Source organism: Saccopteryx bilineata, chromosome 6 (assembly GCF_036850765.1).
Source record: "Saccopteryx bilineata isolate mSacBil1 chromosome 6, mSacBil1_pri_phased_curated, whole genome shotgun sequence".
NCBI classification, from domain to species: domain Eukaryota; kingdom Metazoa; phylum Chordata; class Mammalia; order Chiroptera; family Emballonuridae; genus Saccopteryx; species Saccopteryx bilineata.
In genome coordinates this window covers 61,936,141-62,008,229 of record NC_089495.1, presented here as the reverse complement: position 1 = coordinate 62,008,229, position 72,089 = coordinate 61,936,141, and the positions used below count along the sequence as shown (strand labels likewise).

Sequence of the window (72,089 nt, the reverse complement as noted above, 5' to 3'; positions counted from 1 at the left end):
GGGGCGTCGCTCTGCCGCGACCAGAGCCACTCTAGCGCCTGGGGCAGAGGCCAAGGAGCCATCCCCAGCGCCCGGGCCATCATTGCTCCAATGGAGCCTTGGCTGTGGGAGGGGAAGAGAGAGACAGAGAGGAAGGAGGGGGGGGGGGGGGGTGGAGAAGCAAATGGGCGCTTCTCCTATGTGCCCTGGCCGGGAATCAAACCCGGGTCCCCCGCACGCCAGGCCGACACTCTACCGCTGAGCCAACTGGCCAGGGCCCTGAAACAGGTCTTAAGAGAAGCAAGAAAGTAAGAATATTAGAAACTATCACTTTAATGACACACAACAAGAAATACAGGTTATTAAATCACCCAATTTCCAGAGGTATACAGAAATAATAACTATTTCAGAAACTAAAGAATGAGTTGCTAAAAAAAGAATAGTCAGATAAGAATTTAAATTTCAAATGTCTGAAAAAAATATTCACATAGAGTATCTACTTTATCAAATTTGAAAGCTACAAAACTTTAAAGAATAAACACATCTCAGGATTTTATTCTCCCTCAACTAGTAGTAGATGTTCTAAACTCTCTGGAAAGAAAATGGGGAAATGACAAGAAGAAGATCATCAACAGAGTATGCAATAAAGTTCTTCAGTTACAAATAATTTTTCATTTATAAATTCAATGTATAAATAAAATTTATCATTTCAAAAATGCTTTGTGCACCCAATACATTAGGGTAGGAGTTTTAATAAGAAAATAAAGTACAAAAGCAAAAAGTAACTTACCTTAGACACAGAAAACCTAATCCATGTATAAATATATTATTCGGTTTACATAAAGTTTCATGATTTATGTATTTGTATACCAATGACTAAGAAACTATTTTCAATGTGCTCCAAGGATTTCAGTGTTCCAAGCAGGATTCAAAGCCTTGTTATTCCCAAATTAATCTTACTTTTTATATATACTCTTTAATGTGTAGTTCATAGTAACTTGAGAAATGACTTTACATCATGGTGAAATAATAATCTAATGAGAAATTTTGTGTGGCAACATCATAATATATATAGTCAACTTACGATTATACCTGAGTGGATACTATACTTTGATGGTTTCAGTAGACTTTAATTGATCTCATTTATTTTTTTGTTTGTATTGATAATATTGTTTGTCACTAGTGAGCCATAGAAAACTAGGATGTCATAAAAAGTTTATATCATTTTTCTAAACTCCCAAATAAGTCCCATAATAGCTAATATATATAGTTATATATATTATATATATATAGTTTTATATATATAGTTTTATATATATATAGTTACACATATAAAAATTTTGGATTATAAAATTTTATCTATAAAACTACAGTGTGTCTGTAAAGTCATAGTGCACTTTTGACCGGTCACAGGAAAGCAACAAAAGATGATAGAAATGTGGAATCTGCACCAAATAAAAGAAAAACCCTCCCAGTTTCTGTAGGATGATGTGCCAGCATGTGTGCATGCACAGATGATGACGTAACACCATGTATACAGCAGAGCAGCCCACGGTCATGCCAGTTGAGATGTGGACGGTACAGAGGAAAATTCAGTATGTTCTGTGGCTCGCTAAATTTCAATTCATGACCAAAGTGCAACGTGAATATTGGCACGTTTATAATGAAGTGCCACCACATAGGAATAACATTACTCGGTGAGATAAGCAGTTGAAGGAAACTGGCAGTTTGGTGGAGAAACCCCGTTCTGGTAGACCATCAGTCAGTGACGAGTCTGTAGAGGCTATATGGGGTAGCTACCTAAGGAGCCTTAAAATATCTGTGCGTGAGCCCACATTGAACTGCACTAAATAGGTATGAAACTGGGAGAGTTTTCCTTTTATTTGGTGCAGATTTCACATTTCTATCGTCTTTTGTTGTTTTCCTGTGACCTATCAAAAGTACACCATGATTTTACGGACACATTGTATTTTAAACCCTTATTTTAAACACTGTAAATTAATAATAAATAAAGCAGTCAACCCTATAATAATTGGAAAAAATGTCAGATGGCATATTATAAGAGAATAAATTAAATACATTATAGAAGTGGACAGAAGCGATAAATAGGAATGGGAAAAATAAAATGACTAAATGCTATACATGAAGTTTGTGTTATTACTAATAAGTAAATATGAGTTAAAACATAGGTGCCTCAAAGCTATCAATTTATAAAATTTCTATGTTAGATAGTACACATTTGGTGATTATAGTGGGAGAATGGTACTATTATTTACTGATGCTAAGCATTAGAACTGATACATATATTGTGGGAAATAATATGGTATATTCAATTGAATTGTTACCAACAAAAATGATGAAACCTTGATTGTTGTCCTCTCAAGAGAAATAATTCAATCAAGGGACAAAGTGCAGCCAGTAAAGGAAGAATTTATTGGACAGGCAGGGAGAAAGAAAGTCAGAGAAAAGGGGACCTTGGAGACAGGTCGAAGTGGTTAGCCTGGGACTAGCTGCGACTGAGCACTGCTCCCTGGCTTCCTCTTTGCAATCATGAGCACTCCCTTAGAGCTTAGGAGAAACAGAGGCAAGGAAAATGAGTTTGGGGAGAAGTAGGGAAGAAGGAAGGGGGAAAAGACATGGGCCTACTCCCAGAAGGGAGAGTGTGTTGGGTCCTCTATCCTAGGGTCTTTTAAGGGAGGAGATCTTAGAGGTAGTTCTAGGAGAGAATCTCAAGAAAATATCTATCAGTTCTCTAGGTGTGTCCATTTACAGTCATGTTCTCCACCGACTGGGCAATGGCTTTCCTTTGTCTGCTTTTGCTGCTTTTCTGGGCCTGGAACTGAAACACAACTGAGGCCTAGGTATTATTTCTAAGGCTTAATGCTTAAGAGAGTGGTTGTGCAAGAGCTTGTAAGTTGGTCCTAAAAGACTATTCTTTTGCCCCTTGTTCCTCCTCTAATAGGGTTTAAAACCACATGACTAGCGATATGCCAGACAAGGAAAGGTCAGGGGAGGGTCTGAATCTTACAACCAGAAATATGAAAGGTGATCTAAAATACATGGCCATCAATATGCTAGTGGACGAAAAGTTACCCTGGGGACAAAATCATTGTATTCTTCATTTTGCCCATTGCTAGGCATCTGAGGCTTTTCACTCTGGTGACCTTCAGTGCCTGGTCTATAGTCCTTGCTCTGCTTGTGGCTGCCAGCCACAGAAGCAATATGCTCATATTTTAAGGTTTCTATTCCATGACATGATTTACACTCAAAACGGTTTTCGTAAGTTATATGATGGTCAAAGAACAACATTTTTTGGAGGGGTGGGGTGCTGAGACAGAGAAAGACAGAAGAAAGACAGAGAGACAGATAGGGACAGACAGGAAGGGAGAGAGATGAGAAGCATTTATTCTTCACTGCAGCACCTTAGTTGCTCATTGATTGCCTTCTCATATGTGCCTTGACCATGGGACTAGAGCAGACCTAGTGACCTTGCTCAAGGCAGTGACCTTGGGCTCAAGCTGATGAGCCTTGTTCAAACCAGATGAGCCCACACTAAAGCTGGTGACCTCAGGGTTTTGAACCTGGGTCCTCTGCATCTCAGTCTAATGATCTATCCACTGCACCACTGCCTGGTGAGGCTAAGAACAACATATTTATAATAATGTTGCTTGTGTGGAAGATACTTTGATGTAATCTAAATGTCATTTACAGCAGTGGTCCCCAACGTTTTTGGGGCCATTATTTATTCTTTCTCTGTGGACTGGTACCAAATGGCCCACGGACTGGTACTGGTCCGCGGCCCGGGAGCTGGGGACCACTGGTTTACAGTACTAATAAAATAGATGGATAGCTAATTATTTTCAAGAAAAAAAAAGTGTGTGATGTGTAAAAATAGAAAATAGATGGTAATTTATAATGTAACATCATTTATGAAAATTAAAAAGAAATATATCAAATAATACTATATATTGGGGTGAGAAAAATTGGTTTACAGTGTCAATGTATGAAATATCCAAACCTGTAAGAATTTTATGAGTTTATTTCAACCAAACTGGCAATTGCCTGGAAATTTTAAGGGATTGAGAAAATGCTCCAGAGAATGGCTGTTTTCCCCTTATTTCATACATTACAATCAAAGGAGGGGGCATGAAGGTGTTACATGAAATCTACTGGTGATAGGTTAGGGAGAATGGAGAAAGGAAAGTGGGTGAGGGTTGAGGGTGAAGGTGAGGGTGAGGGAGGGACTTCTAGGATTGGATAAAAAGTAAAATGAATAAACACATACCTTTTTTAACTTGTGGGTATAGGATAGTTAGCAGTTAACAATTTACATGATAACAATGACAATGAGGGGCTCTGTGGTCTCTGTTTTGATAAGAGATTGTGGCTTGAGGCATTTGGAAAAAGGAAATTACCCTGATATGCCCATTGCTAGGCACCTGAGGCTTTTTTCTCTGATACAAAGTCACTTATCTGAGGCATAATGGGATTCCTCATGAGAGTGCACCACCCCACATCATACAATCAGTCAAGGGTGTGGAGAAAAGCTTAGTCTTAAAACTAAGCCTTAGGCTATAACCACCCTGCCTGCTTACAGCTTGTCCTCCAGACCCAATGGAAAGACCCCTTTCCAGGAAAGATACCTAACACATGAGTACCCACCATAACTTGCTTTTGGTTAAGAAGCTTTCATTTGGGACTATCCTATGTGGTTATTTTACGTCTCTGAGTTTATAAGGCCTATCACACATACGCCTCCCCTAAGCTTGTCAGGTATAGATGTGGCTCCTTCTTTGTCCACAACAGTTGTAATACAAATAATTAATACAGTAATTAATAAAAATTAATACAAGAATAAACTGTTTTATATACTCACAACTGTAAAACTAATTTGCCCACCCCATATTTAAGGCCACTTATGCTTTAGTTTGTACACTAAATATAGGGTGTTCTAAGGTGTAAGGCCAGGAGCCGCCATCATGGCCATTCATATGCAGGTTCCCATTAGATTCAGGCAGATGGTAAAAAAATGGCGAAGTCGGAGGATGGTGGCCATTCTGTTTATTAGTGTCTCATCAAGACAGGCAAACCACAAGAAAAGAGAAGGGGAAAGCAGAAAACCAGCTTTACTTATGAAGGGCAAGGGATCAGGGAGACTCCTGCAATGGTGATAGCGGGAACCAAGAGAGCAAGCTCTTGGTCTGCCCCACCTTTTAGTATAGAAATCAAAACCTTTAATCCAATATACAAACAAGGAAGTCTCTGATACAAAGTCACTTATCTGAGACTTAATGGGATTCCTCATGAAAGTGCACCACCCCACATCATACAATCAGTCAAGGGTGTGGAGAAAAGCTTAGTCTTAAAACTAAGCCTTAGGCTATAACCACCCTGCTTGCTTACAGCCTGTCCTCCACACCCAATGCAAACTATAAGCGAGCAAACATATATATTATATTTACAAACTTATTTGACCAACATAAGGAGATTTGAAGAAAAAAGTTATATTTAAATAAAAATTGTTATAAGAAGATCAGGTAACAAAGACTCATGATGTGAGGAATCTTTTTTTTTCTTTGTGAATAAAAATAAATATGGAATGAAAAACAGAATTACTATAAGTGCTATAGTTGAAAATATTGAAATGCTTATTACATATAACAATGTATAGACTTTACTCAAAGGAAAATTAAAAATGAGTTGATGTTGAGTAATCTACACAGTATGCAGAGGACCAATAAAAATTATAAAAATGTAATGAAATAATAAGGTTACAAAGAAGGACAGTCAATAAAATCAAACATATGGTAACTGACATCCTCAAATTAGAGAAAAAAATTATGTAAAGAAAAAACATTAAAATTGTAAAGAAAGAAGGTTCTAAGCTGTAGATTCATATGTATCACTATTTTTCAGGAAAATGTAATAAAGTCAAATCAAAATATATTCTGGTAAATACTAAACCTCTGAGAAGAAGAAAAAATATTATGGATATTGGGGCAGGAAAAGAAAGATACATAAAGGGAATAAAATTCACAGTATATTCATATAATCTCAGTTCTTCAAAGCTATTTTTAATATCACACAATAAAAAAAATTTCTCTGAAATATTTCCAAAGAAATAATGCAAATCACCAAAGGCTACTCAAAGTAATGTAACTAAAATTTTACATTTTTTATTAAAAGGTCATAAGAAACACAGAAATGTAAACCATTTAAATAAAGATGTTATCACTAGGGTTCACAAATTACAGAACTAAATATAATCATTATTTGGGCAGATAAAATATATTATGCTCACTTTGTTAAAGATGGCGCTGCTCACGTGGAGGCCATTGCCTAGGTGATATTAATGTGTGTCTCTGTGGGCTGTGGGCAGGCAGAATCCTTGTAGCCTGGGGCTTGGTTTTGGGATTAAGCCTTTCCCACCCTTTTTGATGTGGGGTGGTACAATCCCATCGTGCCCCAGATAAGTGACTTTGTATTAGAGCAGGGGTCCCCAAACTTTTTACACAGAGGGCCAGTTTACTGTCCCTCAGACCGTTGGAGGGCCGGACTATAAAAAAAACAAAACAACTATGAACAAATCCCTATGCACACTGCACATATCTTATTTTAAAGTAAAAAAACAAAACAAAACAGGAACAAATACAATATTTAAAATAAAGAACAAGTAAATTTAAATCAACAAACTGACCAGTATTTCAATGGGAACTATGCTCCTCTCACTGACCACCAATGAAAGAGGTGCCCCTTCTGGAAGTGCGGCGAGGGCTGGATAAATGGCCTCAGGGGGCCACATTTGGCCCACAGGCCATAGTTTGGGGACCCCTGTATTAGAGACTTCCCTATTTTGTATATTGGATTAAAGGTTTGGATTTCTACACTATAAAATAGGGGCAGAGCAGGAGCTTGCTCTCTTGGTTCCTGAGATTAGCATTAGAGAGCAGAGCAGAGAGAGGCCATGTGAAGTAGGCCAGGAGAAGCAGCCAAGATGGCAGAGTGTTGAGTGAGAAGCCAGTTTGTGCAGAGTTTGTGCAGGGAGAAGGAAGGAGATGAGGAACAGAGGTGAATAAATCTGGTGAGCTAGAAACCTTTGATTCTAGGAAACTCGGATAAGTCAGTAGCTTTGTGAGCACTGAATGTGAGTGGGTTTTGGAGCCCAGTGTGTATTTTTTACTTGCCCGCCGGGTGCAATCTAGGATTAAAATAATGGCCCATCAGTTTTTGGCTCTGTTGTATCTTTACTGACTGTCCGAATCCAATGCAAACCTGCATGGGCCAGGCGGCTGCTATGATGGTAGCCCTGCCTACTGGCTTTACACATTATAATTCAATAAAGGAACTTACCTTTTTTCCCCATGTATAAGATGCTCTCATGTATAAGGCATACCTTAATTTTGGGGCCGGAAAATTGAAAAAAATGTGTTATATAAAGTTATTCAACTCAAGTTTTACTCATCATAAAAAAATTTATACAACTCCTATCCACACAAAAAAGCGGGAAATGCAAGTAAAGAAAATCCTCAATCAATGTAAAAGATGCACCCAAGTTTTAGACCTCATATTTTTCAAAACAGGGTGCATCTTATGTATGGGGAAATACAGTATGTGTTGCAGATTATTGCAGTACATGTATCAGCAATAAATTTTCAATTTAAACTTACAAAATAATTAATATTATTTAAAATTAGTTTTAGATAATTTAAAATGTTTCATTTCTTAAGGGTCTTAAATATTTTGCTGTTAAACTCTACCATGAGTTAATTTGAACTGACAGCAAGTCAAGTTATGCCCCTTGGATCTGCTGTGGGTTTTGACTATTTGGTTATAAGAAGCACATTTCTGTTAAATTGATTTGATATCACAACATGATGGGGATGTCACAAGATTCTGGAGGAGTAACACTATTCTTTGATCAAATATCAAAAGTGATGTAAATTTTTGTTCATCAATGTAGGACTCCATAAATTAAGGTCAAGTTTGCTTTTCAACTTTCCTTTTATTCATTCATCATTTATTCTTGTTTGTTTGTTTTTTCAATTATAGTTGACTTTCAACATTATTTTATAATAGTTTCAGATGCACAGCATATGGTTAGACAATTACATAATTTATGAACTGGCCTCCTCAGTAATTCTTATACACACATAGCATTGATATCAGTTTTTATGCGGGTTCTGATGTGGTTTTGGTAAGGTATTGCATAAAAAGCATTATACTGGACTTGGACTTGAAAAAGCTAGCCTTTTTAAAATTAGTTAATTTATTTTTAACAGAGACAGAGAGAGAGTCAGAGAGAGGGATAGACAGAGACAGACAGACAGGAACAGAGATATGAGAAGCATCAATCATTAGTTTTTCGTTGTGCATTGCGACACCTTAGTTGTTCATTGATTGCTTTCTCATATGTGCCTTGACCATGGGCCTTCAGCAGACCAAGTAACTCCTTGCTCGAGTCAGCGACCTTGGGTCCAAGATGGTGAGCTTTTGCTCAAACCAGATGAGCCTATGTTCAAGCTGGCAACCTCGGGGTCTCGAATCTGGGTCCTCGGCATCCCAGTCTGACACTCTATCCACTGCGCCACCGCCTGGTCAGGTGAAGGTAGGCTTTTAAAGTAAGATTTATTTGGCATTTGTTGGTTAAACAAATTTATAAATATGGTGCATATGTTTGCTCAATTATAGTTTGCATTGGGTGTGGAAGACAAGTTTTAAGCAGACAAGGTCCTTGCAGCTTTAGGCTTAATTTTAAGACTAAAGCTTTTCTCACCCTTTTAATACTAAGGTCTTTTCAAAACTAAGGTTTTCCCCACACCCTTGACTGTTGCATGATGTGAGGTGGTGCACTCTTATGAGGAATCCCATTTATGCCTCAGATAAATGGCTTTGTATCAGAGACTTCCTTATTTGTATATTGGCTTAAAGCAGGTGTCCCCAAACTATGACCCGCAGGTCACATGTGGCTCCCTGAGGCCATTTATCCACCCCCCCACTGCACTTCCAGAAGGGGCACCTCTTTCATTGGTGGTCAGTGAGAGGAGCACTGTATGTGGCAGCCCTCCAATGGTCTGAGGAACAGTGAACTGGCTCCCTGTGTAAAAAGTTTGGGGACCCCTGGCTTAAAGGCTTTAATTTCTACATTATAAAATAAGGCAGACTGGGGGTTCTCTCTCTCTTTCAGATCCTGCCATCAGCATCGTGGAGGAGAGGCAGCCAAGATGGCGGAGTGCTGAAAGAAAAACCAATTTGTGCAGAGTTTGTGCAGAGAGAAGGAGATAGGGAACAGAGATGAATGAGACTGGTGGGGCTTTGATTCTAGGAAAACTCAGATAAGTCAGTGGCTTTGAGAGCACTGAATGGAAAGGGAAGTGTTTTCCAACTGTATGTATATATTTCTTGCCCACCGGGTGCGAGCTAGGATTTAAGCTAATGGCCCACCAGTTCTTGGCTCCATTGTTTCAATACCATCTGTCCGAATCAAATGTGAACCTGCATAGGCCAGGCGGCTGTGATGGTGGCCATGGCTACTGGCTTTACATGTATGTAACTATGACCAATGATCTGGAAACCCCTTTCCTCCTTGCTGACCCCACCGAAACTTTCCCTCCCCCTCCTTGAGTCCTAGGAAACCTTAAACAAAGAAATCACGTGCCTATTGCTTAGATACTGTAAAGGTATATAACCTGTAAGAAAGTCAACTTTGGGGAGCCCATGTATTGGAGCTACAAGTCCCACGTGCTCCACCAGCTTTAATAAATTATTTTTCCTTTATTGAGTAAGTAATCTGAGTGTCTATACTCTGCCGGGTTGCTTCTTGCTACAGTGGTATGTTGTGACTGTCATAACCAGATGATCCCCTGTATTTCAATCAAAGTCCAGATATTCTGTGCAATGCTTTAGTTCATTTCAAAACTCAGTTCAGCCTGGCCAGGTGGAGGTGCAGTGGATAGAGCATGGACTGTGACACGGGGGACCCAGGTTCAAGACCCGGAGGTTGCCAGCTTGAACGTGGGCTTATCTGGTTTGAGCACAGCTCACCAGCTTGAGCCCAAGGTTGCTGGCTTGAGCAATATGTCACTTGGTCTGCTGTAGCCCCTTGGTCAGGCACAAATTAGAAAGCAATCAATGAACAACTAAAGTGCTACAACAAAGAATTGGTGCTTGTCACCTCTCTCTCTTCCTGTCTGTCTCTCTCTTTCTGTCATTGTCACAAAAACAAAACAAAATTCAGATTAGTCCAGGTGCTGCTCAAAGACTCTACTTGAGAGACCATCTGGCTGCCAGCACACACAGCATGGTTGCAAATGGGGCTAGTGTGTTCCCAAGGAGGAAAGCAAAAAGGGCAAAAAGGGCTGAATCTCTGTTAAGTCTATGTTTATATTTTTGAGCTGGGAATGACTAGCTTTTCTTAAGTCAACCATTCAGTTTTTTAAAAATTTTACAGCCCTGGCTGGTTTGCTCAGTTGATGGATGCTAGCCCAGCATGATGGAGATGTCCCAGTTTGACCCCTGGTCATGGCACACATGAGAAGTGACCTCTGCTTCTTTTCCTCACTTTCTCCCCTTTGTCTCTCTCTTCCCCTTTCACAGTCAGTGGCTCGATTGGTTGAGCATAGGCTCTAGCTCCGAGGGTAGCTTGGTTGATTGGAGTATAGGGCCCCTAGCAGGGGTTGCTAAGTGGATCTCAGTTGGGGCACATTCATGAGTCTATCTCTCTATCACCATTCCTTTCACTTAAAAAAAAAATTCACAGAGTTGTATTTGTTCCTCCCACTAAACAATAAAGTTATTTTTCTGGGCTAGACTGATAAACCTCTATGGTCACTGTGGGTCAAATAAGTTTGCAAATATGATGTATATGTTTGCTTGCTTATAGTTTGCATTAGGTATGGGGCACAGGCTATAAGCAGGCAGGATCCTTATTGCCTAAGGCTTAGTTTTAAGAGTAGGCCTTTCCCATCCTTTTAATACTAAGATCTTTTCAAAACTAAGCTTTTCCCCACACCCTTGACTGTTGCATGATGTGGGGTGGTACACTCTCATGAGGAATCCCATTTATGCCTCAGATAAGTGACTTTGTATCAGAGACTTTCTTGTTTGTACATTGGATTAAAGGTTTTGATTTCTATACTATAAAATTGGGCAAAGGAACCCATGCTGGAGGAGAGCAGAGAAAGGCCAGGTGGAGGAGAGGAGAAGCAGCCAAGATGGCGGAGTGCTGAAGGAGAAGCCAGTTTGTGCAGAGTTTGTGCAGAGAGATGGAGATGGGAACAGAGATGAATAAGGCTGGTGAAGTAGAAACCTTTGATTCTAGGAAAGTTGGATAAGCCAGTGGCTTTGGGAGCCCTGAATGGAAAGGGAAGTGTTTTCCCGCTGTGTGTGTTTCTTGACTGTGATGCAAGCTAGGATTAAAGGTAATGGCCCACCAGTTCTTGGCTCTGTTGTTTCATTACCTTCTGTCCAAATAAAATGTGAACCTGCATAGGCCAGGCGGCTGGGATAGTGGTCATGGCTACTGGCCTGACAGTCACCATTCTGGATTTCACGACACATGTCTTAAAGTGGAATCACAGAAACACCTTCCCCCCATAGTCCTTCCCTCATAGTCTCCATATAAATTGGTTTTACCCTGGGGGACTAGAAAAACCGTTCTCCTTCCCGCAGGGGACCGAGGAAGTGTTAACCTGTTTAGCTAGGCTATCCCCTTGGATGTCCAAATTGGAAATGAATGTTAAAGCTTTTTACTGAAGCAGGCTTTTCAAGTTTTATAACCTGTAACATCCAACTTCTTTTGCTCATTTTTTTCATTAATACTTAGCTATCTGCCTATGTTAGCAGCACCATACAAAGTTATTGTATTATTGACTATATTACCTATGCTGGACCTATATTACGTATCCCAGTGATTGTTTTGTAACTACCAATTTGTACTTCTTAATCTCTTTAATTTTTATAAACAGTTCTCCCACCCCCCTTGTATCTTGCAAACCTCAGTTCTCTTTATCTATAAGTCTGTGTTTTGCTTATTTCTTTATTTTGTACTTTAGAGTTTAGATGTAAGTAAGATCATATGGTATTTGTCTTTATCTGGCTTGTGATAAGTTACCAAAGAATTACAAAAATTAACAGTAGTATTTTAAAAGGAAGAGTCAGGCCCCTATACCCCTCTTTTCTAAAAAGAAAAATAAACCCAGAGGAAAAAAATTAAAGGGGCAAAAGTTAGTAACTAATCATAGTTTAACTATAGTTCTCTGGAAAGACTAAGGCCACTTGCTAGACAGCAAAGGTTATCTGAAAACTTCCTCTTCTCCTTCAGCAAGATCCTTTAGAAGACAATGTTTACATATCCTATATTGCATCCACCGGGTACGAGAACAAACATCGGAGACTTTCAGGAGCTTAGATCGTACTTTATTGGCCAAGTTTAACCTGCGCAGGGGCGAACTCCTCAGATGTCCAGAGACACCGTACTCACAGGGAGATGCAAATGAGAGTCGCCCCTGGCGCTTACAGCCAGGTCCTTATATATCCTAAGTATGCAAGCATTTACAGAAGCAGATGTAGCAGTTACCTATTCGCTAAGGGGGTCGCACGCAGCATAGCAACAGGGGCTGGGTTTAGCTTAGTGGCAAATTTCAAACATAAACTTTGATAAGGGTCTCTGACCAATGGAATGCAAATGTTTGTTCTCCTTTGTGCTGATCTTCTTTGTTCTCAGCCTCACAGAGGCTCTGTCAGCACCTCCCTGTTCTGGCTCCTTCAATAGTTACACTCTGGCAGTCTCAGCACACTTTCCTGAATCTAACATTCCCCCATCTCTTTTGGGCATAAATCAAACCGTTGATTCTTCTTCCTTTTTTTTTTTTTTCATTTTTCTGAAGCTGGAAACAGGGAGAGACAGTCAGACAGACTCTCGCATGCGCCCGACCGAGATCCACCCGGCACGCCAACCAGGGGCAACGCTCTGCCCACCAGGGGGCGATGCTCTGCCCATCCTGGGCGTCGCCATGTTGCGACCAGAGCCACTCTAGCGCCTGAGGCAGAGGCCACAGAGCCATCCCCAGCACCCGGGCCATCTTTGCTCCAATGGAGCCTTGGCTGCGGGAGGGGAAGAGAGAGACAGAGAGGAAAGCACGGTGGAGGGGTGGAGAAGCAAATGGGCACTTCTCCTGTGTGCCCTGGCCGGGAATCGAACCCGGGTCCTCTGCACGCTAGGCCGACGCTCTACTGCTGAGCCAACCAGCCAGGGCCAAACCCTTGATTCTTCATCAATGGGAAGAATGGTATAAGGTTGGGACAGAACCATTAACTTTACTACATCTATTCTTTCTTTAAAATAACTGAGTAGCTTGTTGAACAAAATTGGCCCTAAGGACAATAGGCATAAGAAATCAGTACACGGACCTAGCAAAGGGAGAAGGTAAGGCAAAGCATCATTGAGGCTACTCCACAGGGAGCTTTCAAAGAGCTCTCTTCTTCTCTTTACTAGATCTTCTTGTAGCCTTTTGATTTGTCTCGTACTATACCAGATTTTTTGACATAGAAGCAGCAATGTTCCTGTAAAGCCAAACAGATGCCTCCCTGTTCTGCTGTAAGTAAGTCTAAGCCCCTTCTATTTTGCAGGACCATTTCTGCTAGAGAATCTAACTGATCTTGAATATCCTGGATAGTACTGGATATAGCTTGAATATCATCTATTAGCTTGTTAGAAAGCTTAGTATAGGGATGATCGGCCACCCCTAGTCCAGCAGTACCAGTAGCTACAGCCCCGGTAATACCTAGGCCTACTAACAATGGAATGAGTGTAACAGCTCTCTTAGAGTGACCTGCGATATAGTCTAAAGTAGGGACAGGGACAGGCTCATCCCCAGGTATAATGTCTATATCTGGCAATAGAGTGGCTAGCACACAGACCCTGGTCCAGTTGGTGGCAAATAAGAGAAAGCTAGATTACCTCCATATAACAACACTTGTCCCCTGCCAGGGCAGAGGGGGGAGCTGGAGTTAATGAATTCGCTACAATTAGCAAAATCCGCAAACCCAATGTCTATATCAGAACTGTTATTTTGTGGATGACTTACGATGCAAGAAACATTGAGGAAATCTATGGGCTGAACTCTAAAAGGAGTGTTAGCACTGCAATTAGGATATTGGGTAAGCATAGACTCATTGAACGCTGCTGGTAGAGCGATTGGCATCGGTGTGCCTAGGATCATACAAAACCAGCAATCAGCAGCTAGAGTAGGATTTGAGGCATTAAATGCCCGATGGGTAGCTAGGAGTATATCAGAGGATTGAGTGTCTAAGTCGACATCTCGTGCTTTTGGCAAAGCCAAAGGATGATAATTAATTTTGGGGTACATAGGTTAATAATTTGTTCAATTCTTTCTTGCACTATAAATTCTCTGATAGTATCTTGGGGTCCTCCTCCATCCGAAATATGTAGAGGGGATTTCTTAGACCAACATACGGGCTTGCTGCGCGTCCCTTTGCACGAAGCCTGCATGCGGCCATGTGATCCTATTTCCGGGCTAACGCCCGCTCGAGTTCTCTGAAGGATGGCAGTGAAGTAGGTAGTATCATAACTAGTGCATTCCTGAAATTCCTCGTAACAGGAGGAGTGCATTTGATCATAGAAACTAGTGCACTCAGCAGGACAGGGTCCTGGTTTGTCTTGAATAGGGGGAATTATGAGGGTTTGTTATTGCAGATCCACTCTTGGGTGATACCTCCCCCTATACCCGGTGTCATGGCAAGGTACGCTATTTTGCTATTACAATCAACCTGCCTTGTGTATTTTGCCGGTCTAGTGGTAGTGGCTCCTCCTCTGCAGTCACAAGGAGAGCCATACAGTGTCTTGAGTAGATGTTCAGCGTTTGGTGCTGGCCCCAATCCTCCCTCTGTAAAATTTAATACACTCAGTAGTCCTCCTAGGATGTGGACGAGAACCACAACCTTAAAGGGTCCTTGAGATTTGCGTGGACTCTCCATTTTCTCAGGTCCGAGTCCTGAGCCCCTGTTACCTCGTCAAGCTGGTTTTATGTGGGAGAGATGGATCCAGTAAGGTTTTTCAGCTACCTTGATAGCGGTGGGTGTACTCAGGATCACCTGGAATGGTCCATTCCAACGCAGCTAAGGTTGCCCCGTCTGTGGTTGAGAATCCACACCCACTGTCCAGGCTCCGGTGGCTCCGGTAGTCGGGAGCTGTGTTTCGCATTTGATTGGGCTGATCTCTGGAGGGCCCACACCTCGCTTCTGATGTGTTGCAGGGCCTGCAAGGACTTGAGGAAATTATGATTAGAAATCTCTAGTTCCCCTCTGGTCAATTGAGGAACAAGGGGCACAGGGTGCCCAAATAAGATTTCATAAGGGGTCCATTTATTGAGATAGGGGGTACATCTGGTTCTAAAAAGGGTGAAAGGGAGTAGCTCAACCCAGTTTTCACTGGTCTCCCCTCTCAGCTTAATTATAGTTTCCTTCAGAGTCCTGTTTATTCTTTCTACCTGTCCTGAACTTTGGGGCCTATAAATGCAATGCAATTTCCAATTGATACCTAACTTAGTGGCTAATTCTTGAGATATCCTGGATATGAATGCAGGTCCATTGTCTGATCCTAGGGCTAGGGGAATGCCATATCTAGGTATGATTTCCCTTAATAAGACTTTGCAAACTGTGGAAGCAGACTCTCCTCGCGTGGGGAATGCTTCTACCCATCCTGAGAAGGTGTCTATTAATACTAATAGATACTTATACCTGACTTCCCAGGGGTCATCTCTGTGAAATCTATTTCCCACAGTTCTCCCGGAGCTTTCCCCTGATACCTCACAAAGGGGAGTAGCTTCTTATTCTGTGCATTTACTCTGGCACAGATGCTGCACCTTGAGACAATGGAGTGGACAATATCCCTGATGTTGGGCCCTACATAATACTTCCTGATAAGTTGTTCTAGCTTATTCTGCCCTAGGTGAGTGCTAGTATGAATATCTCCTACTATTTCTCTTACTATTCCCTGGGGTAAATAGAGCCGGGAGTCAGGAAGCTCTATCCATCCCTGCTGGTTTCTCTTTCCCTTCAATTGTATCCCTTCCTGCTCTTCTTCTGGGGAATATCCGGAAGTAGCATTGGCTTAGGCAATAATGGTAAAAGGCTTTCTTGTGGCCCAGTGGCTGCCTCTCTTGCAGCTGAGTCTGCTAGGTTGTTACCTTTTACAATAGGAGAGTCCCCTCTGTGGTGCCCTTTGCAGTGGATGATGGCAACTTTGGTAGGTAGCCAAATGGTGTTTAGGAGGGCAAGAATTTCACTGCAGTTCTTAATGTCCTTTTCCTCTGCTGTCAGGAGGCCGCTATACTTATATATGATCCTGTGAACATGGGTGGTGGCAAATGCATAGTGGCCATCAGTATAGATATTGGCAACTTTTCCCTCCACTATCTGTAAGGCCCTGGTTAGTCCTATTAGCTCTGCCCTCTGTGCAGATGTCCCTGCAGGCAAGGCTTTCTGCCATAGGACCTCATCTCCCATGTTCACTGCTGCCCCTGCATACCACTGTCCATCCTTGATAAAACTGCTCCCGTCAGTAAAGAGAGTCAGGTCTGCCTTCCTGTATGCTTGATCCCTTAAGTCCAGATGGGAGCCAGTCACTGTGTCAAGGATTTGCTTGCAACTGTGGACCAAAGTGGAGTCCGGCATTGGCAACAGAGTCGCTGGGTTCAGGGCAGCAGTTTTGAGGAACTGAACAGATGGAGGGTTCAGCAGCTGGGCCTGATACTGCATTAGCCAGGCATTAAATAACCACCTGTCAGGAGGTGCTCGCAGCACTTGCTCTACGTAGTGTTCCCCAATGACTTGGATGTCCTGCCCTAAAGTCAACTTACTAGCCTCCTTGACTAGTATGAAGGTGGCAGCAAGTGCCCTCAGACATGTTGGCCATCCTGAGGCTACAGGATCAAGTTTCTTGGACAGATAGGCGACAGGCCTCTTCCACGGCCCAAGTTCCTGGCTCAGTACCCCTAGAGCTACCCTTCCCTTTTCTGCTATAAATAGCTGAAAGGGTTTGGCCAGATCTAACAAGGCCAAAGCTGGGGCAGTCACCAGGGCCTCTTTCAGCGCTTGGAACGCTTGTTTCTCCTTATCTGTCCATGTGAACTGCTCTTCCTTACCCCTGGTTAGTTCGTGCAGGGGTTTAGCTAGTTCTGCAAAGCCTAATATCCACAGTCAGCAGTATCCTACTGCACCCAGGAATTCTCGTACCTGCCTCTTGCTAGTAGGCTCGGGGATCTGCAAGACCATCTGGATTTGCTGGCTGGACAATGTCCTTTGCCCTCCCTGTAAGTTATACCCCATGTAACTTACAGTTTGCGTCACAATCTGGGCCTTATTGGCAGAGACTCGATACCCCATTCGCCCGAGATCTTGAAGCAGGTCCAAGGTAGCTTCCTCACACTCTCCTTCATCCTTGGCAGCTATGAGGATGTCATCCACATACTGGAGCAGTATGATTGACGGATGGGAGGAGCAGAAAGCCTGCAGATCTTTGCTGAGGGCTTCATTAAAAATGGTGGGGGAATTCTTAAACCCTTGTGGTAGTCTAGTCCAAGTGAACTACTCCACCAGTCCATTATCTGGGTCATTCAATTCAAAGGCAAAGATCTCTTGGCTCTGAGGTGCCAGGGGAATACAAAAGAAGGCATCCTTTAAATCCAGGACAGAATAATAGATATGAGTTGGGGGCAATGAGCTCAGTAAGGTATACAGGTTGGGCACCGTGAGATGAGTAGTCTCTACCTGTGCATTTACTTCCCGCAAGTCCTGGACCAGACGATAGTCTTGGCTTCCTGGTTTCTGAACAGGAAGCAGCGGGGTGTTCCAGGCTGATTGACACCTTCGGAGGATGCCTGCCTCCAGCAGGCGTTGCAAGTGCCGGGCGATTCCCTGTCTAGCTCGGGCTGGGACCAGGCACTGCCTGATCCTAACCGGTCTAGCAGTGCTAAGCGGTTGCACTAGGACAGGCGGTTGGTGAGCGGCCAAACCTGGGGGGTTGGTTTCCGCCCAAACCTCAGGTACCCAGGCACGCAGGGCATCTGGAACCCCTTCCTTGGCCTCCTTACCTTCTAGGACGGTGGCAAGTAAGTGTTCTTCAGACAGTGGGACAGTTACTTCCATGCTGACCTCTGCTTCTTTGTTCCCCATAGAGCTTTCCTCCCGTCGGAAGGTTATGGTGGCCTGAAGTTTCTGCAATAAGTCCCTTCCAAGCAGTGGGTAAGAGCAGTCTGGAATCACTAGGAAAGAGTGGGTGATGGTGCCTCGACCTAAGTCAGTAATTCTTGCGGTGGCCCATGGATAGGCTCCTGCTTTGCCCGTTGCCTCTATTATCTTAGTAGTTGCCTTCTGCATCTGACCCTGTGGTTTCCTTAGGACTGAGTAGGTAGCTCCCGTGTCGACTAGGAAGTCTATTGGCTTTCCTTCGATTGTTAAGGTGACCATGGGCTCCTGGGAGCTGACGGGAATGGAGCCCTGGCCCTGTCAGTCTAAGGTTTGGAGCAAGACCTCTGGGGCTTGTTTTGCCTCTGGCTGTCGGCCCTCAACTTTGGGCACTCTCTCTTCCAGTGTCCTTTCTCCTTGCAATAGGTGCATTGATCCTTGTCTATTCGCTGTCCTTGGCCCTTTCTCTGTCCCCCTTTTCCTTTGGGGGGAGGTTTCTGAGCAGTGATGAGGATCTTGGCTACTTCCTTTGCTCTGCCAACCTTCGGATCATCCTTGTTAATATATATACTTTCTGGGCTATTTCTAATAGCTTACTCCTATTCTCTCCCTCGAACCCCTCAATCTTCTGATGCTTTTTCCTTATATCAGAAGCGGCTTGAGTCACAAAGGCTATGTTTATTAGCCTCTTGTTTCCTTCCGCTTCTGGGTCTAAGGGGGTGTACACTCTATATGCCTCCATGAGTCTCTCTAAGAAAGCTGCCGGGGATTCTTCCCTCCCTTGGATGACCTTACTTACCTTGCTAAAGTTGGTTGGCTTCCTAGCTGCTGCCTTGAGCCCCCTCAACAGAGCCCGGTGATACTGGAGGAGTGCGTCCCTTCCCCCAGCAGTATTAGGGTCCCAGGTAGGAGGTTGAGATGGGAGAATGTCTTCTACTTCCCTTCTTCCCTCCCGAGTTTCCCTTTCTTCTCCCAATACTGCCTTAGCAGCTTCTCTCATCATTCTGTCCCTTTCTTCAGAAGTGAAGAGGGTTTGTAAAATCTGCTGACAATTATCCCACGTAGTCTAATGGGTCCTAAAAATGGTCTCAAGGAGAGATATTAATCCCTGAGGTTTCTCGGAAAATGGGGGATTCTGATGCTTCCAATTGTATAAATCACTGGTGGGAAAAGGCACATAGATGAGGCGAGGAGGTGCCTGTGGGCCAGCATCTGGTGCTGGCAACGCCTCCCGGAGGGGCAAGATGGCTGCGCTTCCAACTGAAGGAGGAATGGCCGCTCCTCCCACTGAAGGAGGAATGGTCGCACCTCCCACTGAAGGAGGAATGGCTGCGCCTCCCACCAAAGGAGGAATGGCTATGCCTCCCGCTGAAGGAGGAATGGCCGTGCCTCCCACTGAAGGAGGAAAAATGGCTGCGCCTCCCGCCCCATAGACCACTCCTCCTTGGGTGTGGTGCGGGCTCGAGAGGCCGCTCATGTCCTGCCGTGAGGAATCTGGTTCCTCCTGCTGCTGATAGGGTGGAGGGGAATTCACTGGGTCTAGGTGGTCCTCCAGCAGTCCAGGCAAAACAGGGTAAAGTCTGGATGATTTACCAGGCTGTGTCGGGGAATGGGCTTCTCCCTTTTCCTTTTCTTTGACCCTCCCAACTTTCTTATCCCCCGTAGCGAGACAAACCGCTTGCTTGCCTCACTGGCTGTCCTTCAGACACTTTCTGATGTACCTAGGCCGCTCGGTGGCTATATCTATTCACATATCTATATACAGGTATTGGTCTGGGTGAGGTGTTCTATAGACAGTGGCTCTAACAGCAAATAAAGTTGGACGGTCAAAAGTGCCCTCTGTGGGCCATCCCACCTTAAACACAGGCCATTCCAGCTGGCTCAAGGTTTGGAGGAAACCTGGACTTGTCAGCGGACCTCCGTACCCCTGAGCCCTCTTCTGGAAATCAGAAAAATTCTTCAACAGGCACTCGAGCAGGGATCCTGGCACAGACTCCTGTTGTCCCATCCTGGATGACTCAGGAATAATGAGAAAGGGTAGGATACAGGCAACACACACTATTAGCACAAGGAACACACTTGTTTCTCTCACACTCAACTCAGTCATTCAAGCTCAGACAAAACGCAGCTCAGCGCAGCACAAAAAGAATTCCTAATGTTACCGGTCACTCCTAGAGTTAACAAATCCAAATATCCAAATTTCAGAGGGCAGCATCCTGCCTCTGAAAGCCCATGGTGGGTTACCGGCAGCATCCCACCTACCACCTCAGGAATGTGCGCTCCGGAACTCAAAAGCCACACCAAATGAGCATCCTCAGTGAATACTTACTCAGCTTGAGCTGTTACTCTGGTCTCTGACCCAAAACTCCACCAAGGGAGAATCCCAGGCGAGCCCCAAAAATATTGCATCCATCGGGTACGAGAACAAACATTGGAGACTTTCAGGAGCTTAGATTGTACTTTATTGGCCAAGTTTAACCTGCGCAGGGGTGAACTCCCCAGATGTCCGGAGACACCGTACTCACAGGGAGATGCAAATGAGAGTCGCCCCTGGCGCTTACAGCCAGGTCCTTATATATCCTAAGTATGCAAGCATTTACAGAAGCAGATGTGGCAGTTACCTATTCGCTAAGGGGGTCGCACGCAGCATAGCAACAGGGGCTGGGTTTAGCTTAGTGGCAAATTTCAAACATAAACTTCTGATAAGGGTCTCTGACCATTGGAATGCAAACGTTTTTTCTCCTTTGTGCTGATCTTCTTTGTTCTCAGCCTCACAGGGGCTCTATCAGCACCTCCCTGTTCCAGCTCCTTCAATAGTTACAGTCTGGCAGTCTCAGGACATCTTCCTGAATCTAACATCCTACACTGATTCCAGCTCTTTCTCCCCTCCTGGAGTCCTGAGAGTAATGTATACCTCTAGACCCGTGATGGCGAACCTTTTTATAAAAATCACCCACTTTTGCAGTGCTGGTCAACCTGGTCCCTCCCGCCCACTAGTGGGTGTTTCAGCTTTCATGGTGGGCCAATCGTGGCACTGTTTGGTTGCTCCCCTACCACCGACCATGAAAGCTGGAATGCCCACTAGTGGGGGGGGCAGGTTGACCAGCACTGCAAAAGTGGGCAGTTTTTATAAAAAGGTTTGCCATCACGGCTCTAGACAAAGGGATCACGAGGCCACTCCCTTTGCCTGAAAAACCTGCATATGTTTTCTAATAATTATCCCTTTTGAAATTCTTTATATGTATAAAACTTGTGAACTAAAGCTAGACTCAATACTTTTACAAAGGTAATTTCCTATTTCTTTAGCCTAAACTAAAACTTTTCACTGTTGTGGTAATGACCCCAGAAGATTTGGGAATGTTTTTAATATATAAAACAACATTTATCTCTACTATGTTGATATGTATAATGACATTTATCACTATTGTGTTACCTTGTAAGTTTTGATATGTAGGAATGTTTTTTTTTTCCTTTTAATAGATCCTATAGATAAATATTGTAAGCTTTTTAGTAATTGACTATTGTGTTATGCTCCCCCTCCTTTCCCCCCCAACCTGTTTGTGATCATATCTATATAACTAGCCTCAGAGCTATATTTAAGGCTGCACGATTTGGGTTAGCTATACTCTGTGTAAGTCATATGTAGCTGGCTTATTAATAAATCTCCTCCTAAAATTTATTCTGTATCTTGCCTTGGTGTCTCTACGTGACCTGTGGAATTAAGGAAATATACTTTATAACAGGCTGACTTATTTCAGTTAGCATAACACCTTCTAGGTCAGGCTATGTTGTCGCAACATTATTTTTTTTTCTATAAATATGCTTAGGTCATTATTTTGTTTTCAGAAGTATCCTAGATGAGGCTACCTATTTATTTATAGTTATAGGCAATGTTGGTATTTCAGGAGCATGTGGGTATAGATTAAAAAGGAAGATAAATATGAAAAAAAAGTACACCAGCTGAAGAGATTTGTATTAATATTTCTAAACAAATATTTTGTTTGGGTTTTATGTTAAACATATTGCTACCTTCTTTATAAAACAATTTTTGTTTGGAAATCTCAAATTTATGGAAGAGTTAAAAATAGATTTTAAAAAATTCCCATATATACTGTTGATCAAAAAAGTTTATAAATATGATTTTTATGTTTGCTCGCTTATAGTTTGCACTGGTGGCCTTGCAATGCCAGATATAGTGGTCTGTGAGGTTGCAGGTTCCCTTCCTGATTGGGAGGGGCCGCTGTTTTGCTAATTTTTACTGGAAGGGAGATGCTGCTCCACCACTTAGAGGTGCAGGAGGATTTCTTTATTCTCTTCTCCCTGGTCCCTTACCCTCCATGAGAAAAGCAGGTTTCTGCTTTTCTCTTGGCTTTTCTTGTGGCTTGCCTGTCTTGGTAAGACACCAATAAATAGAATGGCCCACCATCCTCCGACTCTGCTCTTTCTTTACCGTCGGCCCAGATTCAATGAGAACCTGCATGTAGATGGCCACAATGGCGGCAGCGGACCCTGGCCATACAACTGGCGTAGTTTGCGGCAGAATTAGAATCAGATCGGTGTGGAACCACCACCACTGAGGGGTGGGGTAGAGGACTGGTTGCTGTTATGGCTCCTCATGGCTGTCCTTTTAGGGGCCATGGGCTGGGTGTTTTGTTCTCAAGAGACAGCCCCTGGCTTTACACATATTTTTATCAAAATTTATTTATTCATAAAATATTTTTATTATTCTGTCTTTTGATAATTTTTTATTTAAATGGATGTATTTCTCATATTTTCAGCATTTTATTTATTTTAATATATATGACTTTTTGAAATAAAAGTGTAAAATACTTTTCCAGTGCCAGCCTTGTAAATATCCTTTATCTGGTTTTGATTTATGTATGATATGAATATAAGTTTTTAGTAATGTTTTCTCATATGTATGTCAAGTACATACAAAATTAAATTAAAACAGAAGTGTAATATTCCTGGTTTGTGAAGCAGAACCACTTAAACTGCTTCCATCAAGATAGTGATTTGTGAAAATGGGATAGTGTCTACGTTATGTGAATGACATTAAATTATCCCAACAAAGAATTCAAATAATGTAAAAGTTTAGGTTTAGAGAGTGATGTAAGTAAAATAGTGCCTCAGGGAACTTGAGGACCTCCTTCTCTCCCATAGGGCTCAAGTTAGCCACAACATTGTGAGTAGAATCTAGTTGCCAATTGAGATGTTACATTACCGGGCCAATGTAAACCTAAGAAAGAATTCCATCAAATGGGGTAGCAAAATTTGTAGCATTTTGTGCATTTTATCGTGCCCCTCCTTCTTTCTGATTGTGTGGTAAAACCAGAAGGAAACCTTTCACACTGGAGAACTTTTCTTGGAATCAAAAACAAATATCCAAGGATATACATAGGCTGAAAGTTAGAGGATGAAGAAAATAATCCATGCAAATGTTAACCCAGTGAGAGCAGGGATGGTTATATTAATATTAGACAAAATAGACTTTTAAGTAAAAAACAGTTACCAGACATAAAGGAGGCATTTTATATAGGTAAAAAGATCAGTTCACCAAGAAAATATAACAATTAAAAATACTTAGGCACTAAACATCAAAGCATCTAAATATACACATTAAATTTTGACAGAATTGAAATGATAAATAAAAAGCAATAAATAATACTAGGAGATAGCAACAGCCCATTTTCAAAAATGGATATAACAGACAGAATATTAATAAAGATATGGAGGACTTGAATGACACTATAAGGAAAAGTAAGAAATACTCTAGACTTATTGATATTCATGTCAGAAGATGGGAAATAAATATGACAAAACTTCAAGGATCTTCTAGCTCAGTGAAATATCTAGAGGCCCATTGGTGTTAAACTATTACAATATCTCTTCTAAAGAGAAGGAAGACTGGTTGCATATGGCCCCACCTACAACCAAAAGAAGGGGCACAACACGTAGTGATCCTTTATAAACTTTAGAGACAACACATTCCTCATTTAAGGATGTTACTACAGCCCATTTACTGAGTGATTTGGAAAGTTGCTAATTTTTTTACCATAACAAAAGGCCCTCCATCTAATCCAGGCTGTTGTATAAACTGCTCTACCACTTGGGCTGTATGATAGGAGACCAGTGGTTCTCCTAGTGTAACTAGCACATAGATATGCTGTTTAAAGACTTTGTCAGGTCCCTAATTGTGAATCACTGTATAGGTCCTTAGGATTTGAGGGAAAAACCCTGGTATCTGCTGTTGATAACTACTGTCCTTCTTTGCAACAGCTCTTAACTTACTTCTGAGCCTTAGGAAAGACAGAATGCTTAACCATGAACTATCAAGTTACTGTGTGGCCTGAGCTACCTATCATCTCTTGAGTGTTATCTAACCCACCAAGCCATACATTTGGTAGTGTGCTGCAACAGTGCCTCATCAAGTGGAAGTGGCATATATCACATTGGGGCTGAGTAGACCCTGAAGTCACAAGTAAATTACATGAAGAATGGGCTCAAATGTCCATGGTCACCATTCCTGCGAAACTGACTTTTTTTTCTCAGGCTGCATTACTAAGCCTAGTATATAGATGGTCTGTTTTATACACAAATACCACCCAAAAGTGTAGTGTTGCAGTACTACAGCCCCTTTCTGGTACAACTCTGAAAACAGGCAGTGGTGCAGGGATATATCCTCACAGTGGGCAGAACATTGAGCCAGCACAATTCATTGTTCACTTTATTTGTAAGGAGAAATGGCCAGATGTGGGATTATATACTTATTTATGGGTTGTGACTAATGGTCCTTAGATGAATGGATAAAGAAAATGTGAAATAGCTATATAAGTGTCTCTGTGTGTTTATTATATATATTCACACACACATGGGTACACATATTTAAAAACATATTATATATAAAATATTATGCACCCTTAAAAAAAAAGAACTATCAAATGCTACAACCTGAATAAACCTGGAGGACACTATGCTAAGTGAAATAGCCAGTCACAAGACAAATGCGGCATGATTCCTCTAAAATGAGATATATAAAGTCACAACATAGAAATGAAAGTAGAATAGTGGTTACCAAGGGCTGTGGGAAGGGGAAAAGATGTTGCTTAACAGGCTTAGAGTTTCATTTTCTCAAGATGAAAAAGTACTGGAGATATATTTTCACACTGAAAATAAAACTAACATCATTTTGAACTGTACATTCAAAAATGGTTAAGATGGGCTTGATCAAGCGCTGGCGCAGTGAATAGAGCGTCGGACTGGGATGCGGAGGACCCAGGTTCAAAACCCCAAGGTTGCCGTCTTGAGTGTGGGCTCATCTGGCTTGAGCAGAGGCTCACAAGTTTGAGTGAAGGGTCTCTGGCTTTAGCATGGTATCATAGGCATGATCCCATGGTCACACTGGCTTAAGCCCGCAGGTCACTGGCTTAAAGTCCAAGGTTGCTGGCTTGAGCCCAAGGTCACTGGCTTGAGCAAGGGGTCCCTCACTCTGCTGTAGCCCTCCCAGTCAAGGCACATATGAGAAAGCAATCACTGAACAACTAAGGAGCTGCAACGAAGAATTGATGCTTCTTATATCTCTCCCTTCTTGTCTCTCTGTCCCTATCTGTTCCTCATTTCCTCATTCTGACTCTTTCTCTATGTCAAAAAAAAAATGGTTAAGATAGGAAGCTTTATTATGTGTTTTTACTCATAAAAAATAATAAAAGAAAATTTGGCACCTGAAATCTGTATAAGTATGTTAGTTAGTATCACCCCAATAAATTCAATAAAAAATAAAAAATAATAATAAAAGTAAAATAAACTTTTTCAAAGTTCAGCTTTAGAAAATTTAGAAGATGCTACTTCCTATTATTTTAGACAAGATGATTTTCAACTTCTCACTGTGAGACCTTCCATTTATTCCACACATATAACAATGATATTTTAAATATAAAACAAAAACAAATTAGAGAAAATGATTTTTTTAAATGATGGAGGTATAACCAAGATCAAAGTGTTTGGTATATGTTGCATCTCTTCTCGGTTCCAGATGTGAGAGAGTGTGAAGCTACCTGGGATTTAATTTTTGCAGTGTAAGAGAGTTTCAAGTCCTATATCCTGTATGAGGAAGTGATTGCAACTATGCTCACTTCCTTTTCTGGTGAACAAATGGACGTGACTGTGCCCCAGTAAATTTGTTTTTTAATGTTATTTTTCAGTAACAGTTTCTATTCAGTATTATTTTATATTAGTTTCAGATGTACAACATAGTGTGTGTATGTTCACCTCCTAAGGCAGGGTCTGGGATATAGTATTCCCAGCTGAGAAATTGACTAAAACTGCGTAAGCCTTCTAGCTCCATTGTGACAGTGTTACACATGCCCTTGTCTGTCCAGAATGCTGAAATTCCTCATTCATAGCTCCATGAAAATTTGGCACTTAACCCCTCAGATAGGACAGTTCTTGAACTGCCATCAGATGAAGTATGTCTGAATTAAGATTTAAGGAGGCAGAGAGAGATATAGGATAACTATTCAACATGGACATTTATACTGAAGTTAATGCATAAATATAATGCAATTATCTTTACTATACCCACAGGTTTAGATTTATTTATTTTTATGATATTTAATAAGCAGGTTTTGCATTTTATAGGGAAACCAAGAAAGGTTGTTTTTTAAATAATCATTTTATTTTATTATTAAAAATATGTATTATTTTAATAATAATAAACAAACAAGCTATACCAGATGTCAATATTATAAAGCTAGAGTAATTATGACTGTGATATTTATAAGAGAAAACACAGTAATAAATGAAAGTGAAAGAAAATCCAGATAGCATATATACATATATAAAAATTTCTTATAACACTTGAGTGGTACTCACTGGAGAAATGTGGGTAAATTTTGAACTATGCAATAAATACTTTTGGAAATAAAGAAAAAACTTTTAAATTAAATATATTGAGGATAACATTGATGGAATTTTTTTTAATGTCAATTTGGTGCTACCATTTCAGACCAAAGCTGTGAAATATATTTTCTATTACTCCTTTTTTCCATAGATTCTATATTGAGTTAGGAAGTAAATACATGCGATTTTGAAAGCAGAAGTAAAGCAGAAGCAATTATCTGCAAAATTTCATGACAAACATATATGTGGCTTTACCAGGCAGCATTATTTCATCAGAGGGGATGACTTCACAAGATAAATTGTCTTTGTAGAACTCTCCCCAAGCTCTCACTTTAGAGCCCCATGTGGTGGAACAGATGCAGGCTGCTTTTCAAATTTCCTTACAAGTTTTAGCATCTCCACTGGATCCTGTGTGTTAGTTGAAGAGATAGTAAATGATTCTTTCATGCTGTCACTCTCCTCTACTAAACCTTCACTCACTCAGATTCTTCCGTATTTCATTACACTGAATCTCCAGTTTCTTTTGTAAAACCCCATCACACCTGTAATATTGTAGTGGCTTTAGTTTCCTGATCAAACATAGTCTGATAAAATATAGTTCTCAATTGTTTTTTAATTATGTGTACAATTTTTCAAATATGTACAATTATAATAATTCAATTATATTAGACAAATATACAAAGTAAATCTTAAAATTAGAAAAAAAATGTCAGAAAAGCTATTTTAGAAATTAAAGCAGGTGATATACTTCAAAAATGACACAGAAGCCTAACACCTAAAAAGAATTATAGCCCGAACAGGCAGTGGTGCAGTGGATAGAGCATCGGACTGGGATGCAGAGGACCCAGGTTCGAGACCCTGAGGATGCCAGCTTGAGTGTGGGCTCATCTGGTTTGAGCAAAAGCTCACTGGCTTGGACCCAAGGTCTCTGGCTTGAGCAAGGGGTTACTTGGTCTGCTGAAGGCCCATGGTCAAGGCACATATGAGAAAGCAATCAATGAACAACTAAGGTGTCGCAACAGAAAACTGATGATTGATGCTTCTCATCTCTCTTTGTTCCTGTCTGTCTGTCCCTATCTATCCCTCTCTCTGAATCTCTCTGTCTCTGAAAAAAAAAATTATAAAATGTCACCAATTGAAATATTTTATCCGTGTACTTCAAAATATAAAATTAAGGAGAGAATTAGCATCCTAAATCTATAGAAATCAATAAGAAAAAGAAAACCTTAGTAAAAATACAGAGGAATAAAAACAAGAATTTCAGATTTGGCCAGCTAGCTCAGCGGTAGAACATCTGCCCAGTGTGAGGAAGTCCTGGGTTCAATTTCCAGCCAGAGCACACAGGAAAAGTGCCCATATAATTCTCCACCCTTCCCCCTCTCCTTCCTCTCTTTTTCTTCCCCTCCCACAGCCAAGGCTTCATTGGAGCAAAGTTGGCCCTGGCGCTGGGGGTGGCTCCATGGCCTCCACCTCAGGCACTAGAATGGCTCAAGTTGCAAAGCAGCAATGCCCAAGATGGGCAGAGCATCACCTCCTAGTGAGCATGCTGGGTGGATTCCAGTTGGGTGCATGCGGGAGTCTGTCTCTCTGTCTCCCTGCTTCTCATTTCAGAAAAATACAAAAAAAAAAAAAGGAAACAAAACAAACAAAAATTTCACCAGAGAGAAAAATGGAATGATCAGCAGATGTGGAAAGTGTGTTATATATCACTATTTTTAAAGGAAATCTAATGTAATCTCATAATATACTGGCTGGATTGACAACAACCAAGAACAAAAAAACAAAAAACAAAACAAAACAAACCTGAAACAATGACAATACTGAGTGCTGATAAAGATTGGCACCACTAGTAAGAATATAAATAAGCATATTCATTTGTAAAATACTTGTCGTTTGTTGGTCAAATAAGTTTGTAAAATATGATTTTCATGTTTGCTTGCTTATAGTTTGCATTGGGGGCTGGGCAGCACCAGGTATATGTGGTCTGTGAAATTGCTAATTACCTTGGGAAAGGCCATTATTTTGCTAATGTTTGCTGGAGGAGAGGTTTTCATACTAGAAAGTTTTGAAAAGAGAAAGAAGCCATGTTTGCAGAGTGAGAGCAGAAGGAATGCAGAGTGCTGAAGAAGAAGCCCGTTTTGCAGAAGGGAGAAGGTGTGCAGATGGGGAACCAGAGGTGAGGGGTTTTGAGAGCTCTGCTGAGACTGGGGAGGACTTTGATTCTAGGAGAAACTGGAGAAGATTCTCCTGGTTGTGGAACCGGAGAATGAGTCAGTACTTTGGAAGCTCTGAACGAATGAAAGGGAATGTTTTCCCTGTGTGTTCACTCATGGGTTGGTGTGAGACATTAATAAAGGATTGGCCCACTATTTTTTGCTCCACTGTTTCTTTACCTTCTGTCTGAATCCAATGAGAACCTGTATGTACATGGCCATGACGGTCATGACTGCTGGCATTACAGCGTTATTTAGTAAAGATTGAAAAATATTTCAATGGCCTCATCAATGAACTCCTGTGTGTGTGTGTGTGTGTGTGTATGTGTATATATAACATATTTACACATGTATATGTACATATGTATTATATGTGAATATATATGAAATCTATTTCAATAGTTTCAGTTTCTTCATTGTCAAAAAGAAAAAAGAAAAAATTATTGTCATTCCTGTAAATTCACTGAGGTCAAGAAGTGATCACAAGTTAGACAAGGATTTATAAAGGATATTTATTTATTTATTTATTTATTTATTTATTTATTTATTTATTTAAAGTGAGAGATGGGGAGACAGAGAGACAGACTTCTACATTTGTCCCTACCAGGATCCACTTGGCAAGCCACTGCCCGGTGATGCTCTGCCCATCTGGGGCCATACTCACAACTGAGCTATTTTTAAGCACCTGAGGTAGAGGCTCTATGGAGCCATCCTCAGCGCTCAGGGCCAACTCATGAAACCAACCAAGCCCATGGCTGAGGAAAGGTAAAATGAAGAGAAGTGGAAGGGAAAGGATGGAGAAGCAGATGGTAGTTTTTCCTGTGTGCCCTGACAAGGAATTGAACCCAAGACACCCACACGCCAGGACAATGTTCTACCACTGAGCCAACTGGCCAGGGCCTATATAAGTGTGTCCGTAAAGTCATGGTGCACTTTTGACTGGTCATAGGAAAGCAACAAAAGACAATAGAAATGTGAAATCTGCACCGAATAAAAGAAAAACTCTCCCAGTTTCATACCTATTCAGTGCAGTTCAATGTGGGCTCACGCAGATTTTTTTTAAGGCTCCTTAGGTAGCTATCCCTTATAGCCTCTACAGACTCGTCACGACTGATGGACTACCAGAACAGGGTTTCTCCACCAAACTGCCGGTTTCCTTCAACTGCTTATCCCACTAAGTAATGTTATTCCTATGTGGTGGCGCTTCGTTATAAACGTGCTGATATTCACATTGCACTTTGGTCACGGATTCTAATTTAGCAAGCCACAGAACACACTGAACTTTCCTCTGTACCATCCACATCTTGACTGGCATGTCTGTGGGCTGCTCTGCTGTATACATGGTGTTATGTCATCATCTGCGCATACGTACATGTTGCCACATCATCCTACAGAAACTGGGAGGGTTTTCCTTTTATTTGGTGTGGATTTCACATTTCTATCGTCTTTTGTTGCTTTCCTATGTGACCAGACAAAAGGGCACCATGACTTTACTGTAGATATTGAGACCTTATATCCTAGTTTACTAGAACAACCTCAATTTTTGATTGTTGGTATTTCTAATAGTTCATAAAAATTTATTTTACTCCCAGAATTGTGATTGGTGTACAGTCTCAAAGTACATTCTGAATGTCTAAATATAATTTTAAAATTTTTATATGAATATTCTTCTTAATATCTAATGATTTCTTTCATTGTGTTCGAAGTTAAGAACAACATATTTGATATGATTTAAATACATCATTGGAAAATAAGAAAATACTGCTATAATTATGATCGGACAGAAAGATGGATGTTTGATTTCCTAACACAATTATTTTTTTTGTAAACTGAACATTTTCCTTTTCATAAAATACATTTATTTTTATTTGAGAAAACTGTGCTATAAAATTATATTTCAATATCTGATATAATGGTATGCCATGTTTAAAATATTAACAAAGGGGTGTTGTATGTGTCTGCGTGTGTGTATGTAAGACTACAATTTATCATAAGCATTCTGGAGGTACAGATTTCAGAAAACAAAAAAATATTTATGTTTTATAAAAACTTGCCTTTAGATAAAATCACTTTACAAATTGGCAGTGGGAGTATAAATAATTGGAAATAGGTGCCCTGGTAGTGAAAGTTTAGTCAAAACATCAAGAAGTATAATAAAAATTGCATAACTGTGTGCCACTAATCTCTCAATTATTGGTGTAGTCTGAATTATAATGACAAATTGCTGGGGAAAGAATGAAAGAGATAGTGACTGGGTCTGACATACGATGTCCATAAAGTAAAGTTGTTATTTCTACTCTGATAAACCAAGCACTTGTATGAAAGCAACTTCAGGGTTATTTTTAAAAGAGAAACTTATATTAAACTAGATACTGAAGAGTCAATATGAATTTGTGGACAAAAAGGTGACCACATGCTGAAGCTGAAAAACTCAGGCAAAACCTTCATGGTGGCCTTGCAAGCTCAGATACCTAAAGGAACCACACAGGATGGCCTGAAACTAAAACTTTCTAAATAAAAGCAGTTTATGGTGGGTAGTCATGTCCTACAGAGGCATTTTTCTCTAATAAAGGTAAAAATTTAATTTAATCTAGCCTGTCTATTGTCTTTTGCAAGTACAATATGGTACCTGATAACATGCCTTTGAAATATAAGGGTAATCCCTTCCTGGCCCCTCAGAGCAGGCATCCCACCGGAGTGGGGAACCAACAAACCCCATCATTTTTGCTATTATAATGTTAATTAACTATTAACTATCTTATTCTTGCTATTGTAAAAGCAATTTTAGTATGGTATATACAATACATTTTTTACTTTTAGCCAATCCCAGAAATTTCCCTGCTTTGCTTTTTCTCACCTCCCTAACCTATCACCAGTCCGTTTCCTGTAACCTCTGTAAGTCTTCCCCTTTGATTCTGATATATAAAGTAAGTGGTAAAACTGCCGTTTTCTGGAGCACTTTTTCAATCCATTGAGACTTTTCTTCTTGGCAATTCTCGATAGTTTGACTCAAATAAACTCATAAAAAATTCTTACAGGTTTGGAAGTTTTTTACGTTGACAAATTGATACTGTCCTACTTCAAAACTTTAAAAGTTATAGTTATTTGTGAGCACAACTAGAAAATCCACTAGTAGCTCCCAAGCTTGATTCACCTATAAAAATTAAGCTGGCTGAAACACTAGACAGGTTGAGGCTGTGCTCTAGATTGCTAAGAGATGGGAGATTTATTAAAGCAGAAGCACTGGTAGCACGTCATGCCCACAAATTGCCGTCTGCCAGGAAGAAAGAGGACTGTCTCCAGGAGCTGTGGGCAGGCTCCAGTGTCTCAGTTAAGGTTTTTCATCCAAGTTTAGGTGTGAACTGTTTAAAAAAAAAAAAAGGAAAGAAAGGGATAATCTGTGATAGAAAATGTAGAATTCATTGCACATAGAAGTAATACTGAAATGTGAGAGAGCTATGAATCAGGCAGGACCACTTAGGGTCAAGATGTTCACATTGAAGACCAAGAATTAAGAAAATGAAGCTAGAGTTAACATCAAATTAGTCAGAAAAAAAAACATATAAGTCTTTTCTAGTATAAGATCTATGAAAAGAATATAGATGCAATAGTTAAGATTACTGCTAGAAGCCTGCCTGTCTCATAAAAACTTATTTCCTCAGAGCAGAAGTGTTACATTGGAACAGCAAGAAACAAACATTTGCCACACAATTAAGTAATCAAATTAAGGAGTCTTTATTACAGAAGCCAGCGTCCATGAGCATACTATAGTCACAAAGAACTCAAGGCCGTTCATACACTCAGGAGCAAGCTTTTAAAGGCATAAACCACATCCTGGTTGAGCTATGGGGGAGAGAAAGATTCTTAGCAAAGCTAGTTACAAAAACAAGCTAGTTATTCTTGCTGACTTTTTGAAGGTTTATCTATAGAAACAATTTGGGGAGGAATGCTAATTATTCTTAATGACTCCAGACATATCCATAATCTTGCAAAACAAGCTCTGAAGTCAGGGGTAGAGAGTCCTTAAGAAAAACAAGTTCTGGTGGTCATTTAGAGTTCAAGATGGTAGTCAGAAGCTAAAATAGAGTTACTTATGCTAAGAGCCTTGCTTCAAAAGGGCAATGAAAATAAAGTAAATCCTTGACATTTTCTCTTTCTAGAAGATATAGCTGAGATTTGGAAGCCAGAACTTATTTAGGAGATAGGTAGCTATTCAGTTATTAACAGCCAAATGTCCAGCTTGTTTCTTAGGAATCTTGGTTCAGATAGAATTTTCTTTATTGTCTTATTAAATTAGATGATCTGAATTAAATCAGTATCTGCGGTTAGTTGTTTCAAAAAGCCTGGAGTTTGCTTAACTCTGAGATACAAAATAAGTACTACCTCTGTTACCAGACTACAATCAGTCTTGGATTCATGTCACTCGCTGCCGCAAAAGCCAAAAGCAGAGACTGCGTCTGAGAGGAAAACAGGTGTTTTTAATCAAGATTGCTCAGGAACTTGAGAAAACAAGGGGCATATCCTAGCCTGCCTTACAATCTCAGTTCCAAGGGCTGATTATATACTTTTTCAGGTGAGGTTTGTACAGTGGAAGTGGGGAGGAGGGCGTACAGTTAGTCATAAAGCAGGATAGCTGGTTCTCAGCACTGTAAGAGTCATCAAGCAGGATGGCCGGTTCCTGGGATCGTAATTTCTTCTCCAATGCATTCTAATACAATTGTGGTCTTTATTGCTTCTTGGGGTCAGTCATCTTCTCAGGGGTATGGGAGCATCTGGCTTTAGCAGTTCTTCTCAGGGGTATGGGAGCATCTGACTTCAGTCGTTCTCCTGCATTCCTGGGGAGGGGGTGCTAAAGACAATCTAGGAAGTAGGTTACATATGGTGTACTAGCAATCATATATATATATATATATTATTGTTTGTATATTATATCAACACCCTATCACCTCTACTTGCTCCTTGATACTGACTAGTTAATGCAAGTATATTTTAATGGGATATCATTTCTTTAATACAAGATGCCACTGACTGCAAGGTACTCTATTATAGTTGACACTAACAAAGAACACTACATATACAATATTGAAAAAATTCTAACTACATCAAATTTTCATTTTATACTTATAGAAAGAATTCACATTTATTTAGGCCATTATATTTGTTATATATCATTCTTATGTATACATTAAAAGATAAAATATAGATTGAATAAATAGACTAAGGTATGCCTATGTGGGGCTGCTGTGTTAGGTTTGTTGACTGGTTTACCGGCTGCAAGCACTTTGCCTGATTGGTACATGAGTATGTGGCTGCACCATGTGTGTATGGCCTATGGAAGGCTATGGGTGCTTGCGCTCAGGGGATTGTGAATGGCGGATTGCCTGTCCACCACTCCCCTGTGAGGGGCCATTCTTGCTGTTTTTTTTTGCCTGAGAACTGGTTTTCACCTGCCTGTTTGCTCATCCACTGGTGTAAAATTTTATTAAACGGAATGGTTCAATGCTTCCGGCTCTGCAGTTTCTCTACCATCTGTCTGAATCCAGTGTGTATCTGCCTGGCCTCGGCCACCGGCATTACAGCCTAAACTTTATTTTCACTCAGTCAGCAGCATTCACATTTATTCTATGAAATATCATCTTCAGGGACATGTAAAGAGTTGGTTTGTCACATTTCTTAAAATGACACTTCACTATTATCTTGGGGATTTTATTCCCAGCTGTTAGCGCCTACCCTGAAAGTTGTGTTCTCATGCACACACAGTGACAACACTTTCAACCTGCTGCCTGTCTGCTCTCGTTGACAGATGAGCCTTGTTTCCAACATACTTGACTGGTAAATTGGGTAAAATGAACTAGAAATTCCTAGCTCAGTAGCTTTCTCTTTCTCTTAGCCACCTGCGTGCAGATCACACCAATTCTTCTCTACTCCACATGTGAAAGTTTTGTAAGGGAAAGGACCCCAAAGTGAAGTCTATAGTGGACCTAATGTATTATGAAGTCCACTTGCCTAGAAGAAGATAGATACATGCTATCTTCTTAAATTGATCTTCACATACGGGTTCATTTCCTACTAGGTTTAAAATATGTTCAGGGAGAATATTTTCCTTTAATACAGATAAGAATAAATAAAGTGTAAGTACTGCTTTGAATTTTTTACAATGCCATTGCCCAAAGATTACAGTTTTAAAAAATAGGTGATGGCTATTTTGAGTGGAGAGATTATTTGATGGCAAATATAAAACCCTGAAATGAATGATTTTTAAATTGGAGTAACAACAAGGTTATTTGAATCAAAATATATTTCAGGTGGTCAAACTATTAATTCATAGCCTCTAGTTCAATTCTTTAAGCATAAGAGTTTAATTGCCATTTATTGTTAGAAATTTGAGAATAAAATGTAAAGCAAAATAGAGTTGAGAACAATCCCCTTTCTAGGGAAAAACACACATAATTAAGCGATAGACATAAAATGTAGTATAGTCCAATAGTAATAGGTTGCTATGGGACCATATGCTATTATAGCAATATTGCTCTGTCTCCAAATGCACATGTATAAGAAATGTGACTTTATTTGCTAATATTAATTTAAGTTTTTCTATAAGCTTTTAATGCCTTCAGGCCCTTCTGAAATGTTCTCTCATTAATTCTAGGTGTATTTGTTCGGGTTTATAATCTGGTACAATCTTTCTGTCAAGGAACATTTCTGGAGTATCTATAATGAGCACTATTACAATTCTTGCACCTTCTATAGCCCAAAGAAATTTCAGGACATAAACCATCTTGAGTGTTAGTCTCATTTGAGTGTTAGTCTTATTTGGGCAATGGCAAATCCAGGTTCTTAGAGCTAGAGACTCAACACTCCTCATGATTCTCCCTTTCTGGTGATTTTTTTTTCCAATGTGATTATTGGCAGGACCCAGTCCCTTCTTTCTACTCTTTCTAAAATACTCCTTTCTACTGCAAATCCATTCTTCCTTAATGGTTTTAGGATTCTGGAGACAAAAAGCTGTCAAGTCCTACTGACTTACTATTACTTTTTCTCCTTGTCAGACAACTCCCCTGAGGCACAAAGATATTAGACCTGCTAGTCAAAAAATTGTGGAGAAAGAGAAAGAAGAAAATGTGATTAAGCATGAGAAAAAAAAAAAAAAACATTCCAAATTATATCTCATATGATCTGGACACACTAGTCTAAGGGTGGACAGGAAAGATTATATTTAATCTGATAACTGAAACAGAAGGTTCAAAATTGTTTGAGAGAGAGAAAAAAAATGCTTGTTTGAAAACCCATAGGCTAAAGAAGGTATTTTATTCTTGAATTTCAAAATAATTGTAGCTTAGAATGTGAGAGGGGGTAGAAATTAGGGGTGGAGAAAAATAAAGACAGGCAAGATAAACAGGCCATGACTTCTATAAGGCCATATTAAGCTATTTTTAATTTTAAGGGCAATAACATGTCTTAAAACTGTTTAAAGCAAGGAAAAGACAAGGTTGATTTGCATTTTGAAATCTCACACTGGTTTCAAGCCAGAAGGAAAATCTTCACACCACTCATGTCTAAATTCTTCTTTTCTCCTTTAATTTTATTGGAATAGCAATCTTTCCACATGCTATTTATTATATAATATATGTTGCAATTCAACCAGAAAAAGTGAAATACTTTAGTATAATATTTTTTGTGATTGTAAACAATTTTTTTTTCTTTAGTAATTTCTAGTTCATTCTTGTCCCAGATGTTCCATATCAAAGTCCATATCTGTAAACTCTGATCCAAATTTATTCCATACTGGAGAAACTATATTCTATTAATTATTAATTTATCATGAGAATTTCAAGCATGAAAACATATTTTTAATAAAATTAGTTATAGAATATTTGAGTTTAATTTTAAAAAATTAAACATTAGATAAATACTTTTTGAATAAATAAAATAAAACCCTAAGAATGTGTTCTTTCAATTTTTAATTGAACTTATTGGGTACAGGTTTTAGGTGGGCAACTTAATAAAACATCACATTCACACTGCATCATACATACACCCATCCAGAATATGTTCATTTAAGAATTTCAATATAACTTCTATAGAAGGACATTTTAAAATATTTTTTTTACCATTTTAATTGTAATAGTCTTCACTGTAAGGCAACACATCTCTGCTTTTGTATCAAACTTAATTCAAGTCTGCTTTTTTTCTTCCTTTTTTGAATATTATTTTTAGTAACCACTCAACTAATACTGCTGGTCATTAATATGTAAATGAAAGCTGGTTATAACTATCCCTTCAAAAGATCTTTACAGTCATCTACATATATAAATTTATTATTATTAATGTCTAGCTAGCTTAATTTTTTTATGTGTCATGCATAGGACATATTTTGTTTGATTTGTTTTATGTTTGTAAAGTTTTTTAATATTTTAATCTTACTTTTTCAGGAATGAAGCAGATGTTTGAGGTTTTTTAAGTTCCTGCAAAGCCTAAAGGCCTTATATTATTGGGTCCCTCCCCTCAACCCTTAAGTCTCTGATCTCAAGTATCCTTCTCACTCAGAACCACCTCACCTTCCACCCTTAGAGAACCTCCCAGATGTTCAAGGAAATGCCCCCCTTCACACTCCTGGCACAAGGCCTTTGAGTTTGCTGCCCCTCTGCCTGTGATCATCACAGAGCTTGCTCCCTGCTTTCTTCAAGTCTTAGTTTAAAAGCTCCTTTCTCAGTGAGGCATTTTCTAACCACTCAAAATAAAATTACAGCCATCTCTAGTGCACTATTTCAATCCTCATACTCTTTTCACGATTCTCTAAGTATTTATCACTTTCAATATACTAAGTCATGACATTTTTTTATTTATTTTTGCCCTTCCTGTTTAAAATGTAAATTTTAATGAGATTAAAAAATGGCTCTGTTTGTTATTGTATCTTCAGGACTTAGAAAATTCTTTGGAAATTATGTGGTGAAAAAAATATTTGACAAATAAATGAACCTCTATATGTATCAACAATTTCTTGTACTTAATATCTCTCAAGACTAAATTTTATGTTTACCTTATAATTATAAATATATAATTTATATGCAATTATATATAATATATATGAATTATTCTCATAAGAGTGAGAGATAATTCATGAGAAGTTCTGAATTAATGTATATCAAGCTTTTATCTTATACGTATATGAATAAAAAAGAAAGGCCTCTAGAAAGTAATAATTTAGTCCCCTCAGTTCACTCACACACATCACACATGCGCATGTTTATGTTTTATCTTAAATATCAACTGTTGATTAATGTTAAAATATTAAAATAAAAGATCAAATAAATTTTAAAGTAAGAAACGGTGAAACAATGATTTTTATTATTTATAGTTATTTTTCTGTTAAACACATAAACAGACACAAATGCATACATGCATGCTTTCACACACAAAAGTTTAGCTTTATCCAACCAATTTTAAAATGTTGTATTTTCACTTTTATTCAGTTTAGATATGGATTAAAGTACTACTTAAGAATTCCACTTCGACCTAATGATTGTTTAAAAGTATGTTGATGGTTTTCAGGTATTTAGATAAATTTCCAGATGTGTTTGTTATGAATTTCTGGCTTAATTTTTTTATGTGCCATGCACAGAACATATTTTGTTTGATTTGTTTTATGTTTGTAAAGTTTTTTTCTTTTTATAGGATTTATTGGCATGACACTAGGTAACAAAATTATATAGGTTTCAGGTGCACAGTTCATTAATACATCATCTGTACACTGTATTGTGTGTTCAACACCCTAAGTCTAGTCTCCTAGAATATTGTCTTTGTTAGTGAATGTTTTCTACTTTTATGGTCATTTTAAAAGAAAGCATACTATGCTGTTTGAGGAAAGAATATGTTGTAAAATTCAATTAGGACTAATTATTTGGTAGCATTCAGTTTTTCAATATAACTTCTGATTTTCTATTTTTTATTGATAACTGAAAGAATAACGATGGAGTCTTCACATGTATATGTGTTTTGCCTATTTCTCCTTTCCTTTATAATAGCTTTTCGTTTCATGAATTTTGATAATCCATTTTCAGATGCAGAGACATTTAGGATTTACATGTATTCTTAGAGATATAATCTATTTCATCATTATGTAATATTCCTTTATATCATTGATTGTGGGTGGAACACAGAGCACATTCCTAGCAGCTGTGGCTGATGCAATGCTGTGAGAATACTCCAGCTCCCAGAACCCCCCTCGGCATACCCAGGAAGGAAGCTCGCCCGCTATAAGGAAGTGACTTAGTGCCAACCATGCAGCTCCCTGATCTTTTCAGCCATTGGCTATGAAGGACACGCTATAACACCCTATAGGCTGAACCCATGGATATAAGCTAGCTTACTTCCTGAATAAAGTGGATCTGCGTCACTGAACCTGGTCCCCGGAGTCGGGTCTTTGCGTCTCCATTGTCCTCACCCCCAGCAGGACTTGTCCACAATTGATGGTATTCTTTGTTATTAATTCAAATATTTTAGGTTTTGTATTTTCATGGTATACTTTTTTCATCTTTCAATTTTCAATAGCATACAGTTGGTTCTTTTATTAAACATGATAATCTCAGTAATTTACATAAAGCGTTAGACTCATTTACTTTTTTAACATTTTATTTCATTGTTGTATGAATACTTTACATGAGAGCTACCCTCTCAAGCAAATTTTAATTGTACAATACATTGTTGATGTTGATTATACCTACAATGTTATTAGAGGATTTCTAGAACTTGATTAGTTCCTCATTATTTCTCCCTCCCCCAGACCCCTGGAACCCAGACAGTATTCTACTTGATTCTATGGATTCAAGTATTTTTCATACCTCATATAATTAAAATTGGGATCTCAAAAAGATATTTACACTCCCATCATCATTGTGGCATTATTCATAAGAGCTGAGATGTGAAAACAATCTGAATGTTCACAAACAGATGAAAGGAAAACCTGGTATGTTTACACATAGAAAATGACCCACCTTCAATAAAGTAGGAGAATCTGCAATATGCAACATGGATGAACCTTGAGGACATTGTATGTATGAAATAAGCCTGTTAAAAAAATGAATATTTTTATGTGATTTTTAATATGGTTAGATTAATTCTATCAACTTATTGGCTGTTTTATACTTGTTCAATTTATTCTTTGATTCTTTTTTTCTTTTTTTTATGCATTTTCCAGTGGTTTAGGTATCATCCCATTTTGTGTTCTATATCGACCTAATTTTAGTGGTTGTCTCAGCTTTTACAATATTCATTTTCATGTAATGAGAATCTACCATTGTTTAATATTTAAACATAACCTTTATATTTAAAGAACCTACTATAGTATATTACCAATTCTTTCTCATCCCTTTGATATTTTTGTCATGACTTTGACTTTCACCTATCCTGCAAACATGCAATACTGACAGTTAAACAAATAGTTATATTTAAAAATAAGAGTAAGAAAAATAATTCTTTAACCTTTATATATTACGTTCAAGAGCTTTGAATTTTATTCCACATCTTAATCTTCATCATTTTGGGGGGGAGGGGGAGAAACAATTTATAGAAAAGGTCTTCTGGTAATAAATTCTGAGTTTTTGTTTCTCTAAGGAAGAATTCATTGCCCTTTCATCTTTAAAATATGTTTTCTCTGCATAAATATTCTTTGGTTGAAAATATAAATTTCTGGGTAGAAAAATTGAATTGTTTTCTCTCAGCACTTAAAAAATATTTTTTCTATGACTTCTGGCATGTAAAATTTCTGACATTTAACAATAGTCTTTTCTTTGTTTTTTGTTTTTTTGTTTTTCTTTTCTCAATACCTTTAAGATTTTCTCATTGTATTCATATGCTAGTATTTGAATATGATATGCTTAAGATATTTGTTATCTTTACTTAGGGTTCCCTGAGTTTCTTGGATATGTGCTATATTGTCTGTCAGTAATTTTGGTAAGTTCTCTGTGATTACTTTTTAAAATATTCCTTCTTGCTTAGACTTTTTTCTCTTTTCAAGATTTCAATCACACTTGTTAGAACAGTTAATATTGTTCCACAGCTCTTGCATTTTCTTCTCTTTGTGTTTCAATTTGTATAAATTCTATTGACCTCCTTTTAAATTCCCTGATTCTATCACTGACTATATCAAATTTTTTTTTGTATTTTTTTTTTCTGAAGCTGGAAACGGGGAGAGACAGTCAGACAGACTCCCGCATGCGCCCGACCGGGATCCACCCAGCAGGCCCACCAGGGGCGATGCTCTGCCTACCAGGGGGCGATGCTCTGCCCCTCCGGGGCGTTGCTCTGCCGCGACCAGAGCCACTCTAGCGCCTGGGGCAGAGGCCAAGGAGCCATCCCCAGCGCCCGGGCCATCTTTGCTCCCATGGAGCCCCGGCTGCGGGAGGGGAAGAGAGAGACAGAGAGGAAGGGGGGGTGGAGAAGCAAATGGGCGCTTCTCCTATGTGCCCTGACCGGGAATCGAACCCGGGTCCCCCACACGCCAGGCCAACGCTCTACTGCTGAGCCAACCGGCTAGGGCCTGTATCAGATTTTTTTTAAGTCTATGAGATTTTTTTAAAAAATTCTCAGTTGCTATGTTTTTATTTCTACCATTTCTGTACTATTTTTCTTATAGTTTGCATCCATCTGCTAAAATCATTTATGTGATCTAATATGTTGTACATCATTTTAATTAGAACCATTATTTTCTTAGAATTGCTTATTTAAAACACAAATTAAGTACAAATATGTGGTTGCAAAGTAATCACAAGGATGCAAAGTATAGCATAGGAAATATAGTCAATAATATAATAATAACTGTATGATGCCAAGTAGACACTTAAAATACCAGTGGGATGGCCTTTTAAAGTATATGATTTTGCAACCATTATGCTGTACATCAGAAACTAATATAAAATAATATAAATATCAACTACAATTGAAAAAGAAAAATTTAAAGTATCACAAAGTAATGGACAATGAAATACATATTGGTATATACTGTATATACATATATATGTCTTGATTAATATAGAAGGTCTACTGGAAAGTTCTGTCCATTTTTGGAATAAAACAAAATACAAATTCTTCTGACTTAATTCATGTGGCACCCATCAATATTTCCACACCAATCCTATCTTCCGAATATGGTCCGAAATGGTTTGCTGAGCTGAATTAAGCCTTTCTGCAATCTCTGATGTTGTCAGAAAAGGATCTTGCTCCAACATGGTCTTAACAACATCATCATGGATCAGAGATGGTCTCCCAGAACGTGGCTTATCAGAAAGGTCGAAATCATCTGTTTCAAATTTTTCGAAACATCTTCTGCATGTCCTATCAGAAACTGTACCTTCACCAAACACTTTCAATAAATTTCTATATGCTTTTGTAACATTTCTTCCTTGTTGAAATTTGTAAAAATACAGTGGCATAAATGAACTTTATCAGTAGCCATGGGTACACTATCACTTCACACATAAGACTAACATAAATCAACTTTGTTTTAATTTGCTACATCAGAATGTATACATTGCTACGTCAGTATGTATACATTTAGTGATAAAAATAGAGAGGCACACATGCGCCAAATAAAATGTGCTTACGTGTCGAAACTTGTGATAGCAACGGACAGAACTTTCCGGTAGACCTTATATGTATGTTATATATATATAACTTTTTGGTGGTAGTAGGGTAGGACATAGAAAGAGTAGGACACATAGAGAAAACCCAAAAAGAAAGATAGCTATATTTATTCCTACTTCCTTGGGGTAGCCAGGTTCAAAACCCCTCAATTACATCTCATGGTGCTGTTGTGAATGCCTATTGTAGCTACAAATGAAGAATTTGTTTGGCTTCAATATTATAATTTATATTTGGTCACTCAGATGACTAAAATATATTTACCATAAATATATGATCTTCATCCATACTCCTGATTCACAGCTCCCCAAAATGTTAAAATTTTGTAAGTGTTCAGGGTGATAAAGTGGTTTTTATGTGCACAAGATGACATTTTTTTTTAAATACAACTTTATTCTGATTCTAAATGAAAGGAATGGGAATGACATTAACAAACAAGGTCTGACCATGGAATATTGTGATGCTACTGCAGCAGTCTTATGGTTGAAACTCAAGAAGGAAACAGCTGTGCTCCAAACAACTAAATATGCAGGTCCAGAAAACAAAGGTATTTTTTAACTGCCACATTCACTCTGAAGCCCATTCATCCCAAGATCAAGCACAGGTTCTGCTTAGCTAGATAATAAAGTGGCAAACACGCTACACCACTGACATCACAGGACAGTTGCCTATATAGACTTCTGACGCTGGGCTCCAGCTTCCCTGCTCACAGGTCGTTGTCCTCGTCCAGGAGAGCAGTGGTCTGAGCAACCTCTAGATTGTGCTCGTACTGCGCTGCCAAGGCTGGGTCCATGACAACCTCTGGGGGGGCGAGGGCAGGCATGGCGACAAACTCCAAGTTAGTGTCTCCGATTAGTTTTCTAGCAAGCCAGAGGAAGGGCTTTTCAAAGTTGTAGTTACTTTTGGCAGAAATGTCATAGTACTGAAGAATCTTCTTTCGGTGGAAAACAATTGATTTGGCCTTAACTTTCCTGTCCTTAATGTCCACTTTGTTGGCACACAACATGATGGGGATGTTTTCACACACTCGCACCAGATCTCTATGCCAGTTACGCACATTCTTGTAAGTAACTCTTGAAGTTACATCAAACATTATAATGGCACACTGGGCTTGGATGTAGTAGCCGTCCCTCAGCCCGCTGAACTTCTCCTGGCCCGCCATGTCCCACACGTTGAACTTGATGGGCCCTTGTTGGTGTGGAACACGAGGGGATGGACCTCCACACCCAGGGTAGCGACGTACTTCTTCTCGAACCCCTCGGTCAGGTGGTGTTTCATGAAGGTCGTCTTCCAGGTTCCACACTGTCACCCACCAAAACGAGTTTGAACTGGACCTGGGGCTCTACTTGGGCAGCCATGGCAATGTGGCTTTCAGAAGCGTCTCTGGCCCCGTCTGCCTGAGAGCTGGAAAGATCACAAGATGACATTTTAAAACAACTAAGGATGAGAGTTGGTTGCCAGATGATCTAGTCATGTAATTGGTGGGTTGGAACTTTCAGTTCAGCATGGACCCACCTCTGACATCTAGGGAAGGGGGAGGGGCTATAGATTCAATCAACCTCTGATGATCAGTGATTTAGTCAATCATGCCTATGAAGCCACCATGAAAGCCCAAAAGGATTGGGTTTGGTGAGCACATGTTGCTGCAGGCAGAGTGGAGTGCCTAGAGGAAGCCTGGAAACTTTGCATTCCTGCCTACATACCTTTTCTAGGCATCTCTTTCTGGCTGCTCCTGAGTTTTGTTATTTATAATGAACAAGTAATCTAGTGAGTAAAATGTTTTCCTGAGTTCTAAGAGCTTCTCTAATAAATTAATTGAACCCAAGGAATGGGTTGTGGGAAATTCTGATTTATAGCTAGTTGGTCAGAAGTGCAAGTAACAATGTGAAGCTTGCAGCTGGGCTCTGAGGTAGGAGAGGGGGGTAGTCTTATAGGACTGAAATCTGATCTCTCTCTTGATAGTGTTAGAATTTAGGTGAACTGAGTTGAATTTTTGGACACCTTGTTGATACCCTGAGAATTGTTGATTGGTGTGTAGAAACCCCTCCCCTACAGTGGAATTGGTACCAGAAACTATTTAGGGCTTGACAGGGAAAGGATGGGAACTTAGACTAGGAGCTACAAGGACTACTAAGAATTTGATACTATTCTACAGTATTTGGTATGTATTAGAGCAACAGCCCAACTCAATCTGGAAGGGTGGGGTCTGTGGACAAGCCAGATTAAGCCAATAATGATTGAAGAGACTGAATTAAACTGAGAATGGGCAGCTGATCCTAGTGTGGAAGAATTTGGTGGAAGGAGAAAAATCCAATGATAAAACTAATCCACAGTCAAATTTATTATTATTCCCTGGATCATGACACACCAGAGAAAAAAATGAGTCAAGAATATCTCATTCTTGGCCCTGGCCGGTTGGCTCAGTGGTAGAGCGTCGGCCTGGCGTGCGGAAGCCCCAGGTTCGATTCCCGGCCAGGGCACACAGGAGAGGCGCCCATCTGCTTCTCCACCCCTCCCCCTCTCCTTCCTCTCTGTCTCTCTCTTCCCCTCCTGCAGCTGAGGCTCCATTGGAGCAAAAGATGGCCTGGGTGCTGGGGATGGCTCCTTGGCCTCTGCCCCAGGCACTAGAGTGGCTCTGGTCACGACAGAGCAACGCCTCGGATGGGCAGAGCATCGCCCCCTGGTGGGCGTGCCCACGGGTGGACCCCAGTCGGGCGCATGCGGTAGTCTGTCTGACTGCCTCCCCGTTTCCAGCTTCGGAAAAATACAAAAAAAAAAAAAAAAAAAAAAAAAAAAAAAAAAAAAAAAGAATATCTCATTCTCGGTGTTGTCATAACATCTCTCCCAGCCAATACTCTTCTCCCACCTGGCATAGTTATTAACATATTTATTATAGTGATTAAAAATTCTCCATCAGGCATTTCTAACAGCTGTGTCATATCTGAGTCTGGTTCAGAGTATAGCTTTATTTATTCTTAGTGTGTTCATTTTTCCTTTACATATATGTGATATATTGTATTAATGTTGGCATCGTATATAAGAAAGAAGACACTGAAGTAAATAATTATGTATGCTTTGAAATAGGCACACTTATTCACTAAGCCTTTAGTGCAAATGTAGGAGTCAAGATAGATCCAAGTTGGGCTGGTCTGCAGTGCTGCTGCCATGGTTATCAACAATGTACCTCAGGCTTCCCATTTCTGTAGAAATACTCTATTTAAAGTAGATTTGGTTTTCTAGAGCTATGTCCCTCCAATGTTGAATTCTAAGTCTTCACCGTGTGATATGCCTCAGAGTCTCTGCATGTTTTTTTTTCTACTCTTATTCCTCTCTCATCAGTATTCTGCTATTACTTGTGTTTCGAAGCTTCTTCACTTAGAGTCATGGTGTGGGCTTAGAGGTGTGTTCTCTAATGTTCTAATTAAATCTCAGTATTAACTCTAAATAATGTTCTTGCATTTGAAGGTTATAACTTCCTTGGTTCTATTGACTTTCCCCTGGCTGTAGTCATGAGCCCAATGCATAATCTAACTGCTTTCCAAGGAGGAGTTTTTGTTTGTCTGCTTGTTAACACTCTATGATCTCTCAGTTGTAATGTGTTTTCATCAATGTTCTAAGAAATACAGTTTCTAGGTGCTATTCACTCCCAAAGAGTAAAGGTTTTGTTCAGCAGTGTATATAAGGAAGATAGTCTGAGTGAAATTTCTTGCCCCTCCTACACTGCTGCTTTTCTTTTAGCCCAGATTTGTATGACATGGATGCTGATTAGGATTTTCCCAGTCTTTTATGTGAGCACACAGTAGGGTTCATGTTGAAATTATACATGAGAATGTAGAGTACAATATCTTCAGCTCCCATTGGTTTCATACTGTTTTGACAACTATTCTAATTAAACCTTTCCTTTTGCATCTACTGCAAGTGAATAATCTACTTTCACTGAATACATTCTCCCTCAAAGATTTTGTATTGTTGGGTTGCTCTATAACCCGAACCCTCAATAATTTTTAAAAAAGTTGTGAATCTGAGGTTGGCTCAGCTTCAAATTTCTAAATAAGAATTGGAGTGTTGCTCCTTTCAGGTCTGTATGACCTGGATTGGAAACTTCAAGAATGATAGGAATTTAAAGGAATAAATATCATCAGAACGACTTGCAGAGTAAAAGTAAAAGACCAAATCCATGCTTTCATAATAGCTTTATTTCCCAATCATATTAAACCAACATAACAATTAATAAGCATGATTTCATAACATTTAAAGATATCTCAACATGTGAGAAATTTCAGCCAATTTCTAGAATTTGAAAAATAGATGAAAGACTATTTATTGATGAAGTGAAGCAGAGAAAATCAGCCTATACACATATGGAGAGTGTTGAGGAGAACGTAGTTGAACTTCTTTTGGAACTCTGGGCTTAGAGACAGCAGGTATGTGAGGGAAGAAGTGAGAGGTGGAGGCAGAAATCAGAAGTACTAACTGAAGACTTGAATGTCATTTACATAACAGTATATTATGAATTCACACTTCACACCCCTGCTTTTTTCTAGAGATTGCAGGGCAGCCAGAAATTTGCCTACAACAAAAAATTCTTTCCTGATGTATTACATAAATTATCTGGAGAAAGAGGGAAGAATTAGTATAGGTATAGCTGACTTTAAGAATGATATTTATTTTGACATTTAGATGACCCCTATAATATATAGAGTAGTTCCTCTCCTGTTTACTGCAACTGTAAAGTAAAACCTAAATATAAACAAGATTTTTTTTTTCTTCTTTTCCAAGTGAGAGGAGGGGAGATAAAGAGATAGACTCGCACATGTGCCCGGACCTGGAATCCACCAAGGAACCCCTTCCTGGGGCCATGTTTGAAACTGAGCTATTTTGTAGTGCCTGAGGCAAAGCTCCTTGGAGCCATCCTCAGTGCTTGGGTGATGTGCTTGAACCAATCAAGCCATGGTTGCAGGAGGGGAAGAGAGGAGAGAGAGAGAAAGAAAGAGGTAGGGGAGGGGTGGAATTGCAGATGGTTGCTTCTCCTGTGTATCCCAAACCAAATTGAACCTAGGACATTCACATGCCCAGTTGGTACTCTACCACTGAGCCAACTAGCTAAATCTTTAAACAAGCTTTCCTTATTATTACCATATGTTGGTTAAATAAGTTTGTAAATTGATATATATGTTTGCTCACTTATAGTTTGTATTGGGTGTGGGGGACAGGCTATAAGCAGGCTGGGTCATTATAACCTAAGGCTTAGTTTTAAGACTAAGCTTTTCCCCACACCCTTGACTAATTACATGATGTGGGGTGGTGCACTCTCATGAAGAATCCCATTATGCCTCAGATAAGTGACTTTGTATCAGAGACTTCCTTGTTTGTATATTGGATTAAAGGTTTTGATTTCTATACTATAAAGTGGGGCAGACCGGGAGCTTGCTCTCTTTTGGTTCCTGCTATCACCATTGCCCCTCATGGGAAAAGCTGATCCCTTGCCCTTCATGGGAAAAGCTGGTTTTCTGCTTTTCCCTTGTCTTCTCTTGTGGTTTGCCTGTCTTGGTGAGACACCAATAAACAGAATGGCCTACCATCCTCTGACTCTGCCATTTCTTTGCCATCTGCCCGAATCCAACGGGAACCTGCATGTGAATGGCCATGATGGTGGCTCCTGGCCTTACACCATAAAAATAATAATTTGAATGGACTCCTTGTTACCACTTACTATAGGCCAGTACATTTCTAAGATAAGAGCTATGAACAGACAAAACATTTACTGGATACTTTAAAAAGACAAAAATCAAAGGCGAAATTTCAAGGTTAAAAATAGAGAAAAATTTACTGAAAATAAAGTAGAGAGGTGACAAGCAAGAAGACAAATACATTTCTTTTTAATTTAAGAACTCCAAATATTAGGATAAATTCACAAAGATTTTGTATTGATAGTGAAAAAAATTACATGAATATAAAATAGTATAAGAAGATATGGCTTTGGAAATATTAAAACATGATTTTCAAATTAAAATAATAATAGACTTGTTGGAAAATAGATTTGGTAAAATATTACATCAAAACATACAAATAACATTTTAATATTTCAAATTGCTTGTTTCCTAAATCACGGCTCCCATTAAAATGTATGTCTTTCCATTAAAAGTGCTGTCACACCTTGCACACACATGAATATGTATATCTATTTACATACACATATAATACAGCTGTGAAAATATATACACATTATATGTAAAAATGTTAAAGTAACAATCAGTTTTGCAGATAAATAATTGCATCTGGAGAGTCCTATGTATGTAAAAGTATGGGTATAGCTTCTTTTTTTTTTCTTATTAAAACTGTGCTGTACTAATTTTTATCATTTTAACATATCACTTTGACCAACACATTAGAAAAAACACAAACACCAGTATGCTGTTTACATTCTGGCACAAGTTCATTATCTCTTCACCAGTAACATTTTGTGGATCACAATATCATAAACACTTTTGTGCTATTATCTTGAGTAGGTTTCATAATCTTCTGAATATATTTGATTATAGTATCTTGCTATGTATCATCTAGTATGTGGTTCAAAATTTGAACCTCATATTCAGATTTTTACTTGCCACAGTTCAGGCGTCAGTATAAAGAATTTAAAATGAGGAAAGAAATATATTTTTTAATGACTCCTCCTCCAACCTTACTTTGGAATAGGAGACCCACCCTGTTTTATAGGCTTAACATTGCCTGATGTGTTGGGTCAAAGAAAAAGGAGAAAACATGATGGATACTTCTGATCTTTAGGACTACCTCTTTAAAAAAAAAAAAAAAAAAAAAAAAAAAACAACAACAACAACCAACAAGCTCATTCACAAGGCATGGCCAGGAAAAACTAGGGTGCTTTCCACTAGGTACATGGCACATGGATCAATACACACACACACAAACACACACACTTCTGTACCTCTAATTTCTACTGTATGTGCATTGCTTATATAATCTGAAGAAGACAATACAAATTGATATAATCTGTCATTATTCTTAGAGGAAATTCCTGGGTTGCAAATGTTTATGATTCTCTTTGTAAGATGAGGGTATTGAAGTCTGTATCTCTGCTTGGAATCCTAGTAACCAACAGGAGAGCCCAACTGACCACATTACTCTTATGACCTGTTCATTTAAAAAATATCTCTCTATTGCCAGGATATGTTTCAGTCATTTACTTCTTTATTGTTGTTAAAAAGTTATTTCATCTCTCAGTGCTTTTTTTTTTTTCATTTTTAACATAGGAATATAAAAGCATTCCTTTTGTCTTGCAAGAATTAAATAAGATCAAACAGGCCCTGGCTGGTTGGCTCAGTGGTGTTGACATGATGTGTGGAAGTCCTCAGTTCAATTCCGGGTCAGGGCACATAAGAGAAGAAACCATCTCTTTCTTTTCCCCTCCCACCTGTCTCTCTATCTCTCTCTCTCTTCCTCTCCCACAGCCATGGCTTGATTGATTCAAGCACATTAGCTCTGGGTACTGAGGATTGCTCCACTGAGCCTCCACTTCAGGTACTAAAAAATAGCTCAGTTGAGAGCAGCCCAAATGGGCAGAGCAATAGTCCCAGACAGGGGTCACCAGGTGGATCCTGGTCAGGGTATATGCAGGAGTCCATCTCTGTATATCCCCTACTTTCAATTTAAAAAAATATTAAAAGTATGTATATAGCACAAAGTCAGGTACATAGTAAGTGTTTGATAAATATTATGAGTGTAATTTTTATAATCCCAGTCTTCACACATTTTGAATGAGGTGAGTTCTTTCCCCACAGCTCCAAAACAACAAAATAATTGTTTAATATGCCCACCATGTTTCCAGAACTTCATTAGCTTAAAAATTGTGAACTAAATATATAAAATAACCCTCTCCATCTAATATTAGAATTTAGATTAAACAGGATACTTAGACATGTTTTTATGGGATCAAGTCATTGCATGAGGTCATCCTTAGCATAAGGAGAGAGCTGCTTCTCTTGTCCAGCATGGTAGAGGAAAATATGGGTGTTCAATATTCTTAATTCTATTAATGCAAATATTCCTATTGGTCTCAAGATCCCACTCTTCTTTATAAGCATTATGACATATTACGGCTCAATATTTAGTCTTCATTGCAAGATTAAGGACTTTATAATTAGTCACTGGGCCAGGTTTTCAGCAGTCTTCCTTGTAGCTAAACTAGTTAAAAATTGCTTTTAATTATGTGAAAGAATTCTTCAGGTTTTTTTAATAGCATGCTTAATTTAGGGACAATCTGTCTTGATTTGAGCCTGTGTGTATGCGTGCATGTAAGTTCTCCCAAGTCTGGCAAAAGCAGACATCTCACATAACATTTCTTATAATTATCATTGCCTTGTACTAATCAAGTACAGTCACCTCATCTTAACTCCTTACCTTGTATCTCTCTGAGCTTCTTCCTAATTAAACTCTGCGAAATGCCTCAGTAAAACTGATGCCGGTGCATGTCAGGGATTATTACTCATCTCAATTATCCACAAAAATTTATCTCTTTTAACTTCAGATCAATGAGAATACAAGCCTAAAATTTCATTCTAATGGTTCATTTGTAGAGTCACTGCTGTAACCAATAGTTTTAGCCCAGATTTTTTTGAAAATCCAGCCAGAGGTATAGCTTATATGGTGAGGAATTTTTGAAGGGGTGGGGGAGGCAAAATTGTTGCATTACTGGCAACAAGACTGAGGAAACACGAGTAAGTGAGGAAACAGGTTTAAGGGATTCTTTAGAGGAGGAAAAAAAAGCAATATAAGTTTGAGCATATCCATGTTGAACACAAATTCAAAGGGAATATAGATACACAGTGTATTTCTGGTAAAGATGTTGGGAAATACTGTGTCTGCAACTACCCATCAGAAGGGAAGAAATGAAAGGTCAAGCCATTTATCCAACTACTCGTTATGTCACCTGTTTTTATTGTTCAAAATTTACACTCCTGCATTTCTGGACTATGTTAACTGGTCCTGTCTAGCAGCTTCTAGGGAAGCCAGAACCTAGATAAACCTCTACATAAACTAGAACTTGGGTATCAGTAGGTGTAATAGTGACCATGACAAAACTCAGTCCTTTTTCTGAGGATAGGCCCAGACAAAAATTTAAAGCTATAGGAGATGATTGGATTGAGCATATAAAAGAAGAAGTTTAACCTGGATATTCAGTCTGTTAATATTATATCACAACTTTATTTTAAAAATTTTTATTAGATGCTCTGTGTTTGAACTGACCCCATACATAATTATTATAATATTATTGACTATATTCTCTATGCTATAATTTACAACTCTGTAACTATTCTATTACTACCAATTTGCATTTTTAATCTCTTCAGCTTTTCTACCTAGCCCATCAAAATCCCTCTGTTTTGACAACTGTCAGTCTGTTTTCTGTATCTCTTAGTCTGTATCTATTTTGTTTTTTCAAAATCCATATATAAGTAAAATCATATGGTGTTTGTGTTCTCTATATAACCTGTTTTATTAAACATAATAGCTTTTAGTTCCACCCATGCTATTTAAATGGTAAGATTTCATTCTTACTTATGATTGAGCAGTATTCCATTGTAAAAATGTATATATAGCTTTTTTACCCACTCATCTACTGATAGGCACTGGGCTGTTTCCAGATCTTGGCTATTGTAAATAACACTGCAATGAACATAAAGGTGCATATATTCTTTTGAATTAGTGTTTTGGATTTTTTCAGATATATTTCCAGAGGTGGGTTCACTGGGTTATAAGACAGTTCCATTTTTAAATTTTTTGAGAAACCTCCACACTGTTTTCAATAGTGATTTCACCAATCTGCATTCCCACTAACAGTTCATTAGGGTCCCCCTTTTTCTGTACTCTCATCAACACTTGTTTGTTGATTTATTGATGATGGCCATTCTGACAAGTGTGAGGGTAATATCTCATTGTGGTATTAATTTGCAATTCTTTGATAATAAGTAATATTGAGTAACTTTTCATATGTCAGTTGGTCATCTGTTTGTTCTTTTTGGAGACATGTCCATTCAGGTCCTTTTATAAAATGAGATTGGAGATTGATTATGTGATGTCAAGTTTTCTGAGTACTTTATAAATTTTAGATATTAACTCTTGATCAGATGTATCATTGGTAAATATCTTCTACCATTCAGTTGGTTATATTTTCATTGTGTTGATGGTTTCCTTTGCTGTTACAGACTTTTTAGTTTCATGTAGTACCATTTGTGATATTTTCTTTTGTTTCCCTTGTGTGAAAAGGTATATCAGGAAAAAATGTTGTTACAAGAAATGTCCAGGGTTTTATCATCTGTGTTTTCTTCTGGGAGTTTTATGGTTTTGAGTCTTATGTATAAGTATTTAATCTATTTTGTGTTTGTTTTTGAATGTGATATACAAAGATGGTCTAGTTTCAAGGGAATTTTTTTGTGTTAATCTCTCTAATTTTTCCAGCAAATTTATTGAATAGACTGTCTTTCACACATACTTTGTTGTTGCCTCCTTTGTCAAATATTAATTGACAATTTAGGTGTAGGTATATTTGTGGGCTCTCTGTTCTGTTCCATGTCCTATATGTCTGTTTTATGCCAGTGCCATACTATTTTGATTGCTATTACCTTGTAGTATATTTGATTCAGATAGCATGATGCTTTCGACTTTAATCTTTTTTCTCAATATTTCTGAGGCTATTTAGGGTCTTTTGTGATTCCATATACATTTTTGGATTATGAATTCAGCAATACATTATAGAGATCACACACAATGATCAAGTAGAATTTATTTCAAAGATGCAAGTTTGGTAAAACATCGGTGAACCAATGAACATGATACACCACATAATCAAAATAAAATGATTATATCATCTGAAAATATGATTAAAATAATATGATTATATCAAAAGATGCAAAAAACATTTGGCAAAATTTAGCACAAATTTCTGATAGGAACTTTCAGCAAAGTGGGAATAGAGGGAACATATCTCAGCCCAACAATGGCTGTATATAACATACATAGTATATATGACTGCCAGCATCATATTCAACAAGAAAAAATTAAAAGTGTTTCTCTTAAGAGCAAGAATAAGACAGGAATTTTGCTTTCTTATTATTATTCAATAATGTACTGGAACTCTTACCCATAACAATCAGACATCCAAATTGGAAAGGAAAAATAAAACTGTCATGATTTGGAGTTCACATTTCACTGTGTATGAGGAACCCTAATGATTCCACCAAAGATCTAGAACTGAAAAGTGAATTTAGTGAAGTATCAAGATATAAAATTAATATTCAAACTTTAGGTGCATTTTTATATACAAATTTTGAACTATCAGAAAGAAACAACTTCATTTACAATTGAATTTTAAAAAAGTGCAGAATAAATGTAACAAAGAAAGTAAAAGATCTGTAATTGGAAAATTATAAGATACTGATGAAGGAGATACAAATAAATGGAAGGATATAAGATGTCCATAGACAGAAAGAATTAACATTATTAAAAGATTTATACTACTCAAAACAATCTGTAGATTCAACACAATTCCTATAAAAATACCAATAATGTATTTTACAGAACTAGATTTGGTATTTTTTGCACCTTACGTTCTGCATGTAAAAGATTCTCCCAGAGTTGATTGGCTATTGTATTAATGTGATCATTTTTGCAGAGTAACTAACATCCCTGGGACTAAGCCTTCTACGGCATAATTCAGGAATTGTAAACCTGCCCAAGTCTCATTTACTTGCTGAAAGTATCTGTCCAATATGATCCTTCCTCCTTGCGGCTATCTCATGCACAAATTTCTAGTGCATAACTCTTAGTTCCCTTGAAATTATTAAGCAAACTTTGCCTTTACAACTGGGGCTATCAGTGGGAAAATTATGTCTATGCTGAAATTACAAACTGTGGATTATCTAGCTGTCTAAATTGCAATGGAGCCCTCATTTTAGTCAAAATTTCAAGTGGAAGTGGAGAAATTTTTTAACCGTTTGAGTAGTGACTTCTTTTCATGCTCACTGACCCACAGGAGTGAGTTGTTTTTTTTTTTTAAAAAATGAAATTAGTTACAGTTACAGTTTTATTAAGTTAAAATCATGTTTGTTTGATAACCAATTTATGGAAACAAAAAGAACATATATTTGCCTTTTTTAAATGTTTCCTTACACATTTTTAAAATAAAAATTTTTGTTATCTCATGCAATTCTCACATACCTCCTATCTGTAAATAAAGAATTATTGTTATTAGCACAATCTCAAATATGTACTCACATATAATAATATTCTTAGGACAATTGATAGGTATTTTTATTTATTCCTTATATTTAAAATTTTTTTCAAACTGTGGTACTCCTCAAAACATGGATGCAGACAAAGTGGTTTGTTATATTCAATGCACATCACCCTTGTGTCCCTCTGTTTACCTTCTCTTCTTGTAGTATACTGTCATAGGAAGCATTTTTATTGTGGCTTATCCTTTGAGGTTGTTGCAGGGACTGGCTTTGGGAGGTGACATCCTGAAAGACAAAGGTTGTCTCCTACTGATGACAGTCAGCCTTCTCTGGGTGATTTTCTCTCTTTCACAAACTCCTCCAAAAGCTGATCAGTGAGCTTCATTTCAGTCTGAAGTCATATAGCTGTGGTCTTCCTCCAATCTTCATCTGATACACAATGTATGAGTTCAAAACAGCAACGTCAATTTTATGAAAAAAAGTTTTATATACCATTTCACGGGTTTTCTTGCATTTCCTATGAAACTTATTTGCATATTAGCCCTGTCAATCAAACCCATATTTTCATTATACCTCACCACACTTAGTGGCTTGGTAATGCTTTGCCCAGTAGAGTAATTGCTCTTGCCACTTTCAATCATCAGGTCTTCATGAATTGTAGTTAGCATGTTGACCTCTCTTTTGTCATGCCATTTTTGAGCTAACATGATTGTAGTATTTCTTTAGATGCATTCTCCCTTTTTTAATATTCTTACTTTTACTGCTCCAGCTCAAAATTTGAAGATGTATATGTATGATTGTACTCTTGATGGTCAGGAGGCACAAGGACATGCATGAACATTTGTACTACTCAACGGGTTAATGTGTATATTTATTTGCTATTTAAGAAAATATTTTGGCCCTGCTTGGGTAGCTTAGTTAGTTGGAGCATTGTTCCAATATGCCAAGGTTGTAGGTTTGATCCCCAGTAGGGCTAACACAAGCATCATCCAGTGAATGCATAAATAAGTAGAACAACAAATCAATGTTTTTCTCTTTAAAATTAATAAATAAAAATAGAAAATATTTTGCTCTTTTTTTGTCCCAGTACATTTCAGGAGTCCTTAAACTTAGGCTAACAAACATTTGGCTTTGATCTCAGTCTAAAAGTCTTATCTTAAAAACACTACTAAGATATGCATCATGTGTTTTTTCTGAGAAGATAGCTTCAAATTCTGCCTTTTTAAAGCAAAAACAACAACAACAACAACAAAAACTATGTGGACTAATGAGTTCTCAAATTCATTTGCTGAAGCTATAACCCAATGTGATGGTATTTAAAGATGGGGCCTTTGTGGGGTGTGGGGAGGTAACCAGATGAGTTTAGATGAGATCATGAGGTTTTGGCCTTAATGATGGGATTAATGGATTTAGCAGAAGAGACAGATGGAGATCCCTGGGTCTGCTGTGTAAGGAATCAGGGAGAAGGCACAGGTATGTTTGATTCATATTTAAGCACACATTTATACTCTTGTTTCCTTCAGACTGCTTATATCAGAACTTTTGTCTCTTCTCCTGGAAGAGCTGTGTGGCCCAGTCCAGTGGTGGAATTCAAATAATTTAACAACCTGTTCTCTGCTCTAATGACCATTTTAAGTATAAAAAAGTGATATACCAAAAGGTAGTTTATTATTTTATGCATTTAATACTTAAATAAGAACAATAAAAATGATACACAAGACTAGATTATGTGGTAAGAAACAGTTTTAAAATATTAATGAAAAAATATCAAATAATACCTGACAAAAAACAACACAAGTTGTCACCCGCCGATTGTTTGACACTTTTTCTCTTTATGTGATATGTTTGTTTACTGAAGTAACAAATGCAAGGGACTTAAACTGTAGTATTTCATCAAAGGTATAATGAATTTTATGAAATGAATAAATATTACAAGCATACTTCTGTCTATTTTTTTTTCACTAATGAACAGAATGGACATTATTCTGGGTGCTTAGAATACACTGTGTGCAGATAAATGTTAAAAAAGAATAAGGAATGTAAACTTGTGATTTCAACATTGAGTGGCTTCCCATGCACTCACAATAGAGAGAACCCTGATTACAAGTGCCATTTTAACAACTAGTTTGTTAAACTCAACAAAAAATTAGGTATTGGTTCTGGCCAACCAGTGTGAACTGACTGAATCTCACCACTGGCCCAGTCACATCAAATAGATTGATAACAATGTTAATGGAAGATCAATTCTGTTAGTTAAGATATAGATCCAGGCAATTAATAATATAAATTCTCAAAGTAAAATGTCAATTTTAGACTTCTGTCTACTTTTCTTTTTTATAAAATTCTTCAAACTTTATTTAAAAAGAATTTAAATAATTCACTTTGGTTTACTATTTTTTCTTGTTTTTAACATTTTACTAAGAAAAAATTGAAATGTTATAATAGTAGCTAGAGGAATATAATAAAACCTCATATCTGAATCACTTGGCTTTAACAACTGTCAATTCATGGCAAATCTAGCTTAATCTATACTCTCACCAATTTCCCACCTAGCACCATTGCTCTATAAAAAATTTAGTACATATTGCTAAAAGATAGTTCTTTATTTCAAAATCATAAGCACAACATTATTAGCACACTTTAACAAAATTTTCTTATTCTTATATTTTCTTATTATTAAGATAAATGATTGTTTTTGCTTTGCTTTCTTTTATTAATATTTTTAACTTAAATCAGAATAAGGTAGCTCCCTAGTATATTTATTTATCCCAGAATATATCTTAATATTATAAATTTAAGTTATTCATTCTAATTTTCTTTCACATGTCATTGAGAGAAATATTTTACTAAATTATAACTTTTATTCATATGAAAATGCTAAGAACATGGGATTTTGGTCTTTGAGATAATTTTATTGGCATGTAATAGTATACAAATTCTAATTTTATATACTGGAAACTAAACTTCATATCGTTAATAATATAATCTTAAAAAATAAACATATACTGTATAAGATTTTAAAAGTTTTATATATTATTCTATATTAGCAGATAATACATAATTTTATAATGGCCCTAAGTCAACTGTAATATTTTATTCTTGGAGGAAAGATTGTTGTATCATTCAGAAGTAGAATTAAAAATATCCATTTCTTTGTTCTTCTCTTCATCTACCTAACCCCAACCTTCACAAACACAAATTTTATATGGTCAGTAGCCACATGTGATTATGGTTTATTATATTAGACAGCAGAGATTATGAATATTTTCTGTCATCACAGGAGGTTCTATTGGTCAGCACCACTGTACAGATTGAGAATAATACATAGACTGACCTGTGGTGGCACACTGGATGAAGCATTGATCTGGAGTGCTGAGGTCACCAGTTCGAAGCCCCATTCCTGCCTGGTCAAGGCATGTAGAGAAGCAACTACAATAAGTTTGTGCTTCCCTCTTTTCCACTTGCTTTTCTATTTTCTCTCTAAAATTAATAAATAAAATCTAAATCCGGGGTAGTCAACCTTTTTATACCTACCGCCCACTTTTGTATCTCTGTTAGTAGTAAAATTTTCTAACCACCCACCGGTTCCACAGTAATGGTGATTTATAAAGTAGGGAAGTAACTTTACTTTATAAAATTTACAAAGCAGAGTTACAGCAAGTTAAAGCATATAATAATAATTATTTACCAAGTACTTTATGTTGGATTTTTGCTAAGATTGGCAGAATAAATCTTTATAAAACAACTTACTATAGTTAATCTATCTTTTTATTTATACTTTGGTTGCTCTACTACCACCCACCATTAAGCTGGACTGCCCACTAGTAGGTGTAGGGACCAGGTTGACTACCATTGATAAAAATAATAATAATAATATATAGAAGATTCAAATCATGTCACTTCTTAGCTGAGTGTTTCTAGAAAAAAAAAATCAATCTTACCATGTCTAAGCTTTAATTTCCTTGTGTTTAGAATAAGAACAATAGCAGTACTTGTGTCATAGGATTTTCAGCAGGATAAATTATTACACTAAAATAATTTGTTTAAAATTATTTTACTAAATTTCTTCACTGAAGGAGTAATAAATTGAGAAACTGAAAATACAAATCAGCAATGACTAGCTCATGTGTAAAAATAGGATTCTGGCCCACAATCTGTAGCAGCCAGTATAAAAAGCCAACCCTCTATCTGCAGTAACAAGTCCAGGAAGTCAAACTACTGTCTTTAGCAACTGGTACAGGAAGCCAAACCATAACCCCTGCAGCAATCAGCCCTAAATGACCAGGACTTATTAATAGCTTACAAGTTATTTCCTAACTGTTGCCCTTATCATTCTTTTTAAATTCCTTTTTACACTTCCAACTAAACACCAAATGAAAAAAAGGTAAAAATACATGGCTAAATAATCACATAGGATACCCTGTTTCTGGGAAGCCTGCCTATAGCTTCTTCATGTCAATAGCCTCCAAACAAGGTATACCTGAAGCTTTCATTTTTTCCATTATACAGCTTTCCCACTCCTTGGCCTTTCTTTTGTCTCTGCCGAAAAGCAAGTGATATTAGGCATCTAATAAAGTCCCTGGATTATTGTATTCTTTCAGAGATGATATCCTACTGAAGAGAGTTAGCATATATAAACATTTCAGAGCCAATAAGGAAAATCCAACCTTGATAAATTTTAATACTACCTTGTTTCTGCATGACTTTCAGACTTAAGAAAGAAGGTATGGTGATTAACAATGACACATATGTCATTTATGGACTTACCTATATTTGGTTGGCTTTTGATACATGTGAGAAACAGGTTGCAAGTGACAGTTTAGATTTGTGGGGGCAGAGCTGTGGGGGACTGGCAGTAAGCTGACAAGGTCCTTGCTGCCCATCCCCCCACCTCACTTGCTTGATTAGGTTGTTAAAGTCTAAGCTGTTCTCCACAACCTCTGATTATTTGACTAAGTTGGTAAAGGTAATTGATAGGCCTACCCCCCACCTCCATGTTAGCTGTGATGCTGATGGTTTCTGCTAGTCCCATCTCCCATGTGCCTTGAAGAGACTCGAGGCAGTTTTCTTTCTACCCTTTGTTTTTTGAAGTTAAGATATTATGTATGGTGGGGGATTTTCTGCACTTGGGATAATTCTTGGTTTGCCTCAGAAATGTGACATTGTATCTGAGCTCACTTTGTTTTGCTAATGATTTTGTTCTCTGCTCTATAAATGAAGTCTTTTGGGGGTGGAGACTCACTCTTTTAAGCCATTAGCTTGGTAATGAGGCCTCCCAATCCTATCCCTTTTCTTTCTGTTTATTGTCTAATCCTCTGCCATTCCCAATCAAGACCTGCAAAATTGCAAGTCTTGCTGGCTTACTACAGATACATATGCTATTTACTCCTATCTTGTATCAACCTCCAACCTTCTCTAAAGAAATGTTCAACAACACCCATGGCTTTGTAATAAAGCACTGACTTTGGACAAATAATACTCTCTTTTTAGAGTTGCAAGACTATTTGAGAGATCAAATACTTAGCGAGTGTTTTAGAATTGGTCAATAATACAGGATTCCATTTCTGCATAGGTCTAAACCTCCTTATAACTGTGAGAATTTCTATTAAAACTATGGGTTTAAAGAATTACATAGCTTTGTTAGTTCACCTTTCAGAGCAAAGGAATGGGTGAGTTGCCTTCATTAGCAAGAAATACTGCTTCTATGTTTAACAAATACATATATGCTCATCAATTTTAAAACCACATCCCAAAAGAAGATTCTGCCTTTTATATAACAGATCTGTTCACATTGACAGGTTATCTTTGCAGGAACTTAAAATTTAGCAATGTATATCAGGGATGCTGGAAATAATGATTAATACAAAGCAGTAATTCTAAAATGTGCCATAAATTAAAGTCTCAAACATTACTCATAATATGTCTGACCAGGCAATGACGCAGTGGATAGAGCATCAGACTGGGACAAAAAGGACCCAAGTTCTAAACCTTACGTCATTGGCTTGAGTATGGGTCACTGGCTTGAGCATGAGATCATGTTGCTGACTTGAGCCCAACAAGTTGTTGGCTAAAAGCCCAAGGTCGTTGGCTTGAGCCCAAGGTTGCTGGCTTGAGCAAGGGGTCACTCACTCTGCTGTAGACTCTTAGGCAGAGCACATATGAGAAAGCAACCAATGAACTGATGTGCTACAATGAAGAGTTGATGCTTCTCATCTCACCACCTTCCTGTCTGTCTGTCCCTATCTGTTCCTCTCTTCCTCTCTCTGTCTCTGTCACACACACGCACACACACACACATACACACACACAAATTACTCATAATATAACTTGTTTGGCTATTAAATGAGTAAAGTACAGTAAGAATATACTTTAGAATATCAGAAAAACAAGAGATAAAAGGTCTTAGGAAGATGAATATTTAAGAAAAAATACTGCTTAATAAAAAACTGAATAACAGTAGAGGCAAGTTTCAATCCATTTGTTAAATGATTTTCCTCATTTTCTTTATATTATATGTTTAGAGGACTTTAGACATTTTCCTCCCACTCTTAGCTCTGAATAAAGAAAATATTGCTGTAAGGGGAAATATTTTTTTTAATTTTAAATTATAAATTTAAAAAAATGGTTTAACAAAAGTTATTTCTAAGACATCTCTTCTAAAAAGTAATTTTTTTTTCTCCAAAAATAGAGACTTTAGACTGATTTTGTTTTTACATTGTAATTTACTGCACTGATAATATTTGCACTACCTCTCTCTTTTCTAAAAGGTGTATATGTTATAAAGTACTGTTTTGCCGGGTTTACATAGAGACACCAAGTCCAAATGAATTTTTTTAGGAGTTTTATTAAAAGGAGGAAATTTAATATGCCGGCCGCATATGGCTAACACGGGGCATAGCTGACCCAAATCATGTGTGCTGACTTTAGCCCTGAGGCAGGTTCTATACCTTTGATCACACACAGGTTGGTGGGAAAAAGAGGAGGGAGAGAGATGACATAACTCATTAGCAAGCTTATAACATTCATCTATAAGATTTATAAAAAAATATTTCTACACATTAAAACTTACAAGGTAATACAATAGAGGAAAATGTTGTTCTACATATAAAAAGATATTCCTAAATTTTCTAATGTTTATTTGCCATTCTTTTGTCTAGAAGTATATACATTGATCACATGTGTTCAGGAGGGGGTGGGGAGCTTACACAGTGCCAGGTAATAAGCGTTTGTAAATGGCCGATTAAAGAAGGAAGAAGAGGAGAGGAAAAGATTTGCTTAATCTTCTCCCTCCCCTTCCCACACCTTGCAAGGTGTTTACCCTGTTTCTCACAGAGGTGGGGGAAAGGGAAATTTAAGTCTCCCCAGCACAAAATCTCTTTACAATACAGTGTTGCTGTCTCTCCTGATTTGGTGCAAATCACAGACAAGTATAAAAATCATATTTACAAAATCTCTCTGTATGCTTAGCCCAAATTTTAAAACACTTTTTAAGCTTCCTAGTAAAAAGGAGGTTTTCTCCACAGTATGTCTCTGCAAGCCAGAAAAACTCCCTCTTTCCTCTCCTAAAATATTAATGTTAATTTTTCCATTCTTTGGTACCTTATCACATATATATATATGCTCTCTCTAAAGTTAGAAGGAAATGACTATACTTCATTCAGGTCTATTATAAGCACTTAGAAAAATAATTTTGCTGAATTGATAATTTGAGCTTTTGACATTTACATTGCTACTTTTTGCAATATTGTTAATTACCATATTTATTTTATTGTAAGACTAAATATTCAGTGCTTTAAAATTTCATATTTGGGGCACTCGTCTGAATTTATTTATGTAAATAGCATATAAATTTATAGTATTGTTCAAGTATTCTGAGTCTGTTTTTATACTATCCTCTGATCAGTAGCTCTGAAATTTAATGAGTGTGTGTGCATGTGCTGCATGAATGTGTGTTTATATGTGTGTGATTAATAAAGCTGTGAGAAGTTTATTTCTTCTATTTTTATTTAGGTGAAAATTTATCATTACTACTTGCCCAGGTGAAATAAAAATTAAAATCTATTAAAGGCCTTTGGCTTCCGCTGGGTCTTCTGGAACTTATTGCTTGCATTTTTGTTTGGTTTGAATTTGTAATTTACTGTTACATGTGAAATCTAGATGAGCATTAATTATTTTATTTTTATTTTATACATGCTAGTAACTTACCTCAATTGTAATGATGCACATAAGAATTGTTTACACTTGTTCTTGTTTATGATTTTAAACTTTGTCTGGGATAGACAAAAAATTGACCATATTATTAATTTGCATTTCTTTAAAGTTTCTTTTAATGATATTAAAAGCTATTTCCCATTCCTTGATTGTTTTCTGTCTTTCACTCTTATTCATACGAACTGGACTTTGTTTCTAGTCTGTCCTCCTGTTTCATCTCTCTGTCCTTTCCTCATATACTTTATGGAAGCTTGGGGGTCTCTAATTTTCTAAACAGCTCCTAAATATAATCTGCTTGGATTATTTATTAATATTATTTAGTATTACATATATATTTACTACTATTTTATTAAATACAGTTTGCTTTTTATTTCAAAACATGTATTCTAATTTCCAGTTGTCCCCTCATGTTTCATTAGCTTTGTAGTTATATGTTCTTTTAAAATTGTTCACACAAAAATATATGCATTCATTTAAAATTATCTAGGGCCTAGTTTCTGGTATTACTTCTACTCAAAAAAATAAGAAATAAATTTATGGAGTTGTTATACTATTTGTACTAATTATATTTTATGCTCAGTGCCTGTGACTTTTCTCTCTTCCTAGCTTTGTAGAAGGATTCTTTATTTTGTCTATAATTAGAAGTGAAACTTTGATTTAGAGAATTATGTAGTTTTCCTATCTAAATGTTTTAAATATGACAAAGGCTTATATTCACCATTGCAAAGCAATTTCATATGGATAAAACAGGAGAATGCCAGATCTGGAAGTTTTTCTGGCAGGGAGCTTTAACTTTGTGATTACTAGATCTCATTTCCGGTTGGTTGGTTCTGGCATCAAAGACATAACTGTACATACCACGACTCTCTGTTCCCATGTTAAATTAGCTTAAAGTATTGCTTCTTAATCTAGCAAATGGGTCTCTGAATATGGGCCTGGAAGTTTTCTGTGTCTTTCCAATTTTTTTCTTCAGTGTTTTCTCTGGCAAAACTCCTGAAATGTGTCATTTTTACATGCCACTCTCACTTAATTTCCACAAAGGATGAAAATTTGTCACCTATTTTACCTTCTTATGATTCATTATGTAGGAATCCCAGAGGAAGTTAAGTATTTGAGGCCAGTACTTAAAGTTGAACACACTGATATTGTTTATTTTTGTTTTTTTAAAGTGAAAGACACAGAGACAAAGAGAGAAAGAAAGAGGGTCAGATAGGGAAAGACAGACAGAAAAGGAGAGAGATGAGAAGCATCAGTTCTTCGTTGCAGCTCCTTAGTTGTTCATTGATTGCTTTCTCATATGTGCCTTGATGGGAGGTCTCCAGCCAAGCCAGTGACTGCTTAATCAAGCCAGCCACCTTGGACTGAACTCAGTGACCTCATGCTCAAGCCAGAGACCTCGGGGTTTTGAACCTGGGTCCTCTGTCTCAGGCTGTGCCACCACCCGGTCAAGCTGAAATTGGTTTTTAACCCAAGCCTGTTTGTTTGTTTAGCTTTTTCCATATACACAGTTTCAAAATTTAGAATATTTAACCTTCTTATTTTTATACCGGGTATCTAAAACCATCACCAAATTTTGCTGTTTTTGCTTCATGTTTAAAATTTATCAACTTTTTTTTCCTCCCCAATTCATGTTATCTCTTCATTAGAGTCTTTCTCAACTAGGCTCTTTAGGGATATCTAATATCTTATTGGCCTCACTTTTGATTCAAATCACAGTTATGGGAAGAAAATATTTCCTCAAAGTTTTGACACACTTCACACTAAAAGTTCTCATCTGAGAAGCTGCTACATTTCTTTGGCTTCTGCCTCTAAGTTCTGTGATGAGGCAGCTTGGAATATCCATATGAGCCATTTCGACTTTCATACATGTGCATCCTCCAGGAGCAACAGAGCCAGTGCCCCAAGGAAAGTCCAACCATTCAGAATAGAAACAAAATGATGAGGTCCTCTCCATTTCCCTCTGTAGTGGACTATGTTAAGACACATTTATGGGATTCCTCAAAAGTTTCTGGAGAGTTAGAACAACAGCCCCTCACAAAGGGTTGCCTGCACAAAAATTGCATCCTTATATTAGCCTTTTCTTATTTCTTATTTCAATCTATTCTCTCTCTCTCTCTGAATCACACTTGCAATAAATAGCTTATAAGAAAGAGTTAATCTAAACTGAGCTTTGGGAAGGAAACCCAGGCTAAGAATTTTGGTATGAAGGACAGCCCACCTTGCAGAGCCTAATATTCTATGAATGACTTACCTAGACGTGGACCCGTTACTTATATGATGAAATAAGTATCATATTGTGGTGATAAGTGAAGTGGTGATTAGCCCAGGCATACAAAATGATTATACTTTTCTTATTGTCAAGAGTGAAGAATTGTCATAAGATGTATGTGGAAATGTTAGGTAATCTAGGAACTAAGTCCCTTAAAACCACCAATTGAAATCATGCTGGGCAAGGTAGAAACTTCCATGTCTAAGGCTAAAGAGAAACCACATTTCTTTCAATCACAAGGATACTGTGGAGAAAATCAGGCCCTTAATTGAATTATGAATGGCAGAGCTGTAAAAAGATATAAAATGTATAGGTTTTGCAAACATCTAATGTCAGTGTCACCCTGACCGTATAGCTCAGTTGGTTAGAACATAGTCCTGATAAACTAAGGTTGCTAGTTCAATCTCAAATTAGGGCACAAACTGGAACAGATCAATGTTTCTGTCTCTCTCTGTCTCTTTCTCCCTTTCTCTCTCTCTATAGGATCAATCAATAAAAATTTTTCTTAAATAATAATGTCAGGATCTTAGGCTCTAAAAGAAAAAAATAGTAAGATTTAGAGATCTGTGTTTGGGACATTTTACCAGATGGTTGTGAGAATCTTTAATCTCCAGATCTCTATTATTCCCCTGAACAGTGATAAGGACTGAAACGCTCTCACTTATTAGAGGACAACAGTGTAGGAGGATGCTTGTCTTTATCAAGCTCCATGCCTGCCTCTGCTTATTGCCTACTGGACCAGTAAATAGAGTCCAGTCTCTACATGTACCAGCAGGAAAAAAAAAGTTTCTGCTCTACAGAAAGGCTTTACATGAGAAAAATTTTAGTTTCTAGTTAATTCAAACCAGAAGGAAAACAGAAGAGCACATGGGAGAGTAAATTTTGTTTATATTGGACTGGGGGGCTGAATGAAAGATGTGGCAGGGAGGAATGTACTGACATAGACACTTATCTTCATGATATTTATTTATTTATTTATTTATTTATTTATTATTTTCTTAGCAAGAGAGCCAGAGATAAAAAGGGAGAGAGAGGCCCTGGCCGGTTGGCTCAGTGATAGAGCGTCGGCCTGGCGTGCAGAAGTCCCGGCCAGGGCATACAGGAGAGGCGCCCATCTGCTTCTCAACCCATCCCCCTCTCCTTCCTCTCTGTCTCTCTCTTCCCCTCCCGCAGCCAGGGCTCCATTGGAGCAAAGATGACCTGGGCGCTGGGGATGGCTCCGTGACCTCTGCCTGAGGCGCTAGAATGGCTCTGGTCGCGACAGAGCGACGCCCCAGATGAGCAGAGCGTGGCTCCCTGGTGGGCGTGCCAGGTGGATCCCGGTCGGGCACGTGCGGGTGTCTGTCTGTCTCCCTGTTTCCACTTTTGGGCTCAAACCAGCAACCTTAAGATCATGTCGATGATCCCATGCTCAAGCTGGTGAACCTGCATTCAAGCCAGATGAGCCTGTGTTTAAGCCGGTGACCTCGAGGTTTTGAACCTGAGTACTTAGTGTTCCAGGTCAATGCTCTATCGACTTCTTGCCCAGGACACCTGGAACTAGTCATTACTCTCTTCTAGAACAGTTCTTGAGTTGTAAACATAATGATGGCCTATATTGTGAATGAGAAGGTATGCTATACAATTACAGTAGACTGTTGAAAAAGGATTCAGAATGTTACAGATAGGAATGCTAGAATGAATTTATTTTGTAAAGGTAAAGAACAGCTCCTACTTCCATGTGACACACCTTCTAAGGCAATAGGAGATGCACTGGTATTGGAGCTTTGGAATCTGACCAAATCAACATTTGATATAACGTGTTGGCTGGGATTGACTTTATTGATGCTGCCAGGGAGCTGGATTCTTTGGTATTAATGGAAATAATATTCTTTTGAAATAGTAGAGACTATGTAATGACACTTCAGGGTTGTAACAACAATAAACAACAGATCTGAAGAGAAAAACAGGGGGCCTTGATCTGTGTATTTCTCGTAGGCAAAATATTGTGTTAGAATAAAGATTGATCCAGAGATTTTGGCACTCCTTCCAGTGAATGTCAGGGTCTGGACTTCCTCCCCTTGTATCTGGGTGACCTCAGTGACTTCCTTGACTAACAGAAAAGGTAAAGGTCTCGCTGTTCCAGTTTCTTTAGAGAAGGACAGCTATTATTTTCTATATTTTGGAAGATTTGCTGCAGAAGTGTTTGCTGGACCAGAGCAAAGAGGCTATGTGCATCTGATTTCCCTGAGCAGTCTGATATGAGAATTCCAAACCATGTAGAGAGGCCAGTAAATGAAATGCCACGTGAAGAGAGAGAAACCAGTAAGCCACATTTACTTGAAATGTAAGTAAAAACCATCTTGGCTAGAAAATTTTCAGGTCCAGATGGTGCATGGATCAGAGACAGATCAACCAGCTGAGCCTTTCCTGAATTTCTGACCCACAGTATTTTGAGTAAAATTAAAACATTTGATTTAAGCCAATAAGTTTTGGACTGATTTGTTAAACAGAAATAGATAATTAGAACAGATGAGTGGACAAATACCATTTAACTTATGGTACTTGGTAGTTGTATTTTACTGTAAATATATTTATTTCTTCTGAAAATATCAAGAGGTGCAAACAAAAGCAAAAGATGTCTGATAATGCAATGGAAAAGTCTGGTCCCTTGCTTAGTTTCTAGGTCTCTCAGTTCAGACTGAAGGGGATGCTCTGTCTTCTTGAGGAAGGTCTCTACAATGTCACCTCAATTATATGAAATAAATATTTCTCCAATCTTTACCTAAACTCTAGGTAGGTATTTACTGGGAACTATTCATTAAAAAATTAAAATTGTTTAATCATATGGTTATTAAATATAGGAACTGAAATACAAGAAAATGCAAATGATATCATGGTCCTTCTATAAAGAAGAGGGTTCATTTGGCAAGTGAAAAATGTATTTGTCTGTATGTCCGTCCATCCATCCATCCGTCCATCCATCTATCCATTCTGTAAGTTGATTCCTGGCACAGGTTAAACCTTTCCTGAGGCTAATGATTTGTGAACCAAAAATGCAGTTATTTCTTTAGTTCTAGAGTTTATCAATTGGGATAGATACACATAGTTGCTAACACAACACCTATACTTGTTTTCTAACTGTCATGGTAGGATAAGAAGGGCTAATATATAATCCCAAACCTGATTTCTAACCAAACAAACAAAAAATTAAATAATTAGAAGTAATAAGCTATATTTTATCTTGGGATCTGCATGTTTCAGTTATTAGACCATTGGAAACTAAATTGTCTAATCTTAGTAGTCTTTACTCTATTGATGACATTTTGCTAATTAGACCTGGAAAATGCTTTTGATGACCTTTACAACATTTTTTTTTTGTGTGTGTGGCAGAGACAGAGTCAGAGAGAGGTATAGATAGGGACAGACAGGAAGGGAGAGATATGAGAAATATCAATTCTTTGTTGCGGCTCCTTAGTTGTTCATTGATTGATTTTTCACATGTGCTTTGACTGCGGGGCTACAGCAATCCGAGTGAGCCAGCAACATTGAGCTCAAGCTGGTGAGCCTTGCTCAAACCAGATGAGCCTGCGCTCAAGCTGGTGACCTTGGGGTCTCGAACCTGAGTCCTCCATACCCCAGTCTAACACTCTATCCACTGCACCACCACCTGGTCAGGCCAATAATTTTTTTTTTACTTAAGTTTGAAAAAAAATTTATAAAGATTCAAATGTTTACTACACCTATGAAGCATTGAAGTCTAATGATTTGGACATTTCCAGGACCTCTCCCCTAAGTAAAGGTCAAGTTATTTCCATTTTCCTTTCTTTCCACAACTCCTTCCCTAACCCCAGTGAGTAAGAGACATAGCAATTAGTATGTACATTTGGTATATTTAGGCTATCCATTGCCACATTTTAGAATCTTGCTTTCTCTCATTTATTACGTGACCCAGAGTTTATCAGTTTGGAGTAAGGCCTAAAACAGTAGAAGACCTTGTAGCAACACCAGCTTCAGTAACCTTTCTCTGCCTCTTTAGACATCTGACTCAGCATGCTTGTTAGTACAGACATTTATAGTGGGAATAGATGTTGTTGTGTGGAGTCCCTGGAAAGACTCAAGAGGTAATTTTAAGATCAGACTTTTTGGATTCTGAAGCAAGCTAGGCTTTCCCTGCAGAGAACTACTCACTGTTTGAAAAACAGCCTTAATGTGCTATTGAAAACTAATAAGAAATTAGCACCTCACCATGAGACAGCAAGTGATTATGTAATAGCAATGACTATTATGAATTAAATATTTTCATATCTACAAAGTAATAAGGTTTAGAAAGTCACCATTGAAATGGTATATTTAGAGTCAGGGCCTACCAAGTAAATATTATAGAGTAGAAATATTATATTCAGGATAAAGTCTAAAAAAGCCCAGAAGGCCTTCTGGAATCCTGCCTCTGCATAGTCTTTGGGCTAGAGCCCATTTTCTCATACCTGCCTGCCCCTTAGGGCAAAGCACTAGTGTACTGTGGCCCTGGGGGTGGTGGGTGTGGAGCTGTAGAGGAAAACTGGACTTGTGAGATCAGGTGGTAGTCAGACTTCTTAGGGATGAGTCGGGGGGGGGGCTCCAATACCCATATGTTTCTTATCCCAGGACTCCCACCACCTGGTAAAACTTTTGAGATCGGGTTTTTGGATGTGGCAGCACAGCCTGAACAACAACAACAAAATGTTTGTGAAAACTCTCTTCTGTACTAGGCAAACTGCACAAGCTATCAGACTAGGTGGCCAGACTCATTCATGTCACATAAATCTATTATGACACCTCTTCTTCAACATATACTTATAGTTTCCTATAATATTCCTTATGATTAGCTTATGGAGGAGGGGAAAAAATCTTCCCTGGTTTATAGATGTAGCAAAACATGATATATTTGTGCATGCTGAAATGGACTGTTATTGCTCTACAGATCCACTCAGAGGTGTGTCTACAAGTAGGGATAAATGCATATGAACACTTCTAGACAATAGCTAAAGTTTTTATTAATTAGACGGGACCCCTAAACAATTGAGAATGGAATATTGTAGCAAACAGATCTGAAAAAGAAGCATGTAAATTTACTTATGGGAGTGAGCACAAAGCATATGAATTTTAGTTTCTCACACTGTTATCTACCAGGGAACATCAATCCATTGCATAAAAGACATTCAATAAGGACTGGGTAGAATGGCTAATTTCTCAATGTCAGACAATCTCTCTCATCTAGTACCCCAGCATTTAATCAAAAGATTAAAAAATGGAGTGGTGGTAGTAGCAAGGAAAGAGGATGTTCATGATCAACAAGGGCTCCCTCTTTTCAAACTACTGCCATTGTTGAAAGTCCAATCTGCTAGAAGCAGAGACTAGTATGGAGCCATAGATATTGTACAATCTCTTAACCAGCTAGCACCTTGGCACAGAAATTTACCTTTACATATTTTCCAGCTGGCATTGACCCCACCAACAACACAGTCTGAGTCCATAAAATATGTTTGACTTATTAGCATGAGACCTTGTTAAATGTCACAACAGAGGCAGAAGTCACATTTAAAACAATTGAAATATATACTGATGATATAGTCTATTAAAGATTTAGTCACATCACCAACTTGGGAAACCTGCTATGAATTGAGAAAACTTTCATTCAGGGTAAAATATAAGTCCTATACCAGTATTCAATATATGATCCTATACATCCCTAACATAGAAGACTTTAGAACCAGACTACGGAATAAAAGTAATATTGCTTTCTCTTATATCATTTTCACAAGTTATTCACTTGTGGAGTATGTGCATCTCATTCCTACTAATGTAGGCTCTGGCAAGTCTGAAATTGGGTTCACGGAAGAGGGACACCACATAACCAATGTGGGCTTTTCCCGCCAATGTGTCAAAGGTAAATAAAAGATTTACTGTACCGGGGAATATGTCAAGAACTCAACAGTTTCTCTTGATGCGTGGTGGCTGGTGGAAAGTGTGAACAGAGTGTTGCTGGAAGCTTAGCCCAACAAAGGCAAGGCCACAAAGAATTTTACAGGTTTTACAGGAATGAAAGTATTTGGCACTATGGAAAGCAAGAAGCCCAAGCCAGGCTGAATGTGAAGGAAATCTAGAATTAAAGGTATAAGAGGGAGCTGATAGTTATTACGAGAAACTTTTGTGTGTGTTTTTTATCTGTCAAAGTAACATTTACACACTACACGTAATATTTACATTTCCATGGATGATGCATCCCATTTTTCTGTTTACATGCTCTGACAGAAACTAATTATGCATTATAATTGGTTTTTCTATTTTTGAGTATCCTAAGAATCTGGAAAATTAATTTAATTGAAATTCTGAGTTAGGTATATTCATTTTTGTTACTGTTATATAGCAATCACATACAAACACCAAAATTCATAGAACATAATT

The 72,089-nt window shown here is 38.1% G+C and overlaps 1 pseudogene; it reads right to left on the bottom strand.

Moving 5' to 3' along the window:
* Positions 1-43,613: 43,613 nt before the first annotated feature.
* LOC136308139 (GTP-binding nuclear protein Ran-like) lies at positions 43,614-44,306 on the bottom strand (annotated as a pseudogene).
* Between the last annotated feature and the right edge of the window lie 27,783 nt (positions 44,307-72,089).